Source organism: Cryptomeria japonica, chromosome 7 (genome assembly GCF_030272615.1).
Source record: "Cryptomeria japonica chromosome 7, Sugi_1.0, whole genome shotgun sequence".
NCBI lineage: Eukaryota > Viridiplantae > Streptophyta > Pinopsida > Cupressales > Cupressaceae > Cryptomeria > Cryptomeria japonica.
In genome coordinates, this window is record NC_081411.1 from 156,244,306 (window position 1) to 156,316,394 (window position 72,089).

General features: G+C 34.2%; 2 protein-coding genes across 2 annotated transcripts; both read left to right on the forward strand.

The window, feature by feature from the left end:
* The first annotated feature begins 19,606 nt into the window (after positions 1-19,606).
* On the forward strand, positions 19,607-23,273 carry LOC131078219 (monooxygenase 2). Its single transcript, XM_058015880.2, has 7 exons — positions 19,607-20,073; positions 20,212-20,358; positions 20,657-20,722; positions 21,218-21,398; positions 21,704-21,932; positions 22,363-22,599; positions 22,799-23,273. Exons 1-7 carry the CDS (start codon positions 19,868-19,870, stop codon positions 23,119-23,121), a joined length of 1,389 nt encoding a protein of 462 aa, XP_057871863.1. The 5' UTR covers positions 19,607-19,867; the 3' UTR covers positions 23,122-23,273.
* A 7,676-nt stretch (positions 23,274-30,949) lies between these two features.
* LOC131078228 (monooxygenase 2-like) lies at positions 30,950-48,407 on the forward strand. Its single transcript, XM_058015887.2, has 5 exons — positions 30,950-31,107; positions 35,599-35,779; positions 35,952-36,180; positions 47,790-47,957; positions 48,091-48,407. The coding sequence occupies exons 1-5, from the start codon at positions 30,950-30,952 to the stop codon at positions 48,405-48,407; spliced, it is 1,053 nt and encodes a 350-aa protein (XP_057871870.2).
* Positions 48,408-72,089: the final 23,682 nt, after the last annotated feature.

Sequence of the window (72,089 nt, forward strand, 5' to 3'; positions counted from 1 at the left end):
GAAAGGGCTACACAATCTCATTGGAGGAGGGCCAAGCCTCCTCTACCATTGTATTGTACTCTTCAATCCTCAACTCCTTTGATCCTTCCATCTTCTTGGTACTCTTGAATGCATACATACTTACACTTCAAATCTCCATTTATCAATAAACTTTTGATATCCATTTTATGGGTGCACTATATAAATGCACGACAAGCTAAAATATTTAATCCCAATAGATTTTGTTTTTACCAATGAAGCAAAAGTGTCTTAATAATTAATGCCTTCCTTTGTGCACATGCTCGTTTTACCAATCTATCTTCAAGTAATTTTTGATAGTTCCAAATGTCTTGTAATTTTTTAGGAATACCCACTAGTAACACATGGGATTCTTTCTTGTTGACAAATTGATAAGAGTAGATTCATGATTTCTCATAAGAGTATCATACTTTTTTTTCATTGTATTAGTCCATTATTTTGATTATAATTTTTAATTAACATATTTTTTTTTCAAATATTGAGCCACCATGCTCATTAAAGGAAAGCTTACCTCTTCTTGACATGTGTTATTGGTTTGTTTCATATTTTCTCACATCTTACATATTTCCCTCTATATTCTTATTGAGCAACAAACTCCAAAAATAGCCATCAATTTTTTCTTATACTATATAGTACAATCTCCTTTAAATTATTTATATCATTGGTTTAAGAATTCTTGAATATTAGGATTGACTTCCTCAACTTGTTCATCAAGTTATTCTTTTTCTTTTTCTAGGTCTTCATGTGTCACATTGAAGACTTTATTTTCTTTCAATTTTTTCTTAGTTTTTTTTTTAATGTTAACCAAGAAAACATTGAACTTTTTCTTTAGTGATTATATATATATATATATATATATAGATTTTTTTATCAATATTATGATATTGCTTATGAATTATCTTTGTTCTTATTAAAATTGGTTCGTATACTTATTTTGATTAGATAAAAATGGGAGAGTGTATGAACCCATTTAGAGTTAAATCATCAAGGAAAATATGATGAGAAATAAGAACTACAAAATTGACTGCCAAGAGACAATAACATCATCTCAGAGGACTCAGAGTAGCTCTAAATGTAAATCTTAATGGTTCTTGGTTGGGGGCTAGTTTTAGGCTGGTTGTTGACTGTTCTTTTTGGAATTTTTTTTAGGTTGTGAGAGCCTATTTTTAAAACTCATGTATTTGGCTATGGGTGCCATTTTTACCCATGGTTGTCTAGTGCTTTCATGTTCCTTTTGTTAGGACAAATTTCTGGTTGAGGGTTCCAGATCCACTCAAAATCTTATTGTAAAGGGTTTCGGGTCCCTTCAAAACCTATTTTTTCTTTAATAAAAAACATCATCTCACAAGAAGTCAGACTAATATAGGATTTTGACTAGAGCAACTAACCAAAAGGAGGCAAGGATCATGACTTAAAACTAAGACTACAATTTTACAACTAATAGGTTTTCAAAGAAACCTCAAAACTTTGAACAAACACCTTAAAATATAAGGAGAATAGACAAGGTAGGGTACAACAAGGAACACTAAAGTAAAAGAAGTAAAAGGTACCTTGTAATAGAAAATAAACTAGAAAGAAGAGAATTGAGACAAATATTAATACCTAGTCTTGCAAAAAGACAGACCAAAACAAACCAAGTAGCATTGAGAGGGAAGAATGTATCAAGAATAGACAAGGTAAAGAAGAGATTTGTTGGAAACCTGAGCCAAAAAGCCCTCGCACATGGGAATTTCAATAATCTACTAGCCATATCCTTCCAACTAGGAGTCAAATCCATGCAAACCTTACTTAGAAAACCACCTTTATAGGATCAGTAATAGCAAAACATTTAGTAGAAACCATAACACCCACCAGACTAACAAGAATACCCAAGGGCCCTATCAAATCTTGAAGGGCCATTCTCCACCTCAATGGGAGATAGATGAGAGAAATATTGTAAAGGATAAATTTCCACCTTAATAGGAGATTGAGGAGAAAAGATAGGGTGACAACAAAAAAAATCCATACAGGAGCACTGAAGCTAAAAACATCCAAGTAGAAACTTATTCATACCTGCAAGAGCAACACCCACCTCAATAGGACTAGTAGGTAAGTATAAAAGGGAAGGGGTAGAAAGAATTTCTTTGAAAAATAAAAACATGGAAAGAAGAGAAAGAAGGGCCAACAAACCCTGACCCATATCTAAAGCATGATTTTTGATAACCATGTGATGTAGAAAAAAAATCCCACCTAAACTCAAATAAGAGTTTGTGTTAATACGACAAGAAAGAAAAACCTATAACAAAGCCTATCTCAATAGGACCTCCAACTACAAAACAACAAATCTTATTAGAGAAAGCCCTCTCATAAAGGCCCATAGTAGCATAAGGTCTATTAGCCACTTCCAACTCTAGCATATATAACCCTCCAACAACTCTAGGCTAGGTATTAATGAAATAAGGATACCTAGACACTTGAAAAATAGATGGAACTAGGTAATGTGGAATACCTTCACTAGGGTCTAGAAATCTAGAGTAGCTCACGAACCCAACAAGGAAGATAACCTTTAAAGTAGGGCAACAAGCCATAACCCAAAAATTCCTTGAGGTGTCATCACTAACTAAAAAGATACAAATAACCAATAAAAACCAATGGATACCCACAAAGGAGTACTCAGACTGCAGAGAAGATCTAATAGGCCTCAAAGGAGACGACAGAGGGAGCTCCACTTCTAGACAAACCAAAAAAATAGAGATGTGCCTATTTAATAAGTTTACTAGGATAACTAGGATATTTAATTATTCTCACTTGAGTACTAATAATGGTACTTGTGTAGCTTAAGTCAAAGTATACCCCAATAATATTAGACGTTGGATGAATCATAATAAAATTCATGAATGTTAGTTGGCAAATAGGTTTGAATGAACTATTCATACTATTTATGGTTTTTTAGTTCATAGATAGGGTTGGATTTGTGGTGGAAATAGTCTTTGCATATACTGTCTAGAAACCCCAACATATAATCACAAATAGAAGAAGAGGGATTAATAAACTGGAGGAGCCCTCCACACCACAACCACCCACCAAAAAACTCTAGTAGGAATTCCATGCAAGTTGTAACTGGTGGTGAGAAACCCACAAGTAGCAAAGAAAAATAAAAACCTAGACTCTAGGAAAGGGAAACGAAAAATTGCCCAAGGCCTGCCACAAACCCCACACACAATAGGGCCAAGATAACCCATTCCACATTGTCGCCATTAGCATCTAAATCTCCTTTCTCCTCTACATCTCCTTTTGTGATATCATCTCCCTTCAAAAGCCTATCTCCACCACCCCTTTATGTCTCTCCATCAATGACATAAAACTCTCATGTTGGAAATGAACAGGGATAACTTTAAGAAACCCCCCCCGGGCAACTGTGTAAAATCCTGGCGAATTAGACATTATTTTCGAGGGGGAATTTTCATATCGATGGCGAAATTTTTTTTTAAATGACGAAAAAATTATTTTGTATTGGCGATTTTTTTTCTATTGTGCGAAAATGCCATAAATTTCTGGCGAATAATACCTTGTTCTATGGGGAAAATATTTTTTGTTGGAGGCAAATAATTATTGTTAAAAGGAACAAATATATAATTGTATGAGCGAAAATTTCTATTCTGAAGCAAAAATTATTAAAATGTATTGGCGATTTTTATCCACCACTTGAAAATTATTTAAATGTATTAGCAATTTTTATCCACCGCTTGAAAATTATTTAAATGTTTTGGCAAATATTTTTTTATTTATGGTATAATATATAATTCATTGGCGATTTCATAAATTCATTGCCATTAATAGACAAGGCACATCACATCACATCAGTACATCACATCACATAATACATTGAGTTAGGACTCTGTACAATGTATCAATAAGCGTGGCCTCTTTGACACGTAAAGGGTGACACATACCTAAAATCTATCAATGATTTTAAACCGTTCGATGATCGTATATCAATGGCTAAAGTTTTATTTTGGCCCAATTTTCTGAAGAGAACATAGCTCACCAGAAAGTGCCCGGAATGAAATTGGATTCAATAGACACGTATCAAATGTCACAAATCACGATCGATAATTTCATTCATTTAATATATATCTTTTCACTTACGGCAATCCACTCTATCCCCACGACTTCCAATGTGATACTTGCCAATTTGGTACTAGTTCATAGTTGTTTCCAATTTCACACACTCGTGCATTTATGGGAAAGATTTGTAGAGATACGAAAGATTTAAATAAATTTATAGTAGTTAATACTGTTAAAGAAGTAATTATTACAATCAAGAGCTTCAACAATTTATATACGATCTCTGCTTCTTTCATCTTCAATTAGCCTTTGTCATTTAGTAGATAAATCATCAGAGCTCACAGTATTCTAGGTTTATAGGCTCATTACTCAGGTTGTTTAATTTGTTAATTTGTTTTCTCAAGATGGACACTCCCATCTGCTTGAGAAGCATTTCTGCAAAGGACCAGAGGGCCTTTCTACACTCCGTTAGAGACCCAACCCTCCAATCAGTCTGTAAGGAGGTTGGGTCATTCACTAATGAAGCTGTGCAGATGGTGCTGGGCAAAGAATTTCTGCGAAACGAAAATAGGTACTGTGTTAACACGGACCTTACGTCCCGCTTCTTAGCGTCTCTTCTGGACTTGGGAGGAGACAAGGTGGATATGCTGATGCTGTTGAGGAAGGTTTTTAAGGAAGACTTCCTCAGAGATGGCATTACTCTTTTCGTTCTTGTAGAAGTAGGGGTGGGGATCCCTTGGGCGAGTGATTTATCCAAGCTTCTCCTCCCTGACCAAACACTGCCAGTGGCTAGGCAACTGTTTCTCCTAAACTTGAATGCGGAGCAGCTGACGTGTCATAGAAAATGGGCATGGATTGGCAGGGACTTCCTTTGGAAATGGTTCCTCCTGGATGACTTTCAAAACTACATGTGGCTTGAAGAATTCTCTCAGCTTATGCTGCCTAAAGAATTCTACATGGAAGGAGGGCCAGATTCATAGGGAAAAATTGTAAACAATTCCACTACCTGTAGTTTTTTTTTCCTATGTCCTTGAACCCTAACAGGCTGAGTGCCAGAGGCTCACTCATTTTGGCTTTTAAGTTTTTGGGGGACTCAAGTCTCTGACGAAAAAATTGTAAATTTCAAAAGCATAAATAATTTAATGATAATTTTTCAAATTCTAGTTTGTTTCACTTTGCCTATTACATTCTTATGGATATAAAAATGCTTTCTATAATTCTATTTCATTTTTATTAATTAATTTATGTCAAATGCTTTTTGTATATGAGCTATGTTATTTCAATTATTTGTTAAACAATGGAAATAAATTTAATACTATGATCTTTTTATGTAATGCTATAAAAAAATAAAAATTCAATTCATTCCATTAATTATTTGTACATTGATTATGGTTGATTATAATTTTATAAATATATACTATTACTATATAGTCATTCAAAATACAAAATTTCAAAAGTTGCAAGATACAAAACTTTATCGGTCAAGGTTTTTTCATTCAATTAATTGAAACTTTTCAAGATACAAAATTTGTCCATAGCTTATAGCAAGCAGACAAAAAAGCTAGTTAATTGCCAATAGGCCGCTCACTTAGTCTCACTATCCCCCTAGTCCTCCTAGTCCCTTCCCTCCTCAGAGGTCGATGCTTTGGCTTTCCCTTTTGCTGCTTCAGCTTTCATTTTTGGAATGCAGTTTAGGAACCCGAAGTCGGGGTCGCCCTCCAAGCTTGCAAGTAGCTATATGGCCCTTCCTTCTTCAGCCCTATCTCTCAATGGCCTACCAACCTCCATCCTTGCCACCACATGCAAAGCATTTAGGACTTCATCCACCCTCGTTAATTTAACAAAGAGTTTCATCGCTTCCCACCCCACTTGGGCTCGTTCACGACACTGGTATTTGATTTCATCCTCTGGGCCATGAATAAAAGGAAGCAATTCCTCCTGGTCGTCCCCTTCCATAATTCGAATGCCAACTCCCGGCACCACCCACTCCAAGATTGAATCTAGGTTAATCAAAAACTCCCCATCAATCAATTTGACCAATGTGAGTTTTACCTTTTCCAGTGTCGGTTCGAATTCACAAGCCCACGCCATAATCAAAGAGTAAACCTCCATGTTAGTTCGATACCGGTGATTGATATGTGCCACCTCCTCCGCAAGCATCAGTCAAGCTACCACCCACAATTTCTCCTCCTTAAACTTGAATAGCCCTTGCATTCGTTTATCAAATACTTTGCCCAAAAATGGCACCAACTTCTTGTCTGTTCGAAGTGTGAAATTGGCCTCCATTGTCTTACAGAAGGTATGATTCTATGAACTATGAACTACAAATTTTTTCTGCACTTGCAGCGGCTTCAAAGCAAAAAGTGGTACATAGATGAAAAAGTAAAAAAATCTACCTCCATCTTAACTCTTATAGGCCAAGTAATGAATGTGCACAATAAGACATTAAAGCCATGAGATCAGGAAAAAGATTTCCTGCCATCCTCCCCTTCCTCCTTTCGCGCGGCATGCCATAGACAACTCCTTGTGCAACAATAAATCGCCACCTTAGCATTTGTACTTTCCAAATTTTCTTGCCTTAACAGGTTGAGGACTGCAGTTGCACATTTTTTTAAATTAATAGACTAAATTTATGTTGAAATTTTATATATATTTTTAAACTATTTTTGAAAATGATATATCATAAACATATTTTCAAAGAATTTTGTTAAATGTTAAATTAATATTTTTGATTTAATATTAAATATTTTCTTTTTAATATTAAACTTTTACCTTTCAAATTGCATATCAAAATTTTTATTTTTATTTAGTTATTTGTTTTATTCTAGAAACTAAGTTTCATGTTTAATACTATTTTTTAATTTAAAATTTTTACAAATAATATTAACATTATTTTTAATAGTTATCTCAAACTATTGCCCAATGCCCGGAATTGAACATTTTAAATTTAATTAAATAGAATTAAGTGAAAGTCTATACTTAATACTTATAGTCTATGACTCTATAGACTATAAATCTCTTTTTCGGGCGGAATTTTAAAATGATTTAGTAGACTTTAAAAACAGACTAGAAAAGTAACACGAGTATGGTGATGTGCCAGAAAAAATGGCAGAAGTCATGGGACCCACTTCATCGAAAAATAGGTACCATCGACCGTTGGATGAAGAAATATCAACGGCTAGGGTGGATTTCGGCCTGAATGTGGGAAGCGAACACCTTTCTGAGAACTTCGCCCGAAATTGGACATTTTAAATTTAATTAAATATAATTAAGTCTAAAAATCTCTTTTTCAGGTGGAATTTTAAAATGATTAAATAGACTAAAAATCAAACCGAAAAAGTGACACGAGTATGGTGACGTGCTAGAAAAAAGGCAGAAGTCGTGGGACCCACTACATCTTAAAATAGGTAACATCGACCTACGACTGTTGGATGAACAAAGATCAATCACTAGGGTGGATTTTGGCCTGAATGTGGGAAGTGAACACATTTGGGAGAACTTCACCCAGAATTGGACATTTTAAATTTAATTAAATACAATTAAGTCTATAAAGCTTTTTTTCGGGCAGAGGTTTAAAATGATTAAATAGACTAAAAATGAAACCGAAAAAGTGACACGAGTATGGTGACATGCCTGAAAACTAGCAGAAGTGATGGGACCCATGACAACTAACAACAGGTACCATCGTCAGTTGGATGAGAAAAGATCAACGGCTTAGGGTGGATTTCAGCCCGAATGTGGGAAGTGAACACATTTGGGAGAACATCACCCAGAATTGAAACGTTTTAAATTTAATTAAATATAAGTAAGTCTATAAAGCACTTTTCGGATGGAAGTTTAAAATTATTAAACAGACTTAAAATACACACCCGTAAAGTCACAACAGGTACCTTGGTCCCTCATCCGTTGGATGAGTAAAGATCAACGGCTTAGGGTGGATTTCGGCCTGAATGTGGGAAGTGAACACATTTGGGAGAACTTCGCCCAGAATTGAACGTATTACATTTAATGTCCTCAGAAATTCAGAATTTATACTGAAGTATAAAATGTTTTGTCCTTCGGCATTGAATAATTAATAATAATTAATAAAATTACAACATGATTCTTAATGTCCTCAGAATTTATACTAAAGTAATGAATGTTTTGTCCTTCGGCATTGAATAGTTATTAATAGTAATTAATAAAAGTACAACATGATTCTTGATATTTTGCCCTTTAGGTTTTACTTTTCTACTTTTTGGAGTTTTCAAAATAAGAGACTCGTAAATCATAATCGTCTTTCATTTCTTGGATAAACTTGTAAATCAAGGGAGATTCAGAAACAGCTACTAGATTGAGGAATGCAAGTTACAACAGAGACTGTTTGCGCCAATCTAGTGAAATAGAAATTCCAATTTCCAGATAAAATCTAGAACACCTACATCCCACCTTTTTTGCTTTTGGTAATTTGGTGGTCCAATTTGAGGGTTAGCATTTTCAGGTTTTTATCTAGCTGCCTAGCATTATTTTGAATTATTAACAATAATAGTGATGGGGAAAACGGGAAGCAGTAGTTCAACAAGAAGCCAAGTAAAAAATAAAATGTACCTTAACCTAACCGAACTGGTTAAAACACTAGGTTTCACTGATGAATACCATGATATTTATGACCTTCCTATCCATGGTGAAAAGTGTATCATAGATATTAGATATACATTGTCTAGTAAGGCGGCAGATGCATCCAGGGCAAAATTTATTGTTTTCAACCCAATGTTACAAAAAATAACAAATAAAATCACATCGTGGGATGTTGGATTGGGAAGCATGGTGTTACCTGAAGTATTCCCTTGCCCTGATTTTGTCATGGTCTGCACCAAAAATTATGATGAAGATAAAAAAGCAATTGTCAATAAAAATACAAAAGAGGAAATTCTATCCATAAATGAGGGAGAATTTGCTCGTTTGTTGAACCTATAATTTGAAGCCCAAAATTCAAACGTCCAAATTGACCTTGAAAAGCTGGCAGGGAATTATGAGAGTCTCGATGCAAGTCGTAGAGATTCATTTATCAAAGGTCTAATAAAGATTGGTACTGGTATTGTGTTGGATTAGAATCATAAGCCTCCTTATGATTCTAAAATTTTTGTTCCATGGGTTGAGGACACTATTTCCTTGCTGTTGTTTGGCTGGGATCGGAAAATGATAGGGAAGTGGGTGTAAGCCTTCTTGAAATGATTTATAATATCCATTGTGCAAGTCAGCGAGTAAGATATAATTTTATTGATCACATTGTAAAATCCATGCAAAAACAATTACTTATGATCAAAAAGGGTTCCTATAAGACATTTAGGTTCTCATCCTACTTGTGCTATCTCCTTCTATCCAAGTATTGTGCAATATTTGAGACCAAAAAGCTTCAAATTGTGAGCTATAAGATTGATGAGAAGACTGGGAAGAGAACAAACTGTCCAATATATGATTGGAGCCCAAAGATAAGGATGCATGATAACAGAAAGAACTACAACCATTTTGTGGACTTCTTTTTGGCACCAATGTATAATGAAATTACAAGCACTCCAATGCCTAGGTTGCCTATGTCTTGTAGAGATTGCATTCAACTCAAAAGTCAAATAGAATTGGCTGACTGGTTCTTCATGGAACAATTCATTGTGTTAAGGTTTTACGGATTGGTAGTAAAACCATACAGACTTCCAATACATTTGACAGAGAGGGTATTTGCATTAGAGTATGTATGGCAATTGGAGAGCACAGATAGGCAATTCCATGGTCAGCAAAAGAAGAGCATATTTCCTTCTGTGCCTTTCTCATGTGGAGGGTTCACATTTGAGAGAAAAGCATTCATTGTGGCACATGATTTCTTGACAATTTTTAACTTTGGTGATGAGGGTCTCTGGCAGTATGATCTAATCAATGTAGTTCAAGAAAGGCTTAAGAAAAATGGGAAATATTCAGCGTTATGTCAACATGAAAGTAAACCATTGCTAGAAAATCTTAGAAACAAGGACTCCTAGGATGAGGTTAAAAAAGAGATGGAGAAAATTGCAGCTGACAATAACATTTCAACAGAAGAAATTTCATCACAAATTATGGAGGGCCAGGGCATCCAAAATAGGAGGTCCTATAATTTCTACATAAAATCTGCTAATCCATCTAAGAAAACTATTCCCAAATCAATTCTGCATGAATGTAAACAGAATTACTAGACTCAAACCAAAATAAATGATTTTTGGACTATGAGGAGGAATCTCGGTGAACCAAAGACAAGTGCAGAATTTGAGAGCATCGACGAGGATGTAGAGTTTAGCAAATTGTGGGATATGGAGCATGGTGGGACTGAAGGTGATGATGAACCTAAAATATTAGGTGGAGTCAGTGAGTCCATGAAAGACAAATATAGAAAAGGGGCAAACCTTGTGGAAAAAATGGGTTTTGAAGGTGGTGGTCTAGGTCGCAGAGGAGAGGGCATTTGGTATCCACTTTAGGTACAACTTCTATCATAGTCAAAATCAAAAGGTCCTTATAAACCAGTCATTGGACTTGATTCTTCAAATTCATCAGGGATAGGTACTACTCATTACCCTCAGGGTCCACCTACATTTGTTTCTGGTTCAAATCCACAACCACCACCACATCATGGTATTCCCATTGGTGGTGAATTAAGTGCCACTGCCACTGGTGGGGAATCTAGGAATAGTATTCCTATTATTGTTCAGTCAAGTGCTGCTGTGATTGGTGTTGGACAAGGGCAACAACAAAATATCTCTCGCAAGAGGCCACTAGAGGAAGATACTCAATCTCATACTATTAAGAATCCTATATCAAGCGCCATTGACCCTACAAATCAATCATTTGCAGCTTCAGATCACACGCCTCAAAAGACTATGAAAACTACACATGAAAGTGTCAGTGGGAGTGGGACAACATCAAGAACTATTGTTGGTAATCCTAATCCTGGTCAAGCATTAGTTAAAACCATAGGAATAAGTGGAACTGGAGCATATGGTATTCCTATGTCACCTTTCAAACATTCAATTGCTTCAGCAACCCCAGATTTTCAATTTCGTGATCACTATGAAAAATTTGAACACACGACAAAAGCAAATAAAGAAAAAAAGAAAGCATTTCATAGGAATTCCATGTCTGAAGTTGTAAATGAACAACCTACAAGGAACAGGGTATTTCCAACATATGACCCATAGAAAGATATGATGGAGTTCATGGTTGTTATGCCCCCGGGCCCATCTAAAGATAAAAATCCACCACATAGTCAGATAGATCCCTCTCAATTTCAAGTTAGCACCCTCCAAATGGATTTCTCCAAAGTACATAATGTGGACAAAATTAGTGTGTCAAAAAGGACTAATGAAGTGGTCTACACTTCACTGCTAAAGGTGGAGAGAGAAAAAAATAAACTAGAGAAACAAATAGAAAAGTTACAGGCAAACCTAGAAAATGAGAAATAAAGGAGGAAAGCAGCAGATAGCAAGTGCAATGAATTACAGAAAAGGATAAAAAATTTGGGCTCTGCAGTAGAAATTGCAGAGCAGGACAAGAAGGATGCAGAATTGAAGGACCTGACAGAAAAACTGGCTAAAAGCAGTAAAAAAATTGTTAAGGAAAAAGCTAGTTTTCAAAAATTATACAGAAGTTATGAGTCTGCTGCCGCCGAAATGAAAAAATTACAGGACCTATTGGATCATGGGAAGGAAAAACAAAAACATTTGCAAAAGGAAGTAGAGGAAGAAAGAAAAAAATGTGCACAAATGAAAGAAGACCTGCACAATGCAAATGATAAAATAAAAACTTTGGATGATAGATTCAAAGATAATATGAAAAATACAACGAAGTATATACAAGAAAACATTTGGCAGGAAATAATGCAGAGGAGTGAGAAGTTGTGTGAATGGTTTCAATTGATTGAAAGTATGAGACAATTTTTTTTAAAAATCAAACGGCACTATCAGAAGAGCACACATGTTTATTCAAAAGAGGAAATGGCAAAAAAGATTCTGAAAGTAGTCTACAATTCCAGTGATAGATACTTGGCATCTAAGGGAATTAAGAGCTGCATTGATGCCACAGTTAAGACATCATCTATCATTCAAAAATGCTAGAAGCTAAGGGAAACATCAGAAGTTATGGACAGTTGTGGAAAAAAGATAATGAAGCTACAAGAAAAGAAAAATAATTTGATTAAACTTGGTTTGCCTAAGCCTGTTGACACAGAAAATAAATTCATTGGAGAAGAAGCTTACAAAGAAATCATGGAAAAAAAAAAAAAGTCTGATTTAGACTTGCTTCCAAAGGACACAACTCCCAAAAGCTTTCTGGAATTCATCCAACCATTTACAACTCTAAATTTGCTATTGGATGAAACAGTGATGTCAAGTAAATCTTCTGAATATGGAATGTTGATGAAGTTGGAGTTGACTTTCCATAGTTTACTGAATATTGACCTTTAATCAGACGAAGAGTGGAGCACCCTACAAAAACTAGCATAGAATTCTTAAGAATCATAGTATGTATTGCACAATTTTCTTCTTTTATTCTTAATTTCAAGGTTTTTTTTTTCCTGTTTGCTATTTTGCTAATCCAGCCTATGAATCTAATTTATGAATAGGAAAAAATAGCACTCGCTATTGCTATTTTTCTAATCGAGCCTATGAATCTATGATGCACACTGCAAAACTTCAGCTAGTAAATTTGTATTCTCCAATTCTCCCTTGCTTTAACATTTATGCATTTCTCTATTTCTAATTAGTAGGTTTTAGGCACTCCTATAGTTATTATCTATGTTGAATTTGTCATGACTCATGGCGTGAATTAATATTTAATTTGGAACTCTATTTTCTGAACTGGAGACATCAAACATGTAGCAGATGTTAAATTGCTAATATGGCCTATGATGGCCATATAAATATGTGCTGAGTTTGTGATTTTGATGTTCAGTGTTCGCATGTTGCAAACTTGCAATTCGACCTGAAGCTGTTGTTGCTCCCTTGTTTCTATAAAAGGGAATTCAGGGTCATTTGCAATTTTGCAAAGGGTTCTGAAACTTTGTATTCACTTTTGCATGGACATTGGAGAATCACACAGGAGTTGTTGTTGCTCTCTTGTTTCTATAAAAGGGAATTCAGGGTCATTTGCAAAGGGTTCTAAAACTTTGTATTCACTTTTGCAATTGGCATGTAGAATCACATAGATTGGTGTATTATTATTGAATGAAATGTATCATATGGCTATATTTTGAAAGAATTAATGAAAATCTAAGTTCTCGACATGTGTATTACTATTGAATGAAATTTATCATATGGTTCTGAAATATATCACACAGATTTGAGACTCAAACATTTATAAATAAACAATAAACATCTTTGTATCAATAAACACATTATGGTTTTTTTTTATTATGCTATTTTAAATCTGGAAATAGAAAGTTGAAAAATAAAATTACAAATCAATATTAAATTCTAATTGTAAAAAGTAATATGCTTTTGTAATATGAATGATGAGATAGAGTAATAAGATTAATAAATACCAATCTCTTACAGTTGCCATTCATCCTCATCAAATTCAGTGCTTTCTTGATTCTCGTCTGTGGTTTCTTTACTCTGAGACTGAGTCTGCATATCTTCGCTGAACTAGATCTCAATGCTACTAGTAGGTCCACTAGTCCCACTGGCACTTTGGTTTGAAGTGTTGCCCAAACCTCTTCTTTCCCATTTGGACCTCCAGATTTGCAATGCCCTATTGTAAGGAAAAGTGTGGACATCATACCTAGATGTATAGAGCCTCAAGCAATTTTCCAAATTTTTGTCTAGTTTGTTTCTTAGCTTTGATTTTAGGAACCCCAAAGCATTGAAAACTCTCTCATCTTCCACCGAACCCAATATCATGGTAAGACATAAAGCAGTAATCTTCACATATTCTGGCATTGAAACATGCAAGGATGCGTTCTCAGCTATATATTTCCAAACCCTTGTTATTGATCCCTCTTCACAGGGGTTCTTCATTTTGGCATATTGTTGTTTCATAGTGTATGTAAAATGAGATGATTTCTCTCGAAGATGAGTTTCATCTAATATTCCATTTATAGTTACTCCATTCAATTCTTTGGATATACAAAATTGTTTTATCAAAGTCAGTAGCTTACTTTGAAAATCAGATGCACTGTTGAGGCTCCACTAATGAGGAAACACAATAGACATGGCTTCAAGTAGGTTGTTAGGAGGGAATCTGCTTCTAATTTCTAAGGAAAGATCATATGCAATTTTCTTCACAAAAGTAGTTACAGTCTCAACAGTCTTGTCGAAATATTCCTTTGTAACTCTTGCTAGTTTCTTCCTGGGGTGCTTTCCTGGTTCCTTGGGGTCAACCGTGGCATAGAAGTGCATTGCTATCTCAACTCCCCATACATTGGCACATACCTCCCCATCTGCACCAATTTGTAAAAAGTTATCAGGATTGTTCAAATCTATGAGTGTCTGCCACTTAACAAATTTTTCATCAGATAGTGTTGGTTCATTTCGATAGAGATTGTCAAGGGTCATGCATGTCATCTTACGCAGCATAGCATATTCTGCAATATACCGAGCTCTTTTTTGGGCAGCCTTCATAATATTCCTCATTTCCTCTAGCATGGGCAGAAGATCTGCTAAAGTTAAGAGTGTCTCTAAATTACTTAACCTGCCAAGAAGTTCAAGAAATTTTGGTTGATCTAATTCATCGTGAGTTGTGTGAAATAGTCCAATCAAGGATGGATATTCTGAAAACACTCGATGTGCTGGACCATCCAAAGAGATCCATCTGGTATCATTATTCTTGAGAAGCTTGTTCCCATCAGTTAATCCATCAGCAAAGTGTTGAAATTCCATAAATCGCTTGGGACTTCGACAGAAGTGTGAGTAGTGCTCTCTGATTAAAATTTCAATTTTTTTAACTGAAGCAAACTTGCTCACAATTCCAAAAGCTAGATTCATTCTGTGAGCCATGCAGTGAATTGCAGTAATGTACGGTGCAAATGAAGTTTCAATCTTTGTACAAAGACCATTCCTATGACCTTGCATTACTGAAGCTCCATCTGCTCCAACACAAACCAATTTTTTGGCTACCGTCATGTCATCCATACCTCCATATTCAATTAAACTTCTCTTTACTAGTTGAAATAAATTTTCCACTGTCGCACTCTCCTTAATTTTAGCAATAGATAGTAGATGAGGTTGACGGGTATGATTCTCTACAGTATAAACATGCATGCATACCCATGAAGTATTGTCTACTGCCGTAACTTCGTCTAAAGAAAATGCAATGAAGTTTGACTCTCTTATTTTTTCCTGTACATCTTCTATTTCAACCTCAGCAAGACAACTTGCCCATTCCCATCCACTGTTTACTGACCAGTGTCTATTAGGATAGTTAGGAACTTTCAAAAAGTGTAATAAACCACTAATTGATGGGAAATCTATCATAGCACGCCCTCTACTCAAAATATGAAAAACAACGCTTAACTGAACAACTTTTCCCAGTTGTTCTATTTGCATTGCTTTTCCAAAAACAGCTTCAATAGAACCTTTAACTTCAGCAAGCTTCGTCTGTAATTTCTCATGAAAATAATACTCTTCGACATTCCTCACATGCTTACATTCATCCTTTGTTTTCCATCTTATCACTGATTTTTCAACCCCATCTATCATTTGTTTTTCATAAACTTTACCCATATGCTTTTCTATGGTGTCAAATTTTAGCTACAACCTAATTTCCTTCTTATTTTTCCAAGTGAAAATCTTACACCTGCATTCTATTGGAGGCTCACCTTCAATTGGATTCTCCACTGGTTCAATGAATGGATAATTCGATGCCCAATTAATTTGAAAATTCCTGACTGACATATCCCACTCCCGATCCTTTTTTGATTGTGGTTCACTATTTTTTGATATGGCTTTTCTTTTCCCCTTCCGTGCATTATCATCAATGGAATTATCACCCAAGTCGATTATATCATTCCAGCTAACTTGGGTATCTACTAGATAATCTTCTTCAAGATCATCCTGATCTGAGATATCAGGTTCGCCGCCATCTTCAACATGCAGTGCAGGTGGCAAATTTTGTACTTGTACTTGTGATGATGTACCTTCCTAATTTTCACCAGTACCACAATCTTTTCCAATGCCAAAGTACGAAGACAATGTTCTGCTTTTTGTTGGCCTCTCCTGGCCTTCCCCACATTCAGGTTTCCTACCCCTCTTCCTATTCGACATCTCCAATGAAATAAAGGCTGCCAAAAAAATATCAATTTGCTGAAGAAGTAATAATAGACTATAATGTATAATATACCAGTTCAAAAATATGATCGCTCACCTTTAGGCTTTAGGTAACTAGTAGTCGCCAATACAGTCAACAACAATGATTTTCCTTGGTCTGAAACTTCGCTATTGATCAGAATTTAGAGCCTAGAACCCACCAGATTGTGTTGAGATAGATTTGATCTTTTCATGTATTTATACCAATCCTTATATGGTGAATTCCGCGGGAATTTACCAGTATACAAATATTTGGCAAATCCTGTGTAATTATAACACGACTTATGTAATTTTCGAGGTGATTATAGGTCATCCAAATATGACTTATGTAATTTTCGAGGCGATTATGGGTCATCCAAATATGACTTACGTAATTTTTGAGGCGATTATAGGTCGTCCAAACAATAGGCGAATAGCGAATACAATATAGTTGGCGAAAGTTGGGGTGACTGGAGACACGCATCGGCAAGATGTCGGGCGAATTGGGTCCCTCTGGATAACAAGTCTTCACATGCCTATAGGCGAATTAAGGTCATCTATTAAAGCAACCTCAGAGAGTGTAGGCGAAATAATTAAATTTATCGTGTGACCACCATATATTGTATTGGCAAAATCATCGCATAGAAACATTTAATTGCATAAAACATATGGCGATCGAGCTGTGACATTGATAGAAATTGATAATGTTCTAGGGACATGGCCACCCCCATATGGTACAAAATATTCGCCATTTTCGACAGGGCTGACGTGAAAAATTTGCCATTGGCGAATATTCACCACTAAAGTAATCGCTGGAAATGAACATGGTTCTTGCATTTTTTAGTGTACATGTGGCAAGGATAATTTCTTCCTCTTTCCCGAATAATATAGGAACATTGATTAAACGAATAATAAAAACTCAAGGGAAAAAATCAAAATATGAAAGGTGTTTTGAAATTATTGTAATGCATATTTTCTTATAAATCTTCATAGCAATGTGTGCAAGTAGTAAATGACAACTTTGGGGTATAAGAGAACTAGATGCTTATTAAATTGATTAACATCTAAATGAACTAGATACAGTAAATCAAAGGGTCAATTTTTTTTTTGCATCTTGAGCAAACATACAATGGTCACAATGAGAAATAAAGATAATTCTATATTTAAAATTAAAATATAAGAAAGTAATTGTTTCTACAAGTTCTTGTCAAAGTGAGTCTGATCCATGATCCAAGACACAAAATAAATAAACTTTAAATCAAAACAAGTCTCTAAGAATATAAGTAGAGAGGAAAAATGGATTCAACTAAAAAAATACTATTTATACACTAATTATTACACAAAATCATCTAAACTTGAGATACCTAAAATAAATATAAAGTATTCATTAGTGTATAAATAAGAGTGAAACAAGAGTCATATCGCACTGGAAGAAATGATAATATTAATTTCTTTTTTAAAGTGGTAAGCACTTTTGGTTTGAACCAGTGAGGTCACAAATGGGGACCTCATCCCCACCCAAACAGAGTTTCAATTATGATGGAAAGAACAACAACACCACACTTGAACCATAATACTTGATGTAGGAGCAAAAGTGTAAGATTAATCATGTATCATCCAAAAATAATTTATTTAATTTTGTTAAGGCTAGGGGAATAAAATTAAATGCAAGCTACCATATAGGCCTTCATAGACCTTGGAAACTTTCCATGGAGTCATATGGGATTGAAATTAGTTAATATTTGTGGCCTATGTCTAAAGGAAAATGCAATTTTTATGAGTGAGCACATATATCTATTGTAAAATCAAGAAAATCTCCACCTTGGCGTGGATTTTGGGAAGGGGAAGTGTCAAGCTTCCACATGTATTGAGTGTTTACTAAGAGAATGAGAAAAGTCACCTGTTTAGGCACACACATTGGAAAATTAAAGAGACACCACCTTAGGTTCCCATTTGGGGAAGTTCAAGAGAGCTATCAATTATTTGTTGACGTCGTTGATAGCTATGTGTTGATCTCTAGGAGGGTGCATGAGATTTCCAAAAGGCACTCAAAAGAAATAAATCAGGGCTTGGGCTAGTTGTTTGATCATCTAGATAGCCATGTGTTGATCTCCAAGAGGGGGCATGAGATTTCCAAAAGGCATTCAAAAGCTATAAATTAGGGCTTAGGCTATGTTTGATCATCTAGAGTTAATTGGATCATCCAAAGTTTAGTGAATAATCTAGAGTGAAGTGGATCATCCAAACTTAAGTGGATGATTAAGAGTGGACTTGATCATTTGAAATTGAGAAGAATTCTCATTCATTTGATAGTTTAGTATTAGTTCCAGCTTGGAGGATTTGCAAAGCCCATGAGGCTAAAGCATTGTAATTGATGAATTTCTATTTCATTTTGTTGAGAAATAAAAGACAAGTTATTTCCTCTAAAGCTCTATGTTATTCTCTTTATTATGCTGAGTGTGAATTGTGGGTGGTGTAACCCTTCATCAAGAGTAATAGAATAAGTGATTGGGTATGTAAGAAGAGTACCCTTAGTCGCAGAGAAATGTTAAAATTAGAAATAACAGAAGAAATGTTATTATTATTATTATCTTTATTATCGAACAATATTAAAAAACAAAACAATAGTCAGCCCTCAAAAGAGAGGTTGGGAAAATAATTAAGAAAATCCTAATTAAAATTTACCGTACCGTAACCATAATAACAAAATAGAATGACACCAATGTCGAGACGCCAACTAGATCAAAGTTAAATCATGTAAAACTGCCTTCAGACCATACGAGTCGCATGAAGAAAAATAGAGACTTAAAACATGCTGCAGATACATAAAAAAATAATAATTTATGAGCAATAACACAGCATATAAAGTAAACTGCCCTCAATCAAAAGGAGAAAATGTTATTATCCAATCCAAGCACTTCTATTAAAGAATGATTGTGAAAACATGATCGATACATAAAGCCATTTACACAAAACGAATATGACCGCCGCAATTATTACAAATGTAGACACATCTCGAATAGTTCAGATCCTTTTACATTAAAATACAATAAACTAAATAAAGTTCTTTGCCCAGTAAATGCGACTTATATAGCAATGGTGAACGAGACTTAAAGGAGCATAAAAAGTTCGTGCTTGATTGTAAGGCCCGTAAAAAGAAAACGTTACTGTAATTGATTTCAACGTGCGTGTGTTGCTTTTTTATGGTTGGATATCACAGGTCAAGTTGTATTTTTGAATGGTGTGCCCACTGTGCTGAATGCATATTTTAATAAAAGTAGTAACGATGAGATTTTCTTTATTGAAAAAGAAACTTACAGAAAAACGTTTTAAACTTGAGAGAAATTGTTTTAAACATGGTTAGTAACAATGAGATTTTCTATATTAAAAATGAAACTTACAGGAAAACGTTTTTTCACTTTTGTTTCACAAGAGAAACAACTTTACAGTTCTTACTTTCTTTGTTGGGCTAATCATAGAACGGGAGAAAGGGAACAGCTCTTCTCTTATATAAATCTACACATATGCTCATGCATTGCTGTGTGGTTCACACTATAAGGCTTTTCATTATAGTAAGTTATCTTTCGTTTCAAAGATATATGTCATACTCTATGGAGGACCTAAGGGAACCCCTCAATGGTAATGGAGAATATGTGTATGAGAATTTCCATGACATTGTGATTGTAGGAGGAGGAGTTGCAGGCCTTGCCACAGCCCTTGCCCTCCATAGGTAAATCACTTGTTTTATCATTTTTAGGTTTAACTAATTGTTATTGTGTGCTAAAAATATATGTGGTTCTGGATATTCAAATTAGGGTTCCTTATATACTGTGTATGTATGGACTGACATGTTTAGTGGAACATCCAGGTTGGGTGTAAAGAGCCTAGTACTTGAGAAGGCCAGTAGCCTTAGAACTAGTGGGGCTGCCTTCATTATGTGGGCTAATGCATGGAAAGCTCTTGATGCTCTTGGTGTTGCAGACTCACTTCGTCCAAATTATTGCCAACTTGATGGGTAATTTTCTTTTTCAAATACCAGTTTGATGCGTAATCTGCGTCCTTTTTCATGTAGATTTAAATTATGTTGTAAGATCTGGATGATGGTATTTTGTTTTTGAGGTATCAATTTGATGGGTAATCTGTGTCTTTTTATCGTAGATTTATATTATGTTTTAAGAAATTTTTTGGTCTCTAATGAAACACTTCTACTTCAATTTTTATTTTGATCATTCTATGATAAGTGGCAAATGTAACTGTTCATATTAATTATATATAGAAAGGTTTTAACATAAATGAGTTCGTTTGCTGTGCAGAATTTCTGGCTGGTCAAATTGTACTGGGATGAAAAAGGCAGTCCAACTCATAAAGAAGGCTAAAGGGTGATTAAAATGCAACACAAAAGCTAGCTATTTTATTATATTTTATTATATTGCTTCCATGCACAAAGTAATCTATTAGATTTGACAGTTGCATGAAAAGAGGGATTGAGAAAGAGATAGACAAAATACTTTTCAGGATTCTATGTAGTAATCTTGTTCATTATTGATCTATTGCTATAAATTTTAATTCTTATATAATAAATTGATCGATGTTAATTATTAAATTGTTTATATTTTTTCTAAAAAATTTAATATGATATATATTTTTAATATTTAGAACAAAAATGGTTTAGTTAAGTTTTTTATGTTTAAGTGAAGATTCTATCATAATTGACTAGAGAGTCCTTCTTTTAGTATATATTTTAAAGTATCTTAATATTTGCACTTTAATTCTAATCATTTTATTTTGTATATGATCAACAAATGATAATATAAAATAGTATAAAATTTGAATATAAATTCAATTGATATTGAGTAATATAATTTGTATTTCAGGAAATTAACTATGATGATGGAATCCAGATGTATAGAACGAATCAAACTTATAGAAACACTTGCTAAAGAATTGCCAGAGGGAACTATCAGATTCAATTCTGAAGTTGTTTTGATAAATAAGGATATCTCATCTTCTCTGACCTTGTTGAAGCTTGCAGATGGAACATCTATTACAACAAAGGTACATTTTTCTTCACTGATAAGACATAAATGTCAATATATTTGATTTAACCATTGAAAGAACATTTTGTTCAATAAGAATAAATTATTCAATTTAAATATAATTAAAATATACAATTTTTTAATCATTATTTAACTATCACATTAAATAATATTTGAATAAAAGAGTAAACATAATGCTTAAAATATATTGATTAAATAATTCCTTATGTATTTAGAATCTTCTGTAACGTATTATGGTTATGAATATGTTTACAGGATTTTCCTAACATGGTTGGCTAAATTTTATTTACATATTCTCTATAGATATTAATAGGCTGTGATGGAGTTTACTCAGTAGTTGGGAGGTGGATGGGTATACCACCAGCAAAGTCTTCAAGACGCACTGCTATTCGAGGCATGACAACATATGAGGAGAGCCACCAACTAGAAAAGTTTCATTCACAGGTTTGGGATAGAGGATTAAGAGCTGGATTCATTCCTTGCACAGAAAAACAAGTTTATTGGTTTCTAACCAGAAGATCACAACCTCAAGGTATATTTCTTAGTTATAATTATTGACCCATTTATAAAAAAATAACTTTGTTTTTATCAATGATTAGAATTCTTTCCATTGCTCTCCATTTTATTGCATAAATAATTGAAACATAACAGTTAAATGACATTTTTTTGTGGAAAATGGGTGAAACATATTAATAATTTGTAAAATAGATTGTAAATTAACAAGATTTAGGATGAATCCAAATTTTAACTTAAAAATATACAACAAAACAAAATTAAATTTCACCATTACAGTTACAACATAAGTAGTTTTCATATTGTAAACTTTTTTTAACTGATTTCATATTTCTCGTTGATTGAGAGTTCCAATTGTTGATCTCTAACTTAATCTTAATGTTTTGCAACTGCGTGAACACTATTAATTTTATTTCACTCTCTTTGGGGTTCGATTTCTATTTTTGCAGATGTAAATATCTCTGGTGATGCTGAAAAGATTCGACAATCAACTTTAGACACTATCCGTGATTTCCCAAAACCATTTGCAGAGTTGATTGAAGCAACTCCGGCAGAAACCATTAGTTTGGTAGATATGAAGGTGAGGTTAGCATATCCATGGGAGAAGCTCCTACCTGGTAAAGGAAATGGAAGTGTGACACTTGTAGGAGATGCATTGCATCCAATGACCCCTGATCTTGGTCAAGGTAAAATGAATTTTAAAGTTACCAGTTACCAAATGTTTTATAACTTTTTCTGAAAGTCCTTTAAATTTTTAGAGTAGAATCTTTGTATTGCTTTTAGTTTTGAAAGTAGTTGCTTTGTATTTCATATTGTTTTGATTTAAGAATAAGTAAATTGGATTATGATTTTAACTTTATGTGCAATTGGGTTCATTTATTACAGGCTCAGGTTGTACTTTGGAGGATGCAGTAGTTCTGGGAAGATGTCTCGGAGAAACTATGAAAAACATAAACATTGTACAATGGGGTGAGGATAAAGAGAAAAAGATAGAATGGTGTTTCAACAAATACTTGCAAGAGAGGAGATGGAGAGTGTTTACCCTTATCAGTGCAGCATTTATTATAGGAATTGTGAACGAAGGATCCTCTAAACTCATTCGTTTTGGTCGTGATAGAATTTTATTTCCATTGTTTTCCATGTCATACTTCAAGTATTTTGCAGACTTTGACTGTGGAAGTCTGAAATTCGATTCATCCAAAGAGTGAAAACAAACATTTGCTCTTCAATAAGAAATATGTAAGGAATAGTCAGACAGTAAACGGGTTAAGGAAACCAATTCAAATATTATTAGAATCCTTACCAAAGATTTGTAAATCTCGTTATGAAATAATCTAATCATTCCCTTTCTTGATTTTAAGATTCTTTAGTTTATTGTTTCATAGAATAAAAAAGGCCAAAGCTATTTTAAAATTTCAAATTTATTGGAGTCCATCTATGTGTGAACATGTTTCGATTAAATTGTTATAAGTGACAACATACCTGTATATTCACATCTCAAGGAAGCCGGTAAATAAAGGAAGCCAGTGCCTCTAGTTCATTGGGGAGAACTTAGAAAAACTCATCTGCATTAAATGAATTCAATGACCCTTTTGTATTTGATGGGTCCTCATGGAAAGTATAAACCATGGTCTCTAGGAAAGACATTTCTAGTGTTTTCTCGTGTCCTTTTAATTATAAAATAAATTATTTTCCATGTTTTTTTATTTTAATTCAATATTAAAATTTATTCATTTTAAATTTTATTTAGAGTTAGATGTTTTGAATATATTAAATAAGAGGTCCAGACTTTAGCATAATTGAAATACCAACAAGTGACAAAAACGAAGAGCTTACGAGGGGTGAGGACCCAACACTAGTCAAAATTATGGATATGGTACTACAAAATGGGTGTTGTTGTGGCACCAAAGAAATCATGGTGTTCGATCAAAAGGTATCAAACAATCTTCTGCTGTGTTTACAAAGTGAAATATAAAGAAGAGTGTATGCCCCCCCCCTTAAAGTGTTTGCATGCACCAACCTTAAGAAATTTCTATAAGGTAGTATACATCTAAAGACAAGCACATCAAAATAGTGAAATTTTCCCAAATATAGATAAGTCAAAGGTGAAAGTCATATACAAGATAAGAGCACATAAGGGATCCATGATCTAGGTAAATATGCACATCGAATAAATCATGTACATCAATATATAGAGCTTACAACATGAACACAGGGCCTTTTAGGTCAGCATGGAAGAGACCAAAATAATCAATGATTTGCATCATCTTTCAAAGACAATAGAAAAGAACATTTTTGATAAAAGTACATTTACAATATACAACATGTATATGAAAAATAGAATAATTGAGATACAAATAAATGAATGTCACAATAGTATTAGTTACTTTTTATCATTGTGTCAATGAAGCCTCAAGGGTCATCCAAAGAGAGATGAACAAACAAGAGATGCATCAAGTAGCACATCATAGGGAAGAACATCACATGCAAGAAAAAATTGAAAACACAATGGTACTACATGAACAAAGCTAGTCTAGAAAATTATCCACCTCCCAATCTCGCTCATCATTATATAGAGATGATGGACAAGATGCTAAAGGAGATACAACTAGTATAGTAGATAGAGCTATGTCTGTTTACAAATATGGATCACACTCTAATGATTGATCATGACGTGTGTTGCTACTAGCTATAGTTAGTTCTTTAAAAAACATGAAAGATAGCTCATTATCATTTTTAATAGTTTCAATCACGTTATCTAAAGCATCATGTAAATTAATCATTATAGGTGATTTGATAGGAAGAGGAGAACAGTTTCTTTGAATCAACAACTTCAACTTTTGATGAGGTTGAGATAGATAAAATAAATTATAAAATAAATTATTTTCTCTGTTTTTTTATTTTAATTCAAATATTGAAATTTATTTATTTAAATCTTTATTTAGAGTTATATGTTTTGAATATATTAAATTAGAGGTCCAAACTTTACCATAACTGCAATACCAACGAGTGACAAAAACCAAGGGCTCACGAGGGGTGAGGACCCAACACTGGTCAAAATTATGGATATGGTACTGCAAAATGGGTGTTGTTGTGGCACCAAAAAATCATGGTGTTTGATTAAAGTGTATCAACCAATCTTTTGGTATGTTTACAAACTGAAATATAAAGAAGAGTGTATGCCCCCCCTTAAAGTGTTTGCATGCACCAACCTTAAGAAATTTCTTTAAGGTAGTATACATCTAAAGGCAAGCACATCAAAATAGTGAAATTTTCCCAAATATAGTTAAGTCAAAGGTGAAATTTACATACAAGATAAGAGAATATAAGGGATCCATGATCTAGGTAAGTATGCACGTCGAATAAATCATGTACACCAATATATAGAGCTTACAACATGAACAAAAGGTCTTTTTAGGTCAGCATGGAAGAGACCAAAATACTCAATGATTTGTATCATCTTTAAAAGACAATAGAAAAGAAAATTTTTGATAAAAGTGCATTTACAATATACAACATGTATATGAAACATAGAATAATTGAGATGCAAATCAATGAATGGCACAATAGTATTAGTCACTTTTTATCATTGTGTCAATGAAGCTTCAAGGGTCATCCAAAGAGAGCTGAACAAATAAAAGATGCACCAAGTAGCACATCATAGGGAAGAACATCACATGCAATAAAAAAAATGAAAACACAATGGTACTGCATGAGCAAAGCTAGTCTAGAAAATTATCCACCTCGCAATCTTTCTCATCATTATATAGAGATGGTGGACAAGATGCTAAAGGAGCTACAACTAGTATAGTAGATAGAGATATATCTATTTATAAACATGGACCATGCTCTAATGATGGATCATGACATGTGTTGCTACTAGCTATAGTTAGTTCTTTAGAAAACATTAAAGATAGCTCATTATAATTTTTAATAGTTTCAATTATGTTATCTAAAGAATCATGCAAATTAATCATTATAGGTGATTTGATAGGAAGAGGAGAACAATTTCTTTGAATCAACAACTTTAACTTTTGATGAGGTTGGGATAGGTAAGAGTCATCTCTAGGGGTGGGTGATGGTGGAGAAATTCAAGGAGGTAGGGCCAAATAAATATCTAACTATTTAGGGGAATACTCACTTCACACAACAAGCTCACGAGTCTTGGCACAATGTTATCACCAACATTATCTTTCACTACAAATTGGCACAATATTGTCACAAGCATTCTCTCTTACTACAATTTTATTCGTTACAAATCAATTTTTTCATTGAAAGAGTTTGGGTAACACTCAACATTAATTCCCTTTGTTTTTTAGTTCTAGGAACGTAAGGAGGAACATAAGGAAACTCTAAAAGTTTTTATATAGGAAGAGTGCTAGATAGTTTTAGGCATTTGCCTCTTTGTCCTTTATAATATGGTGGAGATTGAAATAAAATACACATTGGACACTCTAGGAAGAGGGATGATTCCTAGCTTAGGATGTAGTTTACTTATTACTTATAGGGAAAGAAGAGTTACTTCTACATCCATAGATGTCAAAGGATCCTTACGAATAGTAGTCAGAATGGGTCCCACATAACTACATAAGGATAAATCAACTATTATCTTGGATTTAAAATTTTGATAGGATAGTGTGTGTGGGAAAAGTGGTTAGCAGAAACGTAAAATTCGGTTTCAAAAAGATCCACACACCAATGGGGCTCTTGGTGCAATTTATGGAGCTATATTGAATAGCTCAACTTCCCAAGGGGTGTTCTATTATTCTCTATGTCATTTGATACCTCAAGTCAATGCTTTTTCTCTCAGATCACTAAGCAAACTGACTTAGGAATGACACCTCCAAGAATGAGTGATGTTTTATTAATTTAGCATGAATGCATTCCTAGATGTGTATGATATTGAATCTATGATGATTTAAACTAGCATGAATATGATGTTGTGATAAAGATTAGTAATCCTATCCTAACAGCATATACTAATCTAGCATGGATATGCTATGATATTTAAAATTACTTCTAAATGCTCTTAAGATGATTTTTATCAAAGAGAGACTAAATGCTTAATAAAATGACTATAGATTAGATGCATGAAACTTGGATCTATCAAAATGAGAGAATGAGAGCTCTATTTATATAAAAAATAGGGCAATGGATGGTCAAGATAGGATAATCTTAACAAGGGCCATGATTGAAAGTTAATCAATCCATGTTTACAATTCTCACCAATGAAATGGTGACAATTGTCAACAAGAGACTGCTTGAGAGGAGATGTACGAAGCATTAAATGTTTGAGAAGACATGAAGGGTACCTTAGGGGGTAAGGGTTAAGTTTAAGTTAGGGTTATCCAATGGATAAAGCTTTTACCCAAGGGGTAAGCTCTTGTGGAAGGGTTAGAGGAATAACCAAGGTTAAAGCCATGAATGCTTGATGAGACCCTTGGGTTAAATGGGAATTGAGTTAGAGAGAAAGTGTCTAATCATGCAAGAAGGTTGAGTTAACCACTAATGGTTATGAAGACTTTGAAGGTTAACTTGTTGAGGACATAAAGCTTTTAATGGTTATTGAAGACTTTGAGGATTTGAGAAGTGACTTCCCTTTGCTTAGGGATGTGACAATATTTAGGAGATGGATTAGGCTAAATTAGAAGTGATTAAAATAATCTAGAAGTTTTTTAGGAGGCAAGTGGGAGATGTAGGATTTTACAAGTGGATGGAGGAGAATTTTAATTACAATAAATTTCTTTATTTCAACAAAAATAGATGCAACTTTCATTAATACAAGTGGAGGATTTAAATAAATAAATTAGATTTATTTAATTGCAAGGATCAATTTAATTAAATGTAAATTTAATTAAAAGGGGAGAAAGGGAAATTAATTAAATAAAGTGATTTATTTAATTAAAGGTTAGAAAAAGGCTTAGGTGAACTTAATTAAATAAATTGAGTAACTTATTTAATCAAATAGATGAATGCGGAGAAATTAATTAAATAAAGGAATGAGGTTAAAATGAATATTAAATATTCACTTAGGAAAGTGGTCAGATTTGTACGTCTACATTTTGCCCCTCTTTGAAGTGACATGTGTGCACATGTTGATTCAAAGAAAATTTGTCATATTTGATGAGCGTTTTTGAATGCTTTGGAATTGATTCATCTCCCAAAAATGATGTTGATAAGGCTAAAAGTGAGAAAAAATGAGGAAAATACATGCCCCACTTACTAACCTTGTTGAATTTTACTCTATAGAAAGGTAAAAAGTGATTTAATTCTTATCATTTGCACATATGTCTCCTTGTGACTATGACACTTGAGCTCCAACGAAAATGCCGGTTCCTTATGCTTCGCACCGATTCGAGTGTGTTTGTCAATACCGAAGGCCTGCCGTGTATGGCTTACCTATAAGTCATCTAATTTTGCCATGTTTTTGATTGATTTTGCTTTTTTTTAGTCATGTTTTTTATTTTTTAGTTGAAAAATTGCCGTTTTAGTGCATGGGGGTCTATTTTTAGTACATACTATAGGAACGATAGCGCGTAGGGTTAACCTAGCTAGGTTAGCATGTAGGTTGCATTTTGCAGTGCGTCAACATGTTAGGGTAGTGCGTAGGGTGTTTTAGCACTTTGGGTTAGCAGTGTAGCACAATGGAAAAACTAGTTAGAACAAAGAGGATTTTAGCACGTAGGGTTAAGTATCTAGCGCATTGGTGAAAAAAGATAGTGCATAGTTAGCAACTTAGCGCATAGGAGGTCTGTTTTGGCATGTGGGGGAAAAAAAATGGGTAGAAAAGACTTGGAAGAATGCGTCATGGGGAGAATAGATGAGGTAGATGGCTTAGGAGTGGATAGGTGCCTGCTGAGTGTTTCAAGATGGGTTATGAGCCAATGTTTTGCCTACTTTGGTGATGTCTGAGTCTTGATATGATGATTTCGAGTCTGTTGTTGAAATTTCTTTTGATATGGAGTGCCAAGTCGATTGATTGTTTGAATGAGGATCTTGATGTTCTTTTGATGTGGATCTTTGATTTTTGCCTTGTGATATGAATTTGATGTCCGATATGAGTTTCGATTCTTGATTTGCGATATGCGTTATGGATTTTGAATTGCTTGTGTTATGGGTCTTTGATATGATTTCTCGACATGAGTCAAATTGTCGATATGGGTCTTTGATTTTTGATATGGTGCTTTGATTTTCAATAGGGTGCTTTGACTTTTGATATGGTGCTTTGATTTTTGATGTGGTACTTGATTTTCGATATGGTGCTTTGATTTTTGATATGGTGCTTGATTTGATGCTTCGTTGTTTCAAGTTGATTTTGTTTTGATTGGATATATCAGATAGATGTGGGAATTGATGATGGACATTTGTTATTTTGCAGGCACAACTTGGTGTACTTCAGTGACGAGAGTGATTTCCATGACCATGGTCATTTATTCTGTGACTATCACAAGATGATAGGGATGTGATTGAAGGATGCAATTTATCTTCTTTACTAGACATGCCTCAGTATATCATTAACTAAGGTTTGTTGATAGCTTTGGTGGAGAGGTGGCACAATGACACGAACACCTTCCATTTGGCTACTAGCAAGATAATAGTCACACCTGAGGACTGTTGTCACATTCTATAGATTTTGATTGTGGGGGCCTTGTTGCCATATGAGAAGACTGAGGAGGGTGGGACAAAGGCTCTCCATTGCATCTTTTAGGATGATCAGATTTGTGGATATGAGATCCCATGGCAAGAGTTTGTGGATTTGGATTATGCTCCGTTGCCTTCGGTATTGACCGGTTTTATTGGTGGATTTCTATGTCCTGGCCATAGGTCGAAGGGACTAGCTATGGGATGGGGATTGGTTCTAGAGGATATGGTGACATAGGGATGTAGGTTTGCATGGGGGTCCTGTATGTTATCCCACCTTTACAAAGAGCTTCAACAGGTGGTGTATCTAGGATATAGTAGTTTGTCAGCGGGGGTGACATTACTATAGGTGTGGGCCTGGGAGCACATTCCTATGTCGAGATCGCTTGCAGATAGGGATAGGCTAGTTGGTCGATCATATGCTTATGGGTACACAGGTATAATTGTCCAACGCGTGCTAGGCAAACTAGACCACTAGTTTAGAGCATTGGATGATATTGATATGATCATTTGGAGATTTTATATGGATTGTGAGTTGTGGGCTAAGGACAGGCTAGAGAAGCCCTATGTGTATATGTTGAGATATTTGATAGGGCAGACACCCTTTATCATGAGTGATTTTTGCATAGCTGTATTCAACGACAATATGGGAGACAACAGGGGATGCCACAGGGAGCATGTTTATATGCTTGCTGAAAACAAGATGTGCCTGAGTGGGGACCTATGGTGGATAGTGTAGCGGTGGTAGAGGAGTACATGACATTGGCAGGCCAGATCTGGGATTATGGAGCTAGTTTTGTTGATGCTGGGATGATAGAGGAGTTATCTACCTACTTCATGGCACATGCAGTGGCATGGATATCGAATCTAGCATAGATGTTACCTGCTTTTGATGATGATGATGATGAGGAGCTAGAGAGGCAAGGGGGAGTTAGACAGAGAGATGAGGAGGGAGATGAGGTAGGAGATGGAGGTGGGGATGATGGAGGAGGTGATGGAGGAGGTAGTGGAGGAGGTGATAGAGGAGGTGATAGAGGTGGAGGGAGAGATAAAGGACAAGGAGGTGATGGTGGGATAGATAGAGGATGAGGAGGGGATGGAGGGAGAGGAGGAGGACTTCTCCTTGGTGTTGGTGGTGCTGGTAGGGTAGGTGCAGTGCTAGTGGTCGTGGGGGGTATAGAGGATGTTAGGCGACCCACCTAGAGGAGGAGATCAGATGTTCCACCTCCACCGGCACCTTGAATAGGGACAGGTATGGGTGGGACCATGATATAGGTACACGTTCAGATTAGGGTACTCACCCATTGACAAGACTCACATATTAGAGCCCTAGAGGTCACAATGTTGCAACTACAGACATAGGTGTTAGCACAACAACACCATATTACATAGATTATGGCAGAGTGGGATACAAAGAGAGAGCGTTGGGGCCGACCAGAGGAGATTGTAGAGAGATTGGAGAGAGCGATAGGTGGTGCCTTGATGTGGGATGCACTGAGGGAGATACGGTACATGGCCAAGGAGGCCGAGTACTACAGGCAGTTATATGAGGAGTTAGTCCCTAGAGAGCACAGAGTTGCTAGCTAAGCAGCCAGTTGATTTGCTCGTAGTTAGATGGGGACAAAGAAAAAAGGTGTTACGGGGCCTCCCCGACATGATCCACTTGGTGGAGATCCAGGAGCTGGGACATCTGCTATGAGACCATCAGCCTCAGGAGATAGTCATACTTGAGAGACTTGTCTCTATTGTATTGTGATCATTTTATTGTATTTTGATAGACATGATATCCCTTGTACATTTTGATCATTTTTTAGAGATATAGATATGGTATTGATTTCTCTGATCCACATCTGGTGTGTTATGGATCATGATTTATGATATGCATTGATATGATGTTTCTATGATGATGATGTAATGTTTAGATAGTAATTCTTTTGATTTTTATTATGATGTATGAGTCATGATGAAATGAGAATATGATGAGGCATTGTTACCTTGATTTATTTGATGTATGATATGATAATGATGTGAGATGTATCTTGAAAATGAGATGTATGATAATGATAATGATGTGAGATGTATCTTGAAAATGAGATGTATGATAATGATAATGATGTGAGATGTATCTTGAAAATGAAATGTATGATAATGATAATGATATGAGATTAATTTAAAATGATATGCAACTAAATGCAAAATTAATATGATATGCAACTAAGTGCAAATTTAAAATGATATGCAACTAAATGCAAGCTTAAGATGATATGCAGCTAAATGATCACCTTCATTTTGTCGTTGTCATTCCTCTTTAGTCACTCATTTTTGCTCTGTTTTGGTTTGTCATCATTGAGATTTTGATGTGTCCATTTGAAGAGGAAGGATGGATTTTCCCTACTAAATTAAGTCCCCACTGACAGAAGGGCCAAGATGTTGTAAATGTCTGCAACTTCTATGTTGGTGCATGGATAAGATTGCCATGAATTTGGCACTTAGGACTTTTATTTGCAAATTGATAAGAGTCTTTCTCCATTGTTGGCTAGTAATATCCCATTCTCAGAAGTTTTCTAGTGAGAGTAGGACCACTTGAATGCATGCCACATATACCCTCATGAAGCTCATGTAGAGTAGAGTCAAATTCATTACGATCAACACATTGAAGAAGAGCACTAGCTAGACCTCGATGGTAAAGTGTGTCAGCGGTTAAGGTATAATGGGAGGCTTTTCGGATAAAGCTGCGTTTTTGGTTACGAGAGAGGTCGAGTGGTAAGGTATTGGTTTTAAGATATTCATATATTGTCCCGTATAGAGGGGAGTCTGAATCAATTAAGGCATATATGAAGTGGGATGCAAAATTGTCATAGGTTGGGGAAAATAGTTGCTCTACCAAAAACTCATAACAAATTTGTTGCTCTGGAATTTGTAGTAGTGAAGCAATAGTGGTCATTGTTTTGGCAGCTTTGTTGTCCAACCTTGGTATTTTCTTGAAGGTGATGTGTACAAAGTACTTTTTGAAGTCATCCACCATTCTTTTGTATGGCAACAGTTTGTCATCCTTTGTCTAATATTCATTGTTTATCTGATTATACCTTCAATTGAGGATGCAATTCTCTTACAATAAGTCCTTCAAGTGTTGATGCAATAACATGATAAATTATTATAAAATAAAATCATAATTGAAACATAATAGAAAACACCTTGATGCAGCTTGCTTCTCCTTAGACTCAAATTCTCTTTTTAAGAATAATTTCTCTTGGAAGTAAAGAATGAGATGATAATGTGATGATGAAATGAATTAGGAGGGATGCCTTTCTTTTTTTGGTCTCATAGTTAAATCACCCTTTGGCTGACTTAGAATTATCATATTTTTGCATTGAGGATAGTTATAGAAAAGACCAAAATATTATCCTCTTCAAATTTTTGCCAAAAAAGCATCAAAAAATGATGCTTGGGGTGCCCTTGTCTCGATAAATTAGGCATAAAATTTTATGATCACGAGATAATAGGGCCTTGATTCCAAAAATATAATTTATATGGAATGTAAGAATGTTTAGATGCTGTAAAAGGTTTAATGAACTTTGAAATGACCTAGGACCCATATAAGCTTGAAAAGAAATAAGATAAAGGGCACACCTAAAATAAGGGCCTAAATAATAAAGTGTTGATGTATTAGGACTCATAATATTGAATTAAATATTATTTTAATACGAGAAAGGTCCAATAATACATAGCGGAATGGGAAATACTAAAATGAGAGCTTGGATAGTGTGAATTTGGACATCGTAATCAAAGGAGTATATTTTATGATACTATAAGGACAACCAATTTTTTCCTCCACCTTCTCTCCCAGTGTGACAAACTCTACTCAGTGCTTTGACACATGACCCAAGAATTCCTTAACTTTCTCTCCAACTTTCATATTGAGTGTATGAAACTTGGATTGGAGATGAAGGATCTTGGTCCATGGTTCTTCACCTCATAGATGGTGGAGAGGACATCATAGATATCCTTTGATATTGTTACATCTTTAACACTATTGGAGATGCTAAGTGTGATCAACATCAAGGCTTTGACATTAGCCTTGTCGAAGTTATTCTACTCATCTGCATCATTCGAATGTTGTATTATGCCAATAACAATCTTCCATAGCTCTTCAAAGTGGAGAATCATGCACATATTTATCTTCCACATGTCATAATTTTACCCTTTTAAGAGTTGTACATAGGAAATAAGCAAAAGAAACTTGGGAGAAGACATGATAACACCAAAATAAAATTGCCATTCTAGGGAGCATCTAACAGGGCATAGTCAAAATTGGTGCTCTCATGGATTGCATTTAGTGCTCCATGATTATTGAGGACACTATTGACACAAACTAAATTTTGTGTTAGTGGCATGAAGTGGTATTGATTAATGTGATATATGGGTGATGACGAGCCCATCTTTCATTTCCAGCCATGAGAAAATCTTGCGGTAGTTGTCAAGGCTAAGACAAGTTTTTGGGTAAATTTTTAAAAGAAAATATTGGTTGTGATTAACATTTTGTCTTTAAGTGTACGCCAAGGAATTTTTCTACTATGAAGTTTTTTTTTTCCTCTACACATCTTGGTATGCATTTTCTCTACATAAATACCTATTCCATTCTATAAAGATGATATGTGGATAATTCATCAAGGTGGCATGTAAGAAGTGAAGTTGACAACAAGTGGTGTGTTTTGTTCTTGCTAGAATTCTCTTCTATTTGATTTCTTGTTTGTAAGTAGTAATAGAAGATGTACGGGAAAAATTTGTTTTGATGATTGTTTGAATAAATAGATAAGGAATTAGTGAATGCTAATTGTGTTAGAAGATGCCAGTAGTGTTGTCCACAATCATGAAGAGCAAATACAGTAGGTAAGAAACTCCCAAACAATGTATTATTCTAGCATGTAGCATAATTTATGATTGGATATGAACCTACACACATGAAAAGGGAAAAAATGGTTGTGTTGTATAGGGGCTTGCCTAAGTCAAACCTTATGTTTCTATTGACACCTTTACTATAGCAATGATTGATGAAAAGAGAGCTTGTCCTTAGAAAGGAAAAAGTTTGAAACCTTAACAGAAATGCTTGAAATGATAAATGTTACATTTGATATAAAACCATTGTCTTTAAGTCTTATATAAATCTTGATATTACTTGTTTGATGTTAATGTAGGTCTTTATCATACAGGAACACATAGAACTTGATCATGATTGTTGAAGCTTGATTACTTGATTCTAGACTTGTATTGAATTAATGCTTGATTGAATGCTCATAGAATGATAATCCTAAGACTTAGAGTTCAAATGAGAGAAGGAGTTGCATTTAATTGCAGGTTACATCTTTTTCAGATTTAATTTTCGAGGGAGGCCAACATCAGAAGCACTTTCCTACTACTTACAAAGACAACTATTGTAATTTCAAATTTGGGGCCAAACTAACACAACAAAGGTGCTAGGAACCCTAGTCCGCCAAGATAAGGGCACTAAATGCCCTAGTCCAATCAGTTTAGGCTAGAACAAAGATTGATGAGTATGAGTAATTGTCAAAGAAGACAACGAATATATCACCTCAATTATTGATAAGATATTGTGAAATGTGATTGAAAAGGAAAGAAACAGAATAGTTTCAGAGATATTAATTCTGATTGATCTATTTATAGTAAATTATATTTCTTATAAAATAAATTTGAAGTTTTGGTTTTTATTTTTTATGATATTTATTTTTCTTTGAATTATTAATTTTTATTTTTTTTCAATATTGAATATGGTTTAGACATATGATATATTTTTTAGTATTAAAAAATAAAATGTTTAAAAAGTCTTTATGTCAAACTCATTTTTTATTCTTTCATAATAGATTCTAGAATCCTTTCTTTAGTATCTATTTTAAGATATCTTTATGTTTACTGTTCAATTTTATTTAATTTTAATTTGATATATGATCAAGGAACAAGAATACAAAGTTAGTCACATAAATTTTGAATATGAATTTTACTAATAGATAATCTAATTTGTATTTCAGTGGATTAACTACGATGATGGAATCAAGATGTATAGAAAGAATCAAGCTCATAGAAACACTTGCTAAAGAATTGCCTAAGGGGACTATTAGATTCAGTTCCAAAGTTGTTTTAATAAATAAGAAGAACCCATCTTCTTTAACCTCACTAAAACTTGAAGATGGACAATCTATTACAACAAAGGTAAATATTCCTCATTTATTTTTGCACAAATCATTTTTAAATATTATTTTATTTAATAATTGAAAAATCCATTTTATTAACAAAATTAGATATTTATTATTCAATTGACATCAATTTCTTAACCATCTATATTACTTAATCATGATTATTTTTATGTACGTATTCCCTCTAGATATTAATAGGTTGCGATGGAGTTTACTCATTAGTTGGGAGTTTCATGGGTATACCACCAGGAAAGTCTTCAGGACGTATTGCTATTCGAGGCATGGTGACATATGCAGAGAGTCACCAGTTGGAAAAATTCCATTCACAAGTTTGGGATAGAGGATTAAGAGCAGGATTCATTCCTTGCACAGACAAACAAGTTTATTGGTTTTTAACAAGAAGATCAAAACTTCAAGGTACAATTCTTATCTATAATTGTTGGTCCGTTAAATAGGTTAACCTTAATTTTATTTTTATCAATTTTTTCTATTCTTTCAATTATTTGGATAAATCATAGAAAATGTGGCAACCTAATATAAAGTTAAGTGTAAGTGTAGCTAATAAAATAATTAATGAGAAGATCATGTTTTACATATCTTTTTCAATACGTATCTTTAAATAAATTTAATATTTCATATTAGTTTTTTGAATATATGAGTGAAAAGAATTAATAATTTGTAAAATAGATTGTGAAATTAAATATTTTTTAAATTTTCTCAATTTAGTATTTGAAAGGTCATTATGATTATAACTATAAATTATTTTTGACTAGAATGATATTGAATTTAAGTATCTTCATTTTGAAACTTTAATTGATAATGACAAAATAGACTTATATATGTTTTGATTATTTATACAAAATTAGGTTTCATATCGTCCTTAAAACACTTTAGTTATTACAAAATAAACTCATGGGTTGATTAAATTATATGTCCTTTTGACTAAATATTACAAAGCTATGTTGCTTTGCATATGACACCATGTCCTACTTGTAATCCTCTTTAATAGATGAAATGATAATTATTTGTTCTTTTTTTAGTTAAAGACATACCAACTAAACTCATATAGAATATTTCATGTTGACTTTTGATTATTAATAGATCCTACAAAATTTTCATCTATATGTCATCTCAAAATAAATTCATTATGAAAGTATGATACATATATCTCAACATAAGGATATTCACAATGTTAAATTACTATTTGACTAATAATACTAGATTTGACCTATAAGGTAAATGAGACTTCCTACTAATTATTTCTAAACTATGTCATTTTCCATTTTTCATAGGCATTCTTTGATAGGTGTTGTCATTTTAATAGATTCAACCATCTTGACCCTTATAAACTCCTTGCCATATATTATTGATGAGATAAAAACATAACCTTGTGTTTGTTGTACATCGGATCAAAAGAAAAAATTATATAAGAGATTATTAATATTAAATGACTCATTTAGATCTATCTTCACTTCAGACTTCCACTTCTCACTATTCTCAATCATGTCACAAGACATTAATTATAGACATTAACATATGTACAATTATGATTATATTTTTTCCATGCTATTTTCAGATCTATGAATTGTAATGCATAAAAATACAAGGAAACTATTGTGTGCATATATGTTTGTTAATATTAATGTATCAAACCCATACAAAAATTTAACTAATATATATACAAAAAAATTTGTTATCCTTTGACAACAAATCCTATAGGTTAATGGATGTGGGATTCCACATGAAAATATCCATTTACAAATGAACTTTTGGCATTGATTTTATGAGTGTGCTAGAGAAATGTCTGGAAAGATAAAAAAAATATTAATTATTTTTAATTTTTACCATTGAAGCAAAACTTTATTCATGATAATCACCATCTTTTATGCATATCATTTCTCTAAAACTAAGCTTTTCATTTTTTTATAGTTTTATATATCTTGGACCTGTTTTTGGAATGATCACTTTTACCCCAAGGGTTTCTTGTTTAAAATTTGATAAGATCTCATGTATGATTCCTCACAGGATTATAATACTCTATGATAATTGTATTAGTCATTCATTCAATTATAATATTTCATTAACATATTTTTGTTACATAGATTAAACTATTATACTTATTAGAGGGAAAATTACCTCTTCTTGAGATAAGTTTTCTTAATTATCCACTTTGTCTCTCCTTCCAAATTGGCCTTTGCATTCTTATTCAGAAAAAAATCTAGTAGTGTCCATAAGTTTTATCTTATTCTTTACACTACCTATTACTCTATATTTTTTAATCATTACATAAATATTTCGATCTATGAGTATACCCTCCATTTTGATTTTTCACAACTCAAAATTACCACCATTAAACTTCATCTCTATTTTCCCAAATGTTCTTGCCATCTCAAAGCTACAACAAGTTTATGAAACTTTTCTCTACAAAACTTGCACTAAATAAAGATTTTTATAAAAAATGTACAATGCAACAAGGGTAACAAAGATAAGAGCATACCCTAGGCTCTCATACCAACTAAAAGGAAAACCAAGTGTGGAAACGAATTTCCTATTGCAATTTCTAATAGAAGAGTGAATGAAAACATTTCTTACAAACATATTAAGCTATTATAATGTAGATGCAAATTCATAAAATTATATTTAAAAAAATGAAATGATAAAAATGAGATTTATGTGGGAAAACCCTTTCGACAAAAATCCACATGCCAAAGCAAAAATCAATTGTATTACATAATTGAGAAATTACAATGCAATAATAGAGTCTATGATCTTGTAGGTTAAGTTACAACAACAAAGATTTTTAATATTTTTGGGTCAATTTTAGTAGCTGCTTAGCATCTTAGAAAATAAATAATGTCTTTCCTAAAAACAAGCTAAGATATTAACATATTTATTAAGTGCATCCATGCAAGCTATGTTCCCATTGTTTTCAAAACTATGACCAATGCATAGGTAGACAAGTGGTGTTCAAAACAATGACTTCCCATGTTCATGGGATGTTGCAAATAGAACATTCCAACCACTAACACTTGTCCTCACAAAATGTTGACTTTCCTTATACAACACTAACATCATATAAATATACCAAATCAATACTTTTGGGTAATTGAAACACATAAGCCTACTTGCCAAAATGAACTTATAAATATAGAATGTCACACATTAACTCCTCTTCACCCATAAGTCCTAAGATAGTAGTTTCTATATCCCACCAAGGTTTATCTCCACACTAGCATGCCATGTGACATCTAGGTGCTTCTCCTAAGGATTTTATAGTTACCTTTGCCATAATGAGTGCCCATGTTAAAAGTGTCACTATTTTTTTCTTTCCACTTTACATGTGAGAAAGCATCTCTCATTTGGGTCCCACCAAGTGATATACAACATTACAAACTTAAATCTTGGTTTATATTAAATAACATATACACAATGAAATTAAATAATGTTGGTAGTACTCTCAAAGGCTAAGATACCTTAATTCTAAAACTAATTTTGGCATAGGAGTTGTAGACTTCAACATCAAATCTAAAAATAAAGATTCATTCCACAAGGTAGTATGCATCATAATTATCTTGCTTGAATATTGAGATATGAGATATATGATAGTTACAAATGTATAATCAGCTTATTTTCATAGGAAAGTTGTGATGTAGTATGAGAAACTACCTCGATACAAAAACTCAATACCTAGCTAACTAATGTAAATAAAATTAATAAAGGTAAAAAAAAGGATGAGATCTTATCTAAACAACTTAAGACATCAAATTACACCTAGGGACTTAGTTAAATTAACATGTGAGTACGTCCCCTTACTAAGAGATTATGAGGTACACGATCTTTACTAGATACAAGACATTATTCAATCTAACAACATCTTAAGTGTAACTTACAAAGTAGATTATTATACAAATAATGTAAAATGCAAGGATGGGTCCTAGTTACTAGGCTATGTTAGGTACCCATGTGCAAATGATCTCTCACAAAGAAAGAAAATGAGAAAAAATAATTGGGAAAGTACTTCTCTTGAAAGGAGAGAACACAAATAAAAATAATGTGCAAGTATTAGAGTAGGTGATGTATGAAGGTATCATAAATACCTTCAATAACTACATCTATCATAAAGATACTATCAATATATCTCCCAAAAGACGGGAAGAGAGAGGCTACGTAAGAAACCTATAATGAATAATTTTTTGTAAAAATGGTAAGATCTGAGGAAGTTAAACATGATCCAATATCTACAAATCAATTGTTTCCCCTTAGGAAGAAAAAAAATATAAATGTGCTTCTCATTTAGGACATTAATTGAAATATAGAAGCATGGAGAAGAATGATGATGTCTTTGTAAAATACTCATGTGTATCCTTATCCAAGCAAGATGATCATGTCACGATACAATCAAGTACATGCCTAATCAAAGAAGAAGGTCACAAAGTTGAACTCTAAAAACAAATGGTGTTGAATAAGATCTAAAGAAAATGATGGGTTGACAATATGAGTACTATGGTCATCATCGATAAAGATAGTTAACCCATCAAATATGTCCAAATTTAAAATACTCAGATGGTCCTGGTGAATAGGAATGATGGAAGTCTCAATCAAAGACTCTATACAAGGAACTAATGAAGGTTAAGATATATCAAATATATTTGAAGGAGAATCAAGAATATTTAAAGAAACCTCATCCTCATATTTTGGAGTTTCAAAGTACTCCAAAGAATTAAACTCTTGAATAGTATTACATTCAAAAGATAAACTTTCTAAAGAGTAAAAAGCCACAAGATAATTTGAAATAAAATAATTTGTGAATATCTAAATATTAGGATTTCCATATAGCTCCCAGATGATAGTACAAAGTGTATGAGGATACTCAAAATAAATAATAGAATTCAATATGTCATCGTCAACATGCATTTCTATAACTCCTAAGACATGATCCCTTTTACAATTCCAAGATAGTTTTATACTATATGTATAAGGATGGGAAACAAGACCATACAAATATGACAAATAATTTAACCATCTAAGATGTTCTATGATGCCATCTCTTAATTATTTATAGTTTCCCATTTTCAAGATGATTAGAGAAGGATGAAATGAAAAACCAATTACAGACTATGATATTTCTCCAAAATTAGACAGATAGAAAATCTGTGTAAAATTTTAAAAAATGAAAAATATGATCAATATTTCAAATGAAGCCTTTCCAAAAAAATAGAACATCTCTAGGATTCAGGATGTTCAAGTAATTGATAGCATGCTAGATTTTTAAAAAACTAAAAATTTAATTCCTAGGGATGAATCTAGAAAAAGTGCATGGGTACAATGATAGAACCCATCAAAAAATTTCTAATGCCACAAAAATCATGAATATTAGATGCTACGGAAAAAAATTATAAGGTTAGAGGTCCAACAACGAAAGTAAATATATATGGAGATATATAATTGGAGCAATTGTATAATATCCAAAATTGTCATAATTGCTAATAAACTAAGTAGTAAAGAATGTAATATTGAGAATTTACACTAATATAAACTATATAGAAGTAATGCAAGTGGAAGAATATTCCTCTAGATATGCTAAACTTGTACTAATAGAATTAGTAGTTCATTGATGTAGACACCTATATAGATTGTATAGACCGTATGTCCAAGTACATATATGTATAGATTCATATAGATAGAATAATGAGATAGATTTCTTTAGTTGCCTTCAGTAATAATGATGAAAATTTAAGATTTGGTAGGAATTCCTATAGTTCTTGGGCCTTTTGTACCTTTTGTATGTAGTGGTAGGTTTCTTTTGGCCAATCTAATGCAAAAAATTAGCTACTATTAAGATTTTGTAACCTCCTCTAATTTGAAACCCTTGTAACTTTGTTGAAAAGTGTCAAATTTAGACAAAATGAGAGTCAATATGAAATTTGTTAAGTATTTGGGGCTCAATTGTAAGTTCAAATATCCTCCAAAACATGCAAAAAAAAAACCTATAATGAAATGTCTCATTTGGGAATAGCTTTGCAGTAAGATCTGAGAAGGGCTTTGCATGGAAATGGATCATATACCATATAGAAGTATAGACTCTAAGATCATCTATAAAAATAAAGATGTATTCTATAAGAGAGTATGCAAGATAATGATCTTTCTTGAATATTGAGCTATAAGTTATAAGAAATGTTCTAATTAGATAAAGTAGGAGAGGGAGCAAACCGTTACATAATAACCAAATGAAAGAAGAAGGGGGTTTGACAAGATATGAAAAACCCAACATTAAGGACAAGCAAACACAATGAAAACCAAAACCAAAACTAAATAGAAATAAAAAGAAAAACAACACTACACCGAAACCTAGCAAAACCCAAAAACAACCCCTAGAAGACACAAACAAATTATCTACAAACTAGGGGCTTTAACAACTTGCCAATCCTGGATAATATCCTCTCGTTTATCTCAAAATGAGTCTCTTGATTTTATCCTTTGTAGGAGTAATAGTAGGGGAGTCAAAATTAGCATTAATAGTTTTACCAGATAGCTCCTAGATATCACCAACAATAGCAACCTCCAAGGGCCTCTTCCTCTTAGCGTCTCTATACTCAAGCTCTTTCTAGAGGACCTAGATTGAAGTTGACATCCTGTTTTCCATATCCTTGCTAAAAGTGACAATCTCTTCTAATTTTTTTTCAACACATCTTGATTGCCTTGGATAGAAGATATAACCCTCTCCATATTATTCCTTTCTTTCTCCAAGGCCACCTTAGCGCTTAAGACCTTAAACTATGCACCTAGAGTTTCCAATCTATTGATTCTCTCAATCGAATCATTTATTGCAGCTCAAATTCTATCATCCTTATCATCCATGAACCCATCCCCCTCCCTCACATTCATCTAAGCTAGAGCCTCCGATCTATTGGTTTTTATTTTAGAAGTGTGAAGCTGGGCCAAAAGTCATCTAATAATCTCATTTTTATTGTTTTAGGTGTTGTAAAATTCATTAAATTTATTCACCACCTCCACCAAATGTAGCTTACCAAGAGAAGAAATAGTGGAGGGTGGAGTGGAACCCAAGGTCCACAATGAAGGATTAGGGGCAAACTTAGATGCATTAGAGAGGGAGTCTTTTTGTGTCCATTCAAAATCGGTAGTCCAAGAAGAAGAATAGTAATTGAAGATGACCTCCTGGTTCACAAGACCACCCACATTATTTTCTTTCTAAGGCTGAACATGAGACTCAATGTTCTTCATTTTGGTGGTATGTTGGATATCGACATGGGTAGAGAATGATTTAGAGGAAGTAACCTTATAAATACTTTAGGTACCTCTACACTTAGTCTCTGGGAAATTCAATAACTCCACAAATAGCATAGGGTTCAGATGAGAACTAGTAAGGTTCAATTGAGGCCACTATCAGGGGACAAAGACAAATAAAAATTGTATAGTTTAAGTACTATCCCTTGGTGAAGGGATAACACATCCATCAAATTAGTGACACTAATCGATTGAGACAAACAAGAAAATCCAGAATGAAAAGTTCATCTTAACACCATGCCTAAAGTGATTCATTATGGAAAAAGGTTGAGAATGGAACCTTTTGTACCTACCATCTAGAGTAACATACTTTAGTATAAAAACAACAACCTTCTATTCACCTAGGAGATCTTCTCCTTTGAAACCACTTTGCAGTTGAGAGATTCTCTCATCACCCACCAAAAAATCTCTTAAAGTCCTCCTTGGAATTCCCTTTGGGTTCTTTATGGAATGCCACCCCTTCAAACAAGATCCTAGTCGAAGCCACAATGAGTTTCATAAAAATAGTGAAAGACATCCCCAATAGAAACCTTCCCTTCATTTCAAGAATGAGAAAATTAATGAAGACAAAGGGGTCATGGCCTTTCATAGACTCAATGTAGGAGGTAAAATAACCTCTCCATCATGCAGGCCAAAGTACCTCATCTTTTTTAAGGGACTCATAATTATCAGTCTTAGACTAAATTAAATCTCTCCTCTAGTAGGCCAAGGACCACAAAAAATAGGTAACTTGAAAGAAATAAAAATAGGATAAATCAAGCTTAAAATAAGAAAATGACAAACAATAGAGAAATTTAAAATAGAAATCCTATTCCATAAATTAATAGGCATATTTCCCACCATGTAATGATGACAATAAGCACTAGAAAAGATAATAATTAACATAGAAAAATTATTTAAATCATATATGTGATTATATCATCATGGATTGTGACATAAACATCAACTGGAGATTGTTCATGCAAGTCCACATTTTCAAAGAACTAGTGTAGCAACCCATGTTAGCCAATCCATCAATTGACTTATTCCCCTCCCTAAGGGCATGGATCAATCTAACTTTTCTGATGGTGAAAAGAATATAGTAGGATTTAAATATTATATCTTTCATGGGATAACCTAGGAATGCTTCATCATGAGGGATCATGATTACATTTTGAGTCCCCTTCAATAATGATTTTCTGAGAAGTCTGTTGCCACATCAACAAAGTTGGAATTATGGACTCGTCAATTGGTCACGCAAACAAGCACAAGATTTCCTTTTTATCTCTTATGATGCCATCCTCACTTGCTTGACCTGATTTACCTTTGGAAGAACTATCAAAATTTAACATAGTTTATTTAGGAAAATTTGATGTAGTATGACCAATTACCTTGATGCAAACATTAAATGCCTAAGTAACTAAAGTAAATAAAAATCATAAAGATAAGAAAAGGATAAGATGTTATCTAAAAGAACTTAAGACTTCTAGAATGACCCTTAGGACCTAGCTTAATTTCACATGTCAACATGTCCCCTTCTTAGAAAATTACAAGGTACAGGACATTATTCACTCCAACAAAATTTGGATAATAGAGTTTGATGTAAAACTTGAAGCGGAAAAATGACAATTTTTTTTTAAATCATACTAATAACATAGGTTGTGAGAACAACATTGAAAATAAAAATGAAAAAGATACATGGCAAGCGGGAGAGAGAGAGGGAGCAAGAGTGGTGTAGCGGTTTCAAAATGTGATGGGAAGGGTGAGGGATATGATGATATAGAGGATGATGATGAAGCTTTGGATTTTCCAAGTCTACAACTAACGACAAAGGGAGATTTGTGTTTGAGGTTGTGGGTTCATTTCCTTCTCCTCCTCTCTAGTTGGGTCCTCTATGGTTTGGTGGGAAGTTCCTTGGTTGGCTTGCTTTCCCCACGTTTTGCTTGGAAGCCAATTATGGTGTTTTGGGTGTTTGGGACTTTTTCATTTCTATCTTGGAACTAACTCCTTTTCTCTCTTTCTCCATTCATGTTATAAGAATTTGTGCTTGGTGGCTAGGCTTTGTGGGAGTGTTTGGTATCCTTGAAAGATGGTGCATGGGATTATTCCTATCTAGTGGATGGTGTTTAGGATTTTGTCTACAAGGTGGCTTTAGATGGGTGTTTGTTTACCCCTTTCTATGAGTTCCTTTGTTCTTCATGCATTGTTTTAGATCATATGTTTTCCTGGTGGGATGTCTCTTGGGGGTAGGATGTTTCTCTTGTCCCCTTGGGGTTTTCATTGAGTCCCTCATATTTCTCTTTTGGGGTTTCTTCCTCGTCATGGGTCCCTATGCTTAGGAGATCTCTACTTCCTTACACCCATATTTGGTTGGCTTTGTTATTTTTTTGCTAGATTGGTTGTGGGTCTATTGGTAGATTCATGGGTGTGTAATTTGTGGTACTAGGGATTTATATTATTGACTTGTTAGTTGGGGCTATTGTGGTGGGAATTGATTTCACAAAACCTATTGAGGTGGTTGCTATGTTTTTTGTTGTTCTTGACCCTTCTAAGATGATAAGTTCCCGCAACATTGCTCATGTTCCTATTGAGGTGGATTTTTGGTAGGTTGCAAGGGCTCCTTCTCTATATTTTTTTGATCTCCTTGCTTCCCCTTTCTTCTTGGAATAGGTTTTAGGTTGCCTTGGTTAATCTATTGGTTTTGATATTTTTTTTGTTTTCTAGCGGTGAGTGTTGGGGGAGTTATGAGGTTGTGTCTTTTATGTGGATGATGGTGTTCCTTTTGGAGTATAGCTGTTTTTGCAAGTTGTGGGATAGAATTGGTTGCACAATGAGGGTTATTTACCTTATGGGCATTTAACTAGAGTGTTCTCTTCTTATTCCATGCCTGTTCTTGCGGAAAATACCAACTTCATTCGATGGATGTTGTCCTGTAGGGTCTTGGCACATGCCTCCTCCCTTCCCCATCCTCCTGGGTATCCTCCCAGATAGATGTGTTTTTGGCCTCATGTTTGTAGGATGGTGAGGGGTCTTGTTTCTTTAGTGGAGGCCTCTTCCCTTATGCTTGTTTCTTCCAAGCCCCTAATTCCTAGAGACACTTCTATAAATGGACTTATTGAGGTGTTTCACTTAGCTTTTTTTCCAAGGTTTCTTTCCAAGAAAAGGTTTTTAAATGGATGTCTCCATTTCATTGTTATCTCCCTCCTTGACTGAGGCTATCTTTGTTTAAGGTGGTCCCTTTGACAACCGGTTGTAGAATTCCTCTCAAAACCCATGTTTAGTCTTTTGTTTCTTTGGTTGGTATGTTTTTAGTGTAGGGATTTTTTTTTGGAAAATGGTTTGGGGTTTTGTCCTAATCCCCTTTGTTCTGATTAAGTAATATTGGGCCTCGAGACCCTTATTTCCACCACTTGTGTGCTCCAGTCAAAAGCCTCATTTCAAAAAAAGGTCTTTATTTTTTTGGTGTCTTTGGTCTTGGTGGTCTCCCATCTTGTGAGTTCCTACCTTGTGTCTGCCTGCTGTGCAATTATTTAAAGGTTCATGCCTATCCCACTTTTATTAATCAAAACATTGGTTGTAAGAACTACATTTTTATAGTTTTGGAGTCACAAATTTCAAATGTAGGCTAGTCCATCTTTAATATATTTGATCGACACATTTATTTCATTTATAACACCAAAAATGAGTAAGAGATCTGAATAACAATTAAAGAATATGGATCTTTCTTAATAAATCACTTTCGATTTAGCTTTTCCTTTACTTTATCTAACTCTCTCATGTTTCTTTCTTTATCATTTTGACTCCATTCTCATTCTAAGGACTAGAAATTGCTCCAACAAATTAGGGATGTTATGTGCCACTTGTTAAAAGTTTAGTTTAGATTTAAATTAAAAATAATTTTGAAGGGAAAATGATAAAAAGTAACTTTTTTTACTTGTTTTATCATTACACATAGTAGAGAAGGCAAAGGTAGTATATTCATGAGACCAACAGGTTCAATAAACATTAATTATTTAACTCTTTATTATTCAATTGTTTCTCCATGAATTAGAACTATGAATTAACTATGAATTTTTTGTTTTGATATATGTTTTTAATTTTTATAAAGTTAAGATGCATGATTTTTAAGTTTCTAAATTATAAAAATATATTTTTCTCCAATCTAATTGGCTTGGAAAATTTACATGCTATTAGTTTAGAACTATGAATTAACTATAATATTATAAGAATCCAAATGTTTATCTATATGACATTAAAATTATTTTTTAAATTAGGTTAGGGTTATTCTCATGTAATTTAATATTATATCATTTATAAGTGGAATAGAATTAGAGAGTATTATAAGTTTCAATTATAATTCAAATAGATTGATTATTTTCATTTTTGGATTATATAAATCAAATTAGTTAATTCAAACAACCAAATATAACTTTATATACTTATTACATTAATAAAATACCGTCGTGACACTTGTTTACTTTGATTTAATGGATTTCGTACAAATAAATGAAATATAAGTGAATTTGGCTCCTTGTCAGTTTCATCCAAAGATACATAAATTTGAGGACTAAAATTATAATACAAATAGATTTATCATATTGTAACGAAAAATCTTTACTAGTCATATTTTTTATTGATTGAAACATTCAATTGTTGATCTTTAACTTACTCTTAAAGTTGTTAGATTATTCCAATATTAATATAATTTCACTCTCTTTGGGGTTTGATTTCTAACTTTGTAGATGCAAATATCTCTGGTGATGCTGAAAAGATTCGACATGCAACCTTAGACATGGTCCGTCATTTTCCAAAGCCCTTTGCAGAATTGATAAAAGCAAGTCCAACAGAATCCATTAGCTATGTAGATATGAAGGTGAGGTTGGTGTGGCCATGGATGAAGCTCCTACCTGGTAAAGCAAATGAAAGCTATGCATTATTATTAATTTGACAATAATAGTTTTGCATTTTTATTGCTATTATTTAAGAATAAGTGTATTGGATTACGATTTTAATTCTGTGTGCAATTGGGTTCATTTATTACAGGCACATGTTCTAGTTTGGAGGATGCAATAGTGCTTGGAAGGTGTCTTGGAGAAACTATGAAAAGCATAAACACAGTACAATGGGGAGAGGAAGAAGAGAAAAAGATAGAACAGTGTTTCAACAAATACTTGCAAGAGAGGAGATGGAGAGTGTTTACCCTTGTTAATGCAGCATTAATCATAGGAATTGTGAATGAAGGATCCTCTAAACTCATTCATTTTGCCCGTGATAAGATTTTATTTCCCTTGTTCTCTGTGTCATATTTAAGGCATTTTGCAGACTTTGACTGTGGAAATCTGAAAGCCAAATACTCCTGAGAGTGAATACAAACATTTGCATTCAAAAAAGAAAGTTGTAAAGAATAGTAAGACAGTAAATGGGTTAAAGAAACCAACTCAATGTTATCAGAATCCTTACCAATTATTTGCCTATCTCCTTATGAAATAATCTAAATCATTTTATTTCTTGTTTTTAAGATTCAAGATAATATATTCTCACATATTAAAATTGGCAAAGCCTATTTGATATTTTCCAATAGATTTTAAATTTATTTGAGTCCATCCATGTGTGAACATATTTTTATGAAATTATTATATCGGGCGAAAGACAATGCATATTCACATATCAAGGAAGCCTCTGCCCTCTCTAGAATCCAGTCTCTGTGACTTTTTGGTGAGCAATTGGAAGAACCAATATGAAGAATCATACTATATATAGCAATGCATTCAACCAAAATACTAAATACTTAACATTAAACATTACTAAGCTTATCATACTATTAGCCACAGTTGCAAAGAATGGTAATCTTCAACTTCACTACTAAGGTTTTTTCCGTTACACAGGGTATATATCCTATTATATGGTATGAACTAAACTTCAAGTAATATGTCAACATAGAGATAAGAACTAAATACAGAATATGTCTTATTCATGCGTTTATAAAAGAAACCCATCAACTATTAAACCTATATTCAATGTCGAGAGGACAAAACAAATCTGTAATAACATTTCATACTAGATAAACCAATAAGTTTAATCGACACCTAGAGTTATTATGGGTTTTGAAGCATATTGTTAAAAAATAGCATTTGAGGAAAAAGGAAATTCCTTAATGTAGAGAACAAGAATAACTCAAATGAGCACTTTCTAACATGAGTTCTCAGAATTCACAAATATAGAAATATTTAAACATAAAATAAAATAGTCAAATTTTCGTATAAATATGTCACAAAAGCTCTCAAGTTCATTCTCTTTCGAGCAAAATGTTGATAGTGTAATTTACATACCATTGAATTGAGAAAACAAAGAGTTTCACCACTTTTTTCTCTAACTCGATCCTTCCTCTTTCTTTTTTCCTCTTTCTCTTCTTCTTTATTTTTTCTGAGCTCCCTATTATACTTCCTAGTTTTTGTACATGATTTCCATACCGTTCACTCCCATAGACATGAAAAATGACCTCAATAACTTAACTTAACGTGAAGTAATTACGTTCTAATGCCATTCTCGTCTCCACTATGTGGACTTAAGCTCTCAGATCATTGCATGGATCTTAACATAGTATCTATATATAGATTTATGATCTTCCATATATATTGTAAGCAACAAGGTTAGTCTAATGACCTAGAGCATAACTCAAGACAATGCAAACTCTCCCTTCTATAAACTCTTGAGGTGGCACACTAGGCTCAAACAAGCCCATCCCTAGGGTAGCCAATGTAGAGGGAATTGATCTTAAGACCTACAAAGGATGAACCAAAAGCTCTTAACTAATTATACTCATCCTTTGAACTATAAATATACAACAATAATATATATAAAAATAATGCATAATATGTGTATGTCAAATTATTAGACACCATACCCTTTCAATTTGAACAAATTCATATTTAGGATATAAACACATCAATCATCAAATCAAGAAAAAGAGTAAATCATGAAGAATGCCAATAATTTAACTTTACTAAAAACTTTGTCGAACACAATATACAATCAACTCTAAGCAATATTCAAATCCAAAACAATCATCATGTAGATAGCAGGTGTGTTCTCAATTCTGATGATGGCTTTGGTATTTATTTATTTGAAGGGTAAAATATTATCTTGCTTCCTCCTCATCAAACTAGTGGAGTACTTAGTCTGATAGAAAGTATACATCCACATAAATCTTTTAAAATATAAACATGGTATTCCTTTCCATTTCTATGACATAAGTTTGCATAAAATCATCAATCCATTATATATTTAACTGACATGAAAGTTAAACTAAAAATTATCCAAAGTGATCCTAATTAATGTTTTCAAGCATAGAACTAAAATAAACAACAAAATAACATAGCCTAGATAGATAGGGAAAAGTGAGATGTATCATCTTCCCCTGCTTCAAAATCATGATTCCAAATTATTCATTTCAGACAACATAAAAGTAACATAAATATTCATATTTTTTAATTACTATGAAAAATGTCTAATTATCAAACAAATTTGCAAAATTCTACATAATTTTATTATAATCCTCCTAGGTGGCACTTGCCTATACATATTTGTCCCATTATACCTTGCATTAAGTAGCATCTTTCTTATTTAGGTGGACCTTGTGAACCTTGACCACTCTAAGTTTCTTTATTGTGACCTCTCTTGAAACAACATTCTAATAAAGAATGTGATCAAAACAAGAAAAATATCCTCTTAAATAAGACACATGGAATATATTATGCATATGAGATAGAGCTAGTGGTAGAGCTACTATGTAGGCAATTAGATTAAAAACTTCTAAAACCTTCAGAGGACCCATGTATCTTGGTGCTAACTTTGCAACCTTGCTAAAAAAAATGGGCTTTTTGTGGCTCCACTCTTAACATAAATTTATCTCCTACAAAGAAAATTCACATTGTACACTTGAGACCAATATATCTTTTATCATGTCATTTATTTTAGCTAATTTATCTTTCTAATTATATTAATCTGCTATCCTAATTTGATAGATTTTTGACCTTAGGCTAATCCTATCTTCTAGCTAATTTTCTAATCATATTAATCTACTCTTCTATTTTGATAGATTTTTTACCAAAGGCATGAGAATAATTATTGTATGAAAACTCGACTATTGTTAGGTACTCCTCCCACTTATAATGTAGATCCCTACAATACATTGATAAAAAATTCTCTAGCACTTGATTGATTCTTTTAATTTTATTATCTACCTTTGGGTTATAATTTTATCTTATATTCAATCTAGTTCCCATTACTAAAAAAATGATTACAAAAACCTCGAAGTCTTCTACATATCCCTATTAGAGATTATTTTATGATAACTCTATGTAATCTAAAGACTCCCTACATAAATTTTCTTCCAATTATAAGTTTCCCATCAATAAGGTTTTTCTAGTATGAAAAGGTCCAACTTAGCAAGTTTATCAACTACCACCAATCCATCGGAGTATGACCAAACCATAATTGATAAGGAGTCTTACCAGCATCACCTTTGATATGCACTGGGTTAAAAGTGTAAATAGTAGTACTCACAACTTCTCTCCAATAGACATGCAAAACATTTCCTTCAATCATCATTGTCCTAATAGATTCCTAAATGGTTTTGTTCTTCCTTTCCACAACTCCATTTTGGTGAGGGGTTCTCAGAGTGGATAACTTTCTCTTTATCCCATGCTCTTTAAAGAATGTATTGAACTCACTAGACATGAATTCACCAACTTTGTCAGATCTCAGATACTTCAACTTCAATCATGTCTCTGTCTCAACCATTGCTTTCAAAATATTGAATTTCTCTAAAGCTTCAAACTTCTCCCTTAAGAAAGTAACCCACATCATCCTAGAATAATCATCAATCAACAACATGAAATATCTAACTCTTTGCAAATTTCTGACTCTAGAAGGACCACACAAATTAGTATGCACAAGATCCAACAAACCTTTGGAAAAATGCTTTTTAATTTTGAAAGAAACTCTATTATTCTTTCCCAATTGACATTCTTTATATATAGAGTTAGCAGGCTTCATCAATTTAGGAAGATCTCTTACTACCTAAGTAGAACTTATCCTAATCATGCTCTCAAAATTTACATGACACATCCTTCTATGCCACAACCAACTTTCATCAATTTGAGTAATCAAGTATCTTTTGCCAGTAGGATTCAAGTGAAAGATATTACCTTTTGGACCTTTGTACCTAATGCAACTAATTTCCGGATCTACTCAAGATTCTACACTTCCCATTCTTGAATTAAAGATCATATCCCTTGTCAACCATCTGTCAAACACTCAAAATATTATGCTTTAGGAATTATACATACAAGAAATCATCATTATTGTGCTTACCATCAAGAGAAATGGAACCTCTACCACGAATTATACCAACTTTGTCATCACCAAACCTAAAAATACCACCATCATACTTTTCCAAGATCACAAACTTTTTTCTTATCACCTGTCATATGATGAGAGCATCCATTGTCAATCACACATTCATCCTTCTCTTCAACTTGTGTAGCCAAAGCTCTTTCCTCATTAATGTATCTAGCATAATTAGTAGGTTTTGGATCATCTTCCTTTATAGCAATGAACAACCATTTATTATCACTTGAATTTGCTTTATGATATTCATCATCTGTCACAACTTCATTAGTAGCATAATAACATCTCTTCTAAAATTTAGGCTTATAGGTTTTCTTAGGAACTCTTTCTGGACACCTTGAAGAAAAATGTCCATCTTATTGCATGAAAAAAAATTGAGGGGGAACTTCCCTTCATACTTATAAGCTCCCTTAGGAAATCTTATGGCAGTCAACACTTTGAGCTCGTCAATCTCTCGCTCTTCTTCTTCAATTTCCTTCATCTCTTTCTCATATCTAGATATCCTACTTGAAGAACTTTCACCTGGATCAAATATTTGCTTGTCCTTTCTAGATTCAAAGGCATTGAATGCAAATTCTACCTTAGGAAGAGAATCACCAAATTCAGTCAATTCAAAGGTTGATATCTTACCAATCAACATGTCTCTGGTCACAACACTAATGGTCTAGATTTCCTCAATAGAAACAACTTTATCTTTGTAGGATGCAGGTAAGGATCTCAGCACTTTAGCAACAATATCTGATTTTTCCAACTTTCCACTAGCACATCTGATATTGCACATAAGTTCATTCACCTTCTGTATAGAGGAAGTAATGTTCTCATCTTTTCCCATCCTTAACATCTCATACTTTCCTTTTAGGATTTTTAATTAGCAATCTACACATAGTTGTCTCCTTCATATAGGGTTTCCAATTTCTTGCAGATCTCATGAGCATTCTACAATTCTATTATATTTATCATTTTAGAATCAGTTAGAGCACTCAATAATTATTTCTTAACCCTGATATTATATTTGGCTTCCTTAATCTCATCTAGAGTTGAAGAACCTTTTGCAGGAACAATATATATATTTTTTGTATCTCTCAAGTAATCTCCACCAATGCATCTCAAGTGACACTCGATCCGGTTCTTCCAAAGAGAATAATTTGTTCCATCAAATCTTAGACTCTCCTTCTTGTAAGTCACCATCTCGGATAACCTCAAGCTATTAAAATTCTCTAAAGGAACTAGCTCTAATACCAATTGATGAAAATGGGGCACAAAACTAAGAGGGGGGGGGGGGGGGGGGGCGGTGAATCAATCCTCACCAAATTTTATAGTAACTTACAATAATCTCAGATCTGATAATTAGCAGTGAAAGCATAAATCAACAATGCAACATGAACACACATAGTACCAATATTTTGACATGGAAAACCCAGTCAAGGGAAAAACTATAGTGGGAACCTACTCACGATATGATGATACCTCATTAAAAGTACATGAAATATTACAATGGGGAATGCACATGCATTCAGGCACACTACCTAGAGGTCATTGCTAAAAAATAACAGTTTCGGTTAAGCACATACCATCTCTCACACTTCTTCACACTTTTTCTCTGCTACCAAAAGATTAATAGTTTATTCACACATCACACACATCTGCAACATACCTAATAACAAAGATATTACATTAATTTATACATGGCATCAAACTTGGACCAATATCATTAAGGTTACCTCAACACATATCACCTAAATACAAAATATAACCATACATACTACAACATCATATTTGGACCAAAACAATGTTAGCTAAGACATAGCATGGACCTAAATCACCACCTTGAATAAGAAACACCACCAATAATTATGCATCAAACATCCGCAACACACTACAATCACCATGTTAGCCAAGAACATGAATAATACCATTGGACTAAAAAAACATCAATAACATGCTCACCGATCAATGCAGACCACTAACATGAATAAAATATGATCTAGAAATATCCACAAGCATCCTGAATTACTGCAACAATATCCACACCAACTTAATATTACTAGAATCACATCATCATCATACCAAACTTCAAGAACATTAATTGAACTGACTGTCAACCTGGAAAAGTCACTTATGGAGCTCCAAATCATGAACCACTTGAATCAAGGACACACATCAAAGTCCCAAACATAATCCCAAATCCGCAAACCTAGATATTACAATGCAAAATAATATAGATCAAAATACTGAACATTGGCAACACTGAACAACAAGAAAAATGGTCACAACACAAATATTCATAACTCACTCAAATCTTCATATGAACCTTTGAAACTTGCATATAATAAACTAGAGATAATTATATATAAACCCTTTAATCCACAAACACTGATCATCAATATACAACATGAACCAACTAGCTGAAATTCACTGTAACACTCCACTAGATAGAGAAAATATGTTGATAGAAATTACAACACATCTCTCAGATATCATTAAGGCACATGTTTGCAACAATCACCCAAACATCCAATAGTATAAATCATCCTCATGAATCATCAAATAACATATGTTCACATAAGTATCTAGCCTCAATGATATCATCAAAGGTAAAGATAGAGTCATAAATACTCATCAAAGCATCAACCACATGTCTAAATAAGTCTATTGATGCATAAATCAAAATGCAAATCTAGGAGGAACACTACATCCTCTCCCCTTTTCTTAGGCTTACTCTTGAAAGATTGAGAACAAATAGGGGTAAAGCTCTCTCATCCTCCCATGTCACTGAAGAATCATCACTCGGATCCCATTAGACCCTTACCTGTTCCATGTCCCGACCCTTGAGGTTTAGCCCTCAACATTGAAGAATGCACACGGGCTCCAAAGAAATCTTCCCATCCTTGACCTGCAATGAAAGCCAATCTAAAACATGCGATATATCAGAATCTGATAAGGCCTCAAAGTAGACACATGAAACACATCGTGGATATGGGACAAGATAGTTGGCAATGGAAGGTGATATGCTATAGGACCAACACCCTCCAAAATCTCAAAAGGTCCTACAAATCGAGGTGCCAACTTAGAGACTTTTCCATAATGGATATGACTCTTTCACAGACACAATCTCAAAAACATCTTGTCTCCTACCGAAAAATGCATGTCCACACAATGAGCATTTGCATAATTATTTTTTCTATCCTATGTTGCTATCAAATTCTCTCTAATAGACCTCACCTTCAGCTCCATGTCCTGCAAAATCTCTGAAACAAGAAGTTCAGTGTCCTCCAAATGATCCCAACTCAAGGGTGTTCGACATGGTCTATTGTATAATGCCTAAAATGGGGACATTCCAATCGAACAATGATACCCATTGTTATAGGAAAACTCTACCAAATGAATGTAATCCTCCCATCTAGTCTGCTGATCCATGACATACATCGTCAACATATCCTCCAACACTTGATTAACCCTCTCCATCTAGCTATTTGTCTTCGATGATATGTCAAACTGAAGTTTAGTTGCACTCCTAAATCATATTGAAGTGAACACTAGATCATGATATCATATGATCTATCGAGGAATACCATGCAACCTCACTATTTGCTCCATGAAAATACAATCCAATACCATTGTTGTGTATGAAGATCTGATTAGAGAGAAGTGTGCTACCTCAATCAACCTATCAATGATGACGATGATAGCATCATGATGTCATAAAGACATAGGCAAACCAATGATAAAATCCATAGATATGATGTCCCATTTCCACTTTGGAACCATGTTTGACTGCAATAAACCTACTAGATACTGGTGCTCCACCTTCGCCCACTAACACTCTAGGTAACATGACACATAATCTACTATATCTCTCCTCATGCCTTCCTAATGATATAATTGTCACAAATTTGCGTGCATCTTCTTGACACCTGGATGTTTCGAGTAAGGTGCATGATGGACCTCTAATAAGATCAATGCTCAAAGACCATCTGAATGTGGAACATTTATGCGTCCCAAATGTTGAAGAAGACCATTGGACTCCAAAGAGTAAATTACATATTTTCCATCCAAAGTTCTCCCTGATGCAATCTTTTCTCTAGCCTCTAGATACCAACCATCTAAAGTAAGGACACTAAGTATCCCACTCCTCAAGTATACACTGTGATTCATCACTAAAACCTCATGCCTCACATGACTCAAGGCATTTTCTACCACATTCTCCTTGCCCTAAATGTATCTACCTCAAAATCATACTCACGTAGGAACTCCATCTAACATCGCTGCCTAACATTTAAGTTCAGGTATGTGAAAATGTACTGCAAACTATGGTGATCATTGTATTGCACGAACCGATGCCCAAGAAATAAATGTCTCTAATGAACCAAAGCATGTACCATTGCCACTAGCTCTAAATCATGAGTAGGATTATTTAACTTATAATATTTGATCTTACAATGACTCGTATGTGATCACTCTACCATCTTGCATCAAAGATGCTCCAAGACCCTCTATGGATGCATCCATGTATACCAAAAAATCACACAAATTTAAATCCTCAATAAATCCTAAACAAATTTGAAATAATATCCTATAAGTCCCATAAAGCTACAAACCTCACCCACATTAGTGGGTGTTGGCCAATCCACTATAGCCTGAATCTTAGATGGATCCACTGTGATACCCTCTCTTGATATGACATGACCAATATATCTCACCTTTGTATGGAAGAACTCACACTTTGCCATATTAGCATACAACTGTTTATCTCAAAGACACTACAAAACTGGCCTCATGTGCTCCTCATGCTCCTCCACTGATCTCGAGAAAACCAATATATCATCCAAGAATACAAGCACAAACCTGTCGAGATACGTCTTGAAAACTCCATTCATCAAGCTCATAAAAACTGATAGAGCATTAGTGAGACCAAAAGGTAACACTGTGAACTCATAATGTCTATATCTAGTGGAAAATATTGTACAATGAATATTCGCCTCATGAATCCTAAAATGTACAATGGAATCAATTGCCACCTTGGACCCCATGGCCAACTCAACCTACCACCTATCACCTTGCTTTGCCACAACAACCTCACATCGCTCTACTACTGAAGGAGAAATGAAAGAATTAGAAGCACCCGAGTCAAATATTACTAAGCAAGAGATACCACCTATCTCACCTATAGTCTCCACAACTGTAGCCTAGAGCTTGGCCTAATGGTCATCAACTATTGCAAATACATGATGGGATCTCTCTGCATCACCTATTGTAGGCTGTAAAGTTGTTGGACTTTGTCTTGAAATTTGTGAGGATCTTTGAGGACAATGGGATGCAAAGTGACCCTGTTGTCCATGAGTAATGAAACTCCCTCTAAAATCCTCGAGTAGGTAGAGGTGCACTGGACTGCTAAGCACTAGCTCTACTCGACTGCTGGAAAATCCATGTTGGCTAAGAGGGAACTGATCTCCTATCATGATGCCTACCACAATCTCTATCCTACTGAGATCTTGTACCACACACAATGTTCTGACTCTAAAGGAACTTCTTTCAGAATGGCCAAATACTTTGAAAAGAAGGATAACTCCTAGCAACACCTAAAAATTGTAGCTGCGTGCCTCTCTCAACTACTCCTATAACTAGGGTACTAATTGTCTACACACCTATTGCACCTTCCATAGAAAAAGTTAGGTTCTCCTTGGCTATCTGCATCTTCTCCATAGCTATCTCCAAAGTCTTAGGCTTGAGAAGTTGAACTCCTCTGCTAACGCAGTCACTGAGTTCTCTAACAAAATGCTGAATCAACACAAGCTCATCATCTTCTATCCCAGTGTACTACTCAAGTTCAAAGAACTTATGACCACATTTCTCAACTATGATGTTCTACTTCCTCAAATAATGAAACTCATTTTCCTTTCTCTACCTCCAATGATCTAAAAATAATCAGACACAAAACCGCTCAAGGAACAACTCCTAAGAATTTGTCACAATATCCAAACACAACTTCTGCTCCTCAGTATGCCACCATGTTGAAGAAAAGTCATGAAGATGCATGATCACACACCTAGTCTTAGTGTTACTACTATATGGATGCATAGAAAAACAAATGCATATAAAAACACATGCCCAAGTCAAAAGCCAAGTCTTTGCCTCCATGCCACTACTAGAGCCATCAAAAGTAGGGGGACATGATCTCAAAACATCTCTCATATGACTAGCTACAACTACATCTTGTTCCACAACAACATCTGCTCTCCTACAAGGTGAATGTGATTGTTGTCTCTCCTGATGACTAGAATGGCGAGACTCCTCCTCGCAATTCTACTCCCATTTCAGTCCTAAGCGACCAAGAAGATCTTGAAGCACATTAACCAACTATGGAATCACATCACCACCATATTGATCCTAGTGCACTTCTCCTCATGGCATGACACTTTAGAAACCTTAGAAACAACATTTCATCAAGTACCCATATGACCTCCATGACCACGACCTCTACCTCTATCAAGCATCTTGTCTAACGAAGACACAAAAGAAACTATGAGCTAAAGCTAGGGAAACAAATATAAGAAAATAACAAGCATGAATAAATTGTTGGATTACCCCATGCTAAGTGCTAACATGTGCGATGTGCTCATGTGAAACTAGAGAACACCTAGTGTATGAATATTGGATCTGATACCAAATGTAATGCCCGCCAAAATACCCTAGAGAAAATAATTGATCTAACCAACAAAAAGAGATTTTTTTTAAAAAACCATTTACTAATACAACATAGGGAACTATCATAACTTCAATTATTAAATTAACTTCATAAGAATGCATAAAAATAATGAACATAACCATAGCTATACATATATAATGCAAGTGAAAATAACATCATAAATATAAACATATGTTCACTCATTCTTTCCCTAGGGTATCTTAATGCAGCGACTTTCTAACAACATAACAATAACACATCCATACCATGAAATCATTAACATTCATTCCTTTTAAGATCTATTCATTAAATTTCCTATCATGAGGTTATGAACTACCAATTCATGTCCTTATAACCTCATTAACCATCTAAGTTAATTTTAAAGCACCAAATCAAATGTTCCTAATTCTCATAGTAATACATCATGAAACTACCAACATCTTTCTTCTACAAATGTAACTAGTTTATTTTATCAAGGACAACCAATACACATATCATCAAGATTACTATCCACACACATATGCAAGATAATAACAACAACTACTAATCTACTTCTAAATAGGATTCCACGCTACCAATAATTCAAGAGTCATATGATATTACACGAATAAAAATAATCTACTTATTCAATTTCCCCTAATTCAACATAGGATCTCATTTCCAGCATAGTGAACACTTCTACAACATGAATCATATAATAATACATCATCTTAATCCATTAAAAATCATAGTTTCTATATCATCAAGTCCTATTACTTAAGAGGATATGATACAAATACATAGTCTCTTCTACTACATCATATCCTAATGTATAATAATACAAGTTACATAAGAACATATCCTTCTTTCACATTTATAAGTCATCATGATACAATGTTATCTCTAATACATATAAATCAGCTCCATAGATCAACCGCATAATAAAGAACCATGAAATCTATAGCCATACATACTAGCATCCAAAGAAGAAAATCCCAATGGATGAAGGTACCAAACTACCCAACCGTGTGGAACCTAATAGGAACCACCCCTCGTGCTAAGAGATGACATGGGGTTCCAACTCACACTCAAGACCTAGGTTGATGCCTAACTACCAAGGGACTCAATAAGACAACCATAAGATAACAACCAATAATAATGAATCAAATCACATCACAAGGCTAATCATAAATCAATAAACTCCCAGAGGCATAATCAACATAAAAGCATAAGGATAATGGACACATGTGGGGAAGAGTTTCATCACATGCTATTCTAATGAGGAATCCACCTCCACCTTAGAGCCAAATAAGGTAGGTTAGTTAACCACTCCAACGGTCTTACCAACCATAGATCCCAAAACCATCTCCCTAGGAACTGCCATTGGGGCATACAAATCAAAATTCATTATCTTGTTTAAGTGAATTCCTAATTACTTAAACCCACTAATCAATTATTATGGTTATCACTTATAATTAAAAATAAAAACTTCATGTGGTTCCAAGATAGGTCTAGGCCCTAAGCATCCTTTCTAGGAACGTCTTGGAAGCCCATTGCTCACAAACCCAATCCTACACATGCAAGAGACCACTCTCCCAACCATGGACCATAACCTTAGGGTGAAACATGCATCAAAATTAAATCACAATAACAACATGAAGGCTGACAAATGACATAAACACAGTCACAACATCACTGATACAATCCGAAGTATAAGATGAAACATACACTCAAAGAAAGAACAAGAGCCTCCACCAAAACATTGCAATAATGAACCAAATAATAAACATGAGAGAAAAGAATAATAAAATATAAATTCCAATTCTCAATAGTGAGGAAAAATAATTCTACTGGAACTTTCATAATCATTCCTCAACAACGAGGCTTTCATCCTCTTGCTGGAGCATATCAACATAGTCTACAATAACCTTAATGGTAAGGCACAAATTCTCTTACCAGAGACAAAATAATCATGTGAAGGTCAAGATGGCACCATATACAAATCTGAGAAACTTAATTCAATCACAAAATGCCCCTGAAAAAAGCACAAAATCTGAAAAACCATTCATACCAACAAAATTGCCAAATCTTGCACCCCTAGAGCATTTCAGCACTCCTAGGAGCCAGATTAGCATTCCCATGTCATACATTTGCATTCTAGGTCTAAAATTTAGTGTTTTGAGTCCAAACAATAGCATTTTGGGTTTAGAATGCAGAAAACAAGGTAAATAGATAAAACATGAAATGAAACTTGCCCAGTTTTTCATAAGGACCCACATACAACGAAGAAACTCTCCTAGAAGGTGTGGAGGATGAAATAACATTAAGAGAACACATAAATAAAATAATAATAACATACAAAAAATAATTGACATAAATATCCAGTCACATCCATACTTAGATGTGCATAGAACTCAAGGAGATGCAATTAAGCCAAAAGGGATACAAAATAACATTTCAAAAGGGCATTATAATTCCCAAAACACACTTATGCCACCTACAATATAATCAATGAATGAAATGCAACCTGAAGACTTCCTGAAAGAAACTTTTGGGCAATGCTACTAACAACACTCTTGCAAATAAATGTATACACTTGAGGAGATGCATGAAAATACATTAAAGGATTCTAATATCAATGCAGGAGATTGTTAAATCTCAATCAAGTTCACAAGGAAAAGGAATACATAGACACATATGCAGAATATGCATTTCTAGAAACTCCCCGATTCCAGATTTTATAATACTTCAAATATAAATTCAATCATTCATAAATTCTTTTCCCAAAACCAAATTTGAAATATTTAAACATAAAAATCCATCCCATAATCAAACTCTCAATAGTCACATAAAACACAATCTTTTCAAATTAAATTGTAGAGAGAAGCAAAGATCCAACTTGGCAATAGGCAAAACCAACTGATGAAGAACAACCCAAAATCCAATGACTCCAATTCCAAATCTTTAAATCAATTACAACAATCCAATTCCAATTCAATCAAGAATAAAAATGTTTTATTCCAAAAACTTGTAGAAAAGTCAACCCTGACAATGCACAAAAAAAATCATTGAATAGAAAATTAAACTCAAACTATAAAAATCCATTGGCCTATCAAAAAAATCCATAAAACCATTTATTATCTTTAGACATAATGTGCCACTAAGAGCCAAGGTGAATCAATGATTACAAGCTTTTCCATTTATCAACCCTATGTGTGAATCCCTATTATTATCCTATTACTGAGTAGGTCTACTAGTAAGATAAATCAAGACATTGCAATGCAAGCATACACAATGGCACATCCCATAACACCAGTATATATGAGGAAAACCCAAGATGGGAAAAACCTCGGTGAGAAATGTTGCTGGAGTCTACTGCTCCAATCCAGCCTCACAATGAAATACTTCGGCTACAACATTTAGGGCACCAACCCAAGGAGTACCACTCTTGCAGTTTATGGGCACCAATGCAAAGGAGCTACAACTCCTGCTATTTATGGGCATCAACCCAAAGGAGCTACAACCCCTGCACCGAGCACCAACCTAGTGATTTTCAAAGAATCATTATCAAATACAAAAGTAATAAACTATTACAAGTGAATCTTAAAACCACTGCATATAATCTATCTACCAATATCACCCCTTCTCTATCTTATCGGTTCTCTACTCTTCCTGCCACTCTATCTCTCTTCACCTTTCTGCTGGACCACTATCTTCTGCTCTCTACTACAATCTTCTGCTGCTGCTTTACCAGATCGATACAACTAGTTACCTTTCTTCTGCTTTTTCTCTATTGAATCTTCTCTTCACTCGCTCTGCACTTAAACACTCTCTATTATCTTCCGGTTGGTTCTAGCATTGTCGGTTGACTTCACTGATACTCTCTTGTAGCTTGTTGGTTTCTTTGACCTTACCGGTTAAACCTCTGCTAAAACCTATTACTGGTTATCTCCCTTTTGCTCAATCTCTATGACCCTCTATAGATATCACTTTTCATCTATTTCTCTATTTGGCCTTTGGCATTACTTGACAGCATCTCTCTTTGAGGCAACAATGAATTCAATCTTCACCTGCATATTTATGATCAGACATTCCTGCCAAAAATAACATTTGAAGTTGGCACCTTAGGGTTTCTCCTACTGATCATGAGGAACATCGAATCCAATCAGATCTCCTTCTAGAGATTGATCACCCACAAAAAATCAATCAAGCTCCACCAATCTCACAGCTTCCAATACATGTTTGCTAAGTTTAGCAAACACGACGTTGTATGTCGACCTGCATCTATCAAACACCATAAATGGTTTGATGATTTTCTTCACCAACTTCAATCTTTATCCAGACATCCTACATCGATCTGTGCACTCCATCAATCCGATCAGATACATCCTTCCTAGAGTTGGAACCCCTCTGCAACTCGACCCACAATAGTCACATTCAACATTAAATGTTGACCAAGTCTACAACAACCTCACCATCATGACACTGCATTGACCTCTACAATCTACTTCAACCCCACGTGGCATCCTTGTTGGTATCCATCTCAGCTAAGACCTCTGTGTTAGTTCAGATAAGATCACCGACCAAACACTCAACTGGTGCACACCTACCAAACATCTAACCCTACTGGTATGCCTTCTCTTAGCACCTTTTTCAACATCCACCTTAGCTCACTATGTCGAACCAACATGGTCATGGACCAATATCACACAACCAATGTATGCTTCATACTACCAGTCCCTCTTTGCCTGCCAATTAACCTTCTTGTCGTATCCTTCCTTGTGCTTGTGGATCTTGTCATCCCAATCATCAATCATGTTAGTCTTTAGCAGCTCTCTTGAAGAACACATCATGTGCATCTTCATCAGACTGAAAGCACTTCACCTTTGTCTCTCTATCCACTTATTTGTATGCCAGTATTCTCCTTGTTTACCAATTTGCATGTTTCTGCCTTCATACCGGTAGTGTGCATGATATCTTTATGCCAACTATCTCCATCTGTTTTGCATTTGTAGGACACCACTTTCCATCTGCATACCAGTAACTCCATGTGTATAACTACAGAGTCTCATTTTCATTTGACTAGTTCTCTTCTCAACCTTTCCAAGGAGGTAAAATCACCATCTTAACTCTACCTTTTCTGCCTTGGTAGAACAATATGTCTTCTCATGCTGAGCCAGTGCACATCTATGAAAATATCCTATAGAGGCTTCCTCATCTTCTACATTAGTCATTCGGTCTATGCATCTAATCACCTGCCTCTTCTTACTCAAATTTTCTTATCCCTGAGAGTCAATATGTATGCCAAGTAAACTGGGATAAGCAAGGCATTACCATTAACTGGTAGGAAGGGATCTATGTCACCTACTGGTATTAATGTGACATTCTTGAGGAGTAGATGCATCTTCAACTTGACATATGACTAGGTAGCTTTACCATATGACATCCTTGCTTACTGAAGAAACACATACTCTGTCACTCTTCTCTTCATCCGGTGGGAATCCTACTGCATAACATCCAACTCTTACAACTGGACTACACAAGCTTCACCTTCGATGTTGGTGTGATTCCTGTAACATTCCAGTTGGCAGCCACTCAAAGCCAACACATTACTTATCGATCATCATACCATACCAGTCTCCAATGCATGTCAACAACAAATCCCAACACTGACTTGTGTACCGGTGACCTACAATACTTGACTAGCATCAATGTCACCAATACACTTCAATCTCCCATACCGGTTATGCAATACTAGTTGACATCAATGACAACGCAATGCCAATAATTATACCTACCATACGTGAATATGAGGTAGATAATATAAAACTATATTATTTACTTACCCTCATAGAAAACAACCAATAAGAATGAAGGGTAGGCAAACTTTATAATATAACCAGTTATGCAAATAATAATAATATGATAGTAGTATAAACATAAATGGGATAATAACAAATCAAATCCCAATAATAAATAAATAACCATTAAACACTAAATAAATAATTACATAATCAATTAACCAATAAGTCAAATAAATTAATCTCAATTAAATAATTATTAAATATCAACAATAAATTAACTATCAAATAATCAGTTGTACACTAAAAAACTAAATAAATAAATAGCCATGCTATATAATGAATTAATATAAATAATAAGAAATCATATTAATCTGATTATTAATCAAAAAATAACCACACAACCACATCACCTCAAGCAACCTGACAAAAGGGTCAAACACCAACACATGTCTCTAACCACCAACTTGCACCACAATACAACTGACAAGGTGAACAACTAAGCGTAGAGTATGAGAGGGAAACACATGCCATCTCTGACAACTTGTCACTGGGATAAGACATGCTTAGACCTATGGAACTAGGTGGAGTTAAGGTCTGGTACCTACAAACCTGCAACCACCACCAAACACAATACGACACATATACATCAAATATACATCACAAATGATTAGGCAAGTGATAGAGAATCACAAAGAAACTAGAATAAAATCACATACACCATAGTATCAAATCAATCATCATGATCATAGAATAGGATTAGCATAGCCAAGATATCATCAAAATACCATAAGTAATATGATCCATACAAAAGATGATAAGCTCATGCCCTACAAACACATGGTGGATGATTTCATAAAGTACTTTGTGCACATCACCTTTGACAATATTCCAAGACTAGACAACAAATTTGTTGATGCAATGACCACTATTGCCTCACTTCTAGAAATACCAGAGAAACATAATCGTTATGAATTCTTAGTGGAACAATTATTTTCCCCAACCTATGACAATTCAACATCCCAAGTCATATGTGCCCTAACCAGTTCCAATTCCCCTCTATACAGGAAGATCTATGACTATCTCAAAGACAATACCCTCCCACCAAACCTATCTTGTAACAAAAAATGAAGCTTTATCCGACAAGCAGCCTACCACACCTTAGCCACTATAGGAAAAGGCATAGGTTGGGAAACGAGTAGCACCAAAAGCATCTTCTCACAGTAGAAGCATACCTTACAGTACCATAGCTACCAGTAGATTCAGAGTACAGTGTAGATACATATCCTTAGCCACCAATTTAAGATTCATATATAGTTCAATAGCCCGCAACATCGGTGTAGAGAAAATATCACTCCGTGCCTCGATTCAGAGAGGAAATGGCAAATCTAAAGATTTCCAAAATGTCCCTAATGCAGGAAAAGAGGGTATATTTAAATAGATTTGTTAGTAACCATAGCAAACAAAAGTAGATCTTGATCTTGAATGGTGATTGGGAGCACTACAATGGCGACTTATAAATTGACATTCCATAACGTGGCCTCGTACCTGGTAATTGTGAGAGTGCGAAGGGGGAAGTACGACCGCTCTATTTTAGGGCCCCCAAAATAAAGTTAGTGAGGGTTGCACAACATCATATATAATCATAGATTATGAGCATATATAAACCATCAAATATAGATCTATCATGAATATAGTCTGACATGTATCAATAATCCTCATGAATCATCAAATAGCATATGTCCATATTAGTATCTAGCATCAATAATAGCATCAGAGGTAAAGATAGAGTAATAACTAATCATCAAAGCATCAACCACATGTCTAAATAAGTCTATCGATGCATGAATCAAAATGAAAATCTAGGAGGAACACTACATAAGTCCTTTAAGGTAATTAATGTGCTGTCCAAATAAGTGAGCATAATTATCCAAGATCTATCTTGAACATTTGGCTTTAGAAACATAGGCCTCCCCAAAAATAATGGTGTCATCCACAAACTGTTGATGGGTAAGAGGAGGTAAATGGGAAGCAACTTTGACTTTCTTGAGAATTATTTGACCCCTATACCTTAAAATATTTCTTCTAAATACTTTCACAATAATTATAAATAGGTAAGGTGATAGAGGGTCACCTTGTCTAATCCCTAAAGGGTAGCCTTTTGGAGAGCCATTTATACACACCAAACATATAAAAAATGCAACACGTTTTCCTAAATCATCTTCAAGAAGCTACCTTTAAAACCAATTTTTTTAAGGACCTCAAAAAGGAAATTCCAAGAAACTGTCATAGGATTTGGAGATATTTAACCATACCTGCCTACTTGCTAGATTCCATGGAATGGGCCAACTCATGAGTAGTAATGACATCCAAAATATATCTATCCTTGACAAAGTCTTCCTGATTATCTAAATCATCTTATCTAAAACCATTTTGATCCTACTAATAAGGATCTTAGACATAATCTTATAAAGGGTATTGCTTAGGCTAATAGGCATGAATTTTTCAAAGAAGCAACATTCTCAAATTTGGGGATTAAAGAAATAAATGTTGAATTAAATTGTTTGAGGAGTTTACTAGTTCTAAGGAAATCTCATGAAACATTATACACAACCATCCTCATTTGGTCCTAGAATTCATGGAACAAGGCAGAGGGAAATCCATCCAATCCTGGGGCTTTAAAAGAACCAAATGAGAAGGCCACATCTCTCACTTCCTAAAGGGAGATATTTGAAGTCATTTGTTTGAGATCTAGGAAACTATTTTAAGAATTATTGTGAGAATCAACAAAGAAGGACACAATCATGTTAGATATCTCTTCATCATCATCCATATTAGTTACATCATCCCTTTGAAGTATTCTTATATTGTTCCTACTATTGTATTTCATAGTAGATTGATGAAATAATTTGGTGATTTTGTCCCCTTCAGTTAGCCATTGAACACAAGATTTTTATTTCCAAAATATCTTTTCTTATTTGTTATCCTTGATCCATTAATCTCTTAGGGATTATTCCTCCATACAATTTTCCAAGTAAATCTATCCTAACTCTAATCTATCTTGGATAGTTTTCAACTTTAAGACAATGAGTTTCTTATAATTAAAGATGCTACCAAATGAGACTCTATTCCACCATTTAACTTTGTCCTTGACTATCTTTAACTTTTGGGTCACCTAGAACATGGGTATCCCATCAAGTGGAGTGCTCCACCACTATTTCATAAGCTTTCCGAAGTCTAGGTGGTAAGTCCACATGATCTTATATCTAAACAAAAGGGGGTTTGCCCTTAATGCTTCATCCTAGGAGAGTATAATAGCATTATGATCAGACCCAATTTTGGGGATAGAAAGTAAGGAAATATTGTCTATATTATCCGAATTTCTTGAAACCAAGAACTTGTCCAATATAACTTGGATAAAATGATGGCCTTGCCTCCTATTTGACAATGTAAATAGGGAGCCTTGTAACCCTATATAGATTTGTCCTATAATAGAAATAAAATAAACCAATTCACTCATTCTTTTTAAAAAGTCATCAAAACCTCCTTGTTTTTCTAAAGGGAGCATTCTCCACCCAACATCCACAAATTGGTCAAACTACATAGGATAAGAGAGGTAAGGGATTTACAAAGAGAAGTTCTACAAGATCAAGCATTCAGAGCATAGATGTTAATTAAATTCCAACCTTTACTTGTGTTCAGGTTTTGTCTCCTAACAATTAGGCTATTCTTGGACAAGTGGAATAAGTTCCCAAAGAAGGAGATTAGGTTCCAAAGAGTGGCAATTCCACCTAAAGAACCCTCAGCATCACTAACATAAAAATCAACACAAGGCCAACTATGTTTGACAATCATTTGGTAATCCCTTTTTCATTTTAGTTTCTTGCAGAAGAAGAATGTTGGCCCTCTACTCTAGCAGCATGCATTTGAGAATATGTTACTTAACAAGGCTATTTAAGCCTTTAATATTCCAGAATAAAATATTCATCTAAACAAGCAAAAAAAATCAGCTCATCCTTGAGTTTCCAAAGGGGCTCCTCACTTGAGGAGATCCCAACCTATCATTTATTTTTCTATTTTGAGTTTGAGAGACCATTAAGGGTCCTCTGCTTCTCACTATCCACCCCTTGGGCAACATCCCTACTTCTTGTGTCCATTGGAGAAGGTCTACGAAGCATAGAATCCCCTCCTACATCCAATTTCTTTTTCTTTTTAGGTTTTATAGTAACCTATGTCCACTCAATTTATAAATATTCCTCTTGGGTAAGTGAAAGGTAATGGGTCACAAATTGGTGGAAGCCCGTGCATTGGAAAATGTGCACTTAGAAACAAGGACCTGTTTTAAAAAATGGGGGCCCATTTTTGCTTCGAGCCCCCTAGGCAAAAATTAATGGGGGCCCGAGGTGAAAATAAATGGGCCCTTTTTTTGTTATTAAATGGGGACCCGCTTGAAAACAAAGGGGGGCCTCATTTTTAAAAAATGGGCCCTCATTTCTAAATTTGATTTTACCCTTTTTTTTTGAGGCACATTTTGTCATTTTCATCTGCAACAAGTGAGAACAAGAGATACAAAACAGGCCCTCATGTTGTGGAATCCATTTCAAGCCTCCACCACTAGCTCAAGTACACATTCGATCATCCATTTTCACATTTTGTAATTTTCTTGTATATTTTTCCTATTTTTGGGGTCTTATTTAAGTTTCTTCTGGTATTATTTATGTTTTTTTTTAAGTAGCCTATAAGTAAATTTGTTTTTACATTTTTAAATTCTTAATTTTGATCTGAAATAATCTTGAATAGTTAACCCTAAACCCTAAACCAAAATCAACAAATTTACAAATCAAAACCAAATCTAGATAGTTAACAAAATAAAATATCAAATTTACAAGATACAAGATATCTCACAAACATCAAAACCAAAACCAAACCAAAACAAAACCGAAAGTTAATGGAAATCAAAACTAAAACCAAATCGAAACAAAACTGAAAATAAATGGAACTCAAAACCAAAACCAAAATGAAATATTCATTAAGAATTAGCCATTGACCTAGTCAAATTATTATAGATTTGTTAACGATTTTCCTATTATTCCATGACATGATGTAATAGGATCAATTATGGACCTATTATGGCATGTCATGGCATAATAGGACATATTATGCCATCATGTCATATTAAGGCATGTCATGGCATAATAGGAATATAGTAGGACATGGCATAATAGGACACATTATGCCATGATGGCAAATTATGTTCCTATTATGCCATGTCATGGTATGATAGGACCAACTATGGACCTATTATGCCATGATGCATTATGTCATGATGGCATAATATGTCCTATTATGCCATGCCATTGCATAATAGGTCCATAGTTGGTCCTATCAAACCATGACATGGCATAATAGGACCTATTATGCCATGAAACGACACAATCAGACTGTTTATGCCATGTCATGACATAAAGGTCCTATTATGCCATGTAATGGTATGATAGGACCAATTATGGACCTATTATGACATGTCATGGCATAATAGGACCTATTATGCCATTATCAAAAATGTTGCATATTGCACCATGTTGTCTCAAAAAATGTAATCTAGACATCAAAAACCATACTAGAACTATCAAGATCTTTCCATTAAGATATGTTAGTTTTCTCACCAATCACATCACCATCTACATTCAAGATAGTTAATGAATTCATGAAATCGATAGTGAAAACTACAGAGATATCAAGAGACTTTACTTGTAGTGAGATTTGATCCACTCTAGTAAATTTCAATTCATATTTCCATATTGAATTTGTGATACTTCGGTTAAATGTTTCTAGGAATTATTTTTTTAGGTATTGGGCCTTTCAACCAATAAGTGAAAAAATTTAACCACTTCTAGCAAGCCACCATTCCAATTCTTTAAATCAAGAACATATGTACCAACATTATTCTTAGTCCTCATTAGGCAAGACAAAAGTTACCACTATTAGTTATTGGTACGTTTCTAGTGCCTTGGATCATTTTTAGGTGACCATGTGGCCTTTTCGGCTATTATAGTGGGTTAGGGGAAGTCAATAAAATAAGAGAGATGCATTTTAAATTTTATGGATTAGACAAAATCCATAATTAAAACCACAATTTGAGCTACTGGACATTGGGGAAACTAAAAATTCAGTTTAGAAGAGGGAAATCCAAATGTATAACCTTAAGTAATTAACATTACAAGCTTCAAATCTTAGATATCAAAGTTTAGGCTTAGGTTTATGCCATGTCATGGCATAAAGGTCCTATTATTGTCCTATTATGCCATGTCATGGTATGATAGGACCAATTAACGACATAATAGGACACATTATGCCATGATGGCATAATATGTCTTATTATGCCATGACATTGCATAATAGGTCCATAGTTGGTCCTATTATATCATGTCGTGGCATAATAGGACCTATTATGCCATGAAATTGCATAATAGTCCACCTCTTATTCCATCATGGCATAATAGGTCCATAATAGGACCTATTAAGCCATGACATGACATGATTTTCTTGAATTGCTAACTTCATCATCTAATTCATCTCCAACACCGAAGTACTAATTCAACATGTTTACTTAGTATGACAGGACCTATTATATCATGTCATGGCATAATAGGACCTATTATGCCATGACGGCATAATAATTCCTATTATACCAGAACATTGCATAATAGTCCACCTATTATGCCATATAATAGGTCCATAATAAGACCTATTAAGCCATGACATGACATGATTTTCTCTAATTGCCAACTTCATCATCTAATTCATCTCCAACACTGAAGTACTAATTAAACATGTTTATTTAGTATGATAGGACCTATTATATCATTTCATGGTATAATAGGACCTATTATTCCATGACGATATAATAAGTCCTATTATGCCAGGACATTGCATAATAGTCTACCTATTATGCCATCATGGCATAATAGGTCCATAATAGGACCTATTAAGCCATGACATGACATGATTTTCCCGAATTGTGAACTTCATCATCTAATTCATCTCCAACACTGAGGTACTAATTCAACATGTTTACTTAGTATGATAGGACCAATTATGGACCTATTATGCCGTGCCATGGCATAATAGGTCCATAATAGGACCTATTAAGCCATGACATGACA

Bases quoted from the DNA above. Each gene is read 5' to 3' on its own strand.
- LOC131078228 (XM_058015887.2), top strand. From the start codon at position 30,950: ATGGCAGAGTGGGATACAAAGAGAGAGCGTTGGGGCCGACCAGAGGAG. The intron at 31,108-35,598 runs GTTAGTCCCTAG...TTTGTATTTCAG, and splicing joins TACAGGCAGTTATATGAGGA to TGGATTAACTACGATGATGG. The intron at 36,181-47,789 runs GTACAATTCTTA...CTAACTTTGTAG, and splicing joins AAGAAGATCAAAACTTCAAG to ATGCAAATATCTCTGGTGAT.
- LOC131078219 (XM_058015880.2), top strand. From the start codon at position 19,868: ATGCTCATGCATTGCTGTGTGGTTCACACTATAAGGCTTTTCATTATA. The intron at 20,074-20,211 runs GTAAATCACTTG...TGGAACATCCAG, and splicing joins ACAGCCCTTGCCCTCCATAG to GTTGGGTGTAAAGAGCCTAG. The intron at 20,723-21,217 runs GTGATTAAAATG...TTTGTATTTCAG, and splicing joins CTCATAAAGAAGGCTAAAGG to GAAATTAACTATGATGATGG.